This window comes from Cinclus cinclus, chromosome 1, assembly GCF_963662255.1.
Source record: "Cinclus cinclus chromosome 1, bCinCin1.1, whole genome shotgun sequence".
Lineage (NCBI taxonomy): Eukaryota > Metazoa > Chordata > Aves > Passeriformes > Cinclidae > Cinclus > Cinclus cinclus.
In genome coordinates, this window is record NC_085046.1 from 32748103 (window position 1) to 32820191 (window position 72089).

At 41.5% G+C, this 72089-nt stretch overlaps 1 protein-coding gene across 2 annotated transcripts; it reads left to right on the forward strand.

Annotated features, from left to right (window-relative positions):
* The first annotated feature begins 1130 nt into the window (after window positions 1-1130).
* SNX10 (sorting nexin 10) lies at window positions 1131-19467 on the forward strand. 2 transcript variants are annotated; one of them, XM_062495777.1, is made up of 7 exons: window positions 1144-1154; window positions 1268-1352; window positions 6386-6472; window positions 9081-9181; window positions 9737-9835; window positions 17912-18127; window positions 18585-19467. In XM_062495777.1, the coding sequence occupies exons 1-7, from the start codon at window positions 1144-1146 to the stop codon at window positions 18661-18663; spliced, it is 678 nt and encodes a 225-aa protein (XP_062351761.1). In that variant the 3' UTR covers window positions 18664-19467. The 2 variants fall into 2 exon arrangements, with proteins under 2 accessions (XP_062351771.1, XP_062351761.1); XM_062495787.1 differs by lacking the exon at window positions 1268-1352 and having other exon boundaries at window positions 1131-1154.
* Window positions 19468-72089: the final 52622 nt, after the last annotated feature.

Genomic DNA, 72089 nt, shown 5'->3' on the forward strand with positions numbered 1-72089 from the left:
TAAAATGACCCCTTTAAGATGAAGTCTTATGTGTTCCCATTTTACTTAGAAGCAGAGCATCCTATTTTGATATGACTGACCCTACAGAAATTTGACAACAAAGTGTGTGTTACAGAATAATTTCCTGGTCAAAGAAATGTATGTGTGCTTATCTTTGTGTCCTCCTTTATTGAAATGGATGGAGTTTGTAATTTGAAAGTGTTTGTAAGAGGCACTGGCCAGGGGTGGGGTGTTCAGCACTCCTTGGCTGGACTTGACCTAAAAATGTAGTTGTATGATAACAAGAGCACCTTCAAGCTCCGTGTCACTAAACAGGAGATGGTGTGTATATAAGTTGGAAAGCAAATAAATCTGTCCTGCTCTTCTGACATGGGTACCTGTCCTGAGCAAACTGTCCAGTTTATTGGACTGCAGATGCAGTTAAAAAATTGGGATTTTCAGTGAAAGAGTAGGTTTAAAGTGTAAGTTAATGACAGGATGATTCGATTTGGACTAATTATACCTTTCCCTATGTGGAGGTTTGAAAACATGGATGCTGTGAAATTTAGCGTGAGTTTTAGCTCTCCTGCAGGATCCAAGCAGTTTGTGTCTCCAGTTCTCTGGAGGGATGAGTTTCAGGAAAATGGTTGAGAAAGGCATTTGATTCTTTTGACTCAGATGTTTTAGAATCTCTGGACCTCAGGTGCAGTCACAAAGATTTGTGCTTGGGCACCTGGGAGTGAGGCACAGGCAGCACTTCCTCGGCTGGGAATGCTGGCTGAGCAGAGATTCTGGGAGGTGGGTACAAGGGTGAACCCTGAGATGACTCTTGAAGCAGAGAAGAAAAGCATTGACTTCCAGAGATGAACAAACATCACTGGAATGTCAAGTATGACAAATACACTGAGAAGGGGACTAACCCATTGCTTCTAAAAAGGGATTATTTTAAAAATTAATAAATTCTGAGATAGAGGTAATGCAAATGTTTTCTACTATATATGGCACTAAGCTTGGCTTTTCCCACTGTCTACTAATAAAGAGAAAAAGTGATAATGACTTTTAAATAACTACTAAATACCAATCTGATGTCTGTTCTGGTTTGTTTTTTTTTTTCAGGTAGTTTTTTTTTTTTTTACTTCAAACCAGTGAAGATGACACCAAAACATGAAAAACAGGTAAGTTATATCTAAGCTTTAATGAAAAGGATTCAAGTTTGGCAGTTGTGGATTGAATTTCATTAAGGTTCATATGGATCAGGGAAGATTGGTTGTATTCTTCGTACTTCCAGTTGCCAGGATACAGAATATTTTGGAATGATGCAGTGCCAGTTCCTTCTATTAAAGTCTGATAGAAGAATCACATACTCATTCAGAGTAAGTGACTGTGCATAAGGGGCTCAGACACTGAGACAGGAGAGAACGATTTGGATGGAGTCTTCTTTTTATCAGTTTTAGTTATTTTATAGGACTAATGCTTGAATCTGGGTCTCAACTCTGATTACCAGCTGTGTGAACCACAAAAATCCCACTTGCATGTTCTCTTCTGCTCAGTCCAATGAGCATTAAAAGTTTCAACAAATTACTTTGTCTCAGCTGTTAGTCTTTTATCAGCCTTACTGCACAGCATACGTGGAGTGAAGATACCAACACCCACAGCGTGAAAAGTCTCATGTCCTTTTCGGCTGATCCTTTTACTAACAGGCAACCTGATGGGATATGCTATTTATTTTGGAAGCTTTGTGGAAAATTACTCTTCAGGGGTTATTGACTAATCAGATGTGTGACAGGAGCACAAGCTCATCACCTGATACAGTCCTGAGCACAGACATTTGAATTAAAATGCAACTGAAATGATTAATCCAAATAATCAACCAATGTGAGATTGTTTTGTTCCTCCTTCTTGTGGTAAATTTTCCCTTAATATTAAAAGTAGATATTTCCATGTCAGATTTCCTATTTTCCTAGTAGGAAAATGTTAAGAGACTTCTGAGAAGGGCACACTTTTGTGTCAAATTCTATATAGTAAGGCTTCTGCCTTATCCTTTTCTCGGAGGAATCCATTGTGTTATGCAGAAATATATCCAACAAAAGAAGAGAGAAGGGGAAGAAAAAAAGAAAAAAGAGAAAAATTAAAAGAGAAAGATATCTTGTGTTTACTTCAGCTGCCTTTGTATGGGTTGTTTTTCCTTTTGAGGCAGTTCCAAAAGGAACATTTTGTTTTTCCATGCTTGTGTCTATGTGACCTGAGTGCTGTCCTTTTAGTCTGCTGTCAACTCATGTTATTTTCATAGATCTGCAACCATGAGGGAGTAGGTGTAATCCAGGTTTGGGTGTCACTTTGGCCATATTGTCATTTATATGTGACCCTGTCTACTTGAACTGCTCCTGGCCTTGAGGACAGAGTAGCAAAATACCACCAGTGCCATACTTAAACTGGCTGGTTTAGCCAGGAATTAAAAGGCACGTCCAGCCAGAGAAACTTCTCTGCAATTCCTGCTTGTTAAGTAGTTATGACTAATTTTGGGGCAGATTTGAAGATTCTGAATATTCATGGGGACGTTTAGGCCATCGTGGCTGCTGGGGTCCATATCAAAGCTATAGCTTTAGCAGTTTGAACAGAAAATGGTTTGCCTCTGAATTCAGCAGTTTCCAGAGAGAAGGAATTAATGGAGATGCCACGTCTTTCAGTAGCTTTCTCTTGAGTACATACTGTTCCCAGTGCAAGAGGCCTCCTTGCCCAAGCCTGGACAATTTTAACTGTCAGCAGCAAATTTTGGTTTTGAGAGAATTGTTGTTCCTGAAGCATTACAGGACACATATTCTTGAATGCATTGATATAAATGCCTGTATTATGCCCCTCAATTAAAAAAAAAGCCTACAATACAACCAAGAAAAAACAAAAAAGAAGAAGCCCAAAAAACCAAAACTGAAAATATATGTAATGTGACATAATAGCTAGGTCTGCAGCTGTGGAAAAACCAAGCAGCACTGGGCAGGGGAGGAAGACACCTTGTACAGGATCGCAGCTGTCAAAATTAAAAAGTCCCCGAAACCTTGGCTGGCTTTGTACTGAGTCTCCCATGTTGTACAGCTGGGCTGCAGTACAGTTTTGTGACAAATGATTAAGTTAGTCTTCAGGTGATCTGTGGGAGGGAGAGGTCAGCATCACCTCCCCCAGGTGGACAGTGCATTTCTTGAGAATAGATATGTCTATTGAGAGTATCCTCATTTCCATAGCAAAATGGGGAGAGAGTAGAATACATACAGAGGAGAAAGACAGTTTTTACCCAGTATTGCTGTAATCTCCTGATTGTTTGTGACCAGTGAATGCATATGAATGAGTATAACAGCAATCTTGCAGAGCAGTATTCTGCCACCTAACTCTGCTTGGTGTATAATGTAGTCTGTATGTGAATATTGGCCTTTACTCTAGGGATGCAAAAGCATAGGCACCTTTTCTGGCAGTGGATCATCACTTATACTGGGTGGTTAGGTCTGCTTTGATTAAAACAATGCTGTTTTCCCAGTGGGATCTTGTATTCTGGAGAAGTCTTAAAGGTCAAAAGAGAAGGAACAGTCTACATGTGCAATGCCACTGTTTCAGAGCAGCAAAATCTGTAATGGGAATAACACTTCCTGGATTCAAGAGATGAATAGGGGAAGTAACCCTAAGTCTTGAGAAAGGCTGTACATTTTTATTTTTCATTTCTAGTTGCATACTGTTTATCTTGCTTAATTCTAAACTCAGTATTATAATTTTTTTGGTAAATGGTGGGGGGAGGGGGAAGAAGATCACCCAGTCTTCTGTTGAAATCCTGGTGTTTCAAATCGAAGCTGACAGCGACTGTGTGTGAGGGCTGCATTTTGCTGAGCTGCTCTGCTGTTCTGCAGATTGTTTTCCTCTTGGCTCAGTTCTTCACTGCTAAGACACTGCCTGCCATGCCATATACAGCAGGTCTCATTTCTTTGGGAGGTAGAGTCTGAAGGATTTTAACTTCCTCCATGTTGAAACTCAGTGACTAGTTAATTGCAGGTTAAAAGTGTACAGAAGTTTTCCAATGTAAATCTTGTGGTCTGGAATGATTTGCAAAATAAGCCATAGCTAACCAACAGCATATCTAATAGCGACTTTTTGTCACAATACTTTGGTATTATAAAGGTTTGGAAGAAGTCTTTTACTTTGGAGACTATTTTGATTCTGTACAAAGGAGAGGGTTATGGAAGGTTTTTGGCAAATGGGGTAATTTGGGGAACCTGGATGAAAGGGAAGTTAACAAGAAGCTGATCCTGATGAGATGATACAGATAGAGGAGAGGAAGGAGACTGAGGTTAGGTTAAAGCAGGCTGCCTGAGGCTGTGACTCCTGTGCTGCAGCAGTTGAAGGGAAGAGGAGTGCACTGTCCTGCTCGAAGCTTCTTGGCATAATTTCTTCCATTTGCAGGATTGATGCATTTAGTGCTCAGCAAAGGAAAGAAAGTGTATTGAGAAGTGGTCGCAGCTTTGGAGAAGACTGGGACATGGTGAAATAGGAATTTGGGGAGGACAAGATTTTTGACATAAAAAGATGGCAGAGTACATCTGAAAGTCTGCTCTGTCTGCCTACATATCTGTGTATGGTAAATATTATAGATAGTGAGGCAGGTGGAGAAAAACAATATGGTGTCCTCTCCTGTGTTCTGCACATTACTGACTGTCTTCTCTGGAGCAGGAATAACTTCCTCATATGTCCCACTAGTGTTTTTGTAAGAGTAAAGGCATGACCCTCAGCTGGTAGAAGTGATTAAAGCTTTGTTCATTTGTTCCTCTTGTGTCATACTGACATGGGGTTAAAAAGCTGCAGGGGAGGATTGGCCTTGTAGTGCTCTTCAGCAAGGAAAGAGGCAGCAGAGGTGGCAGGAGCCTTTCAAATGTGCTTTCTTCAGCAAGGTGTTCATGATACTCACCAGAAGGGTAAACACCAGTTTTAGAGAAAACACCCCTGGGACCAGGAGCTGGGCTAGGTGACCTAAAACCAAAAGCTGTGTCCAGCCATCAGGCCACAGGCTCCCCATCTCTGAAGCAGTAACACCTGGAAATCAGGGAGAAAAGATATTTAATCCAGACCTTTAATGTCTCCCTGCTATGTACAGAGTGCAATGGTTGTTGAGGGAAAAAAGCGTTTATCTTCACCTTTCAGGTTGTTACTGTTCTCCTGTCAGTCCACTGAAGGTTTGCAGTGGTGGTACATGCAAGTGTGTGTTAGGGGAGAAGACTTGGCCAAAGAATAAAGCTTTTATTTCTGATGTCTTTGGTTTGGGCATAGGAAGACACATTTTGAGAGCTTTCTAGTTCACGATTTCTTGATTTATGCAAATATGTACTAAAAAAGGCATATTTTTTTTACCAGAGACCCTGTCATTCCTCCTACAGTTGATTCCTGTACCTGGAGATCTTGCGCAGTGCCTTCCTCTCGGGGAATATATCTACAGCTTAAAGTGATACACTTTTCTTTCAGTCTTTGCTAAGTGGTTGGCTTAGCTTTTGGCATGAATAGCTTATTTAAGCAACTGGAATAAGGCAGCCTGTAAGTGTGCTCCAGAAGTAGCAAGTACTTAAGGACATTTTTGACCTTTGTATTTTAAAGGAATATTTTCCATCCCAGCATGAATATACAGATTTATCAGGATTGCAAGTTGGTTTGTTTTCTTTTCTACAACAAAATTTTGATTGTTAGTTGACAGTATTGAGAAACATTTAATTCATCAGTCTCTTCCAGTTCCCATTTGTGATGCCCAGTTACATTACAGTAGCATCCTCGGGCCTTCTCGCTCTTTTGGAATCCCTCTAAATTATTATATAAATGTAGAAAATACAAGGAAATAAGCTAGATATGACAACTTCTACAACAAATACGCTATATGATTGTCCCCTCAAAATGGGGAATTTTGCTCTTCAGTGTAGCTTTGTTGCTTCCTTGGGCAGGTTGATGGGCAGATTGGAACAGAAATGCCCCAGTGCTGCATTTTCAGCTGTACTCTTTGTCATTGTTGATTACAACTGTGAGAAAAGCCTGAAATACCTGCCTCATTCTCCTTTACATGTGTGACTTTGAATGTTGGGTTTTTAGTTTGTTGTACCAAGATCTCATGTCCCATGGGTGAAACATATATGATTTCCCAGTGTTACTTAGTCTGAAATGCTCCTTTTCAGCTAGCAGTTTGGCAGGGACTTCCCCAGACATGTGGTGTAGCTCAGATGATTCATTGCTTTATGCTTCTCCATTTATAGGGTTGCAAAATCGAATAAAACAGCAGTTCAGCTTTTAATCTGACTCAGTAGTTTGTGGAACAGCAGAACAATCAAGAGAGTCTTTAAGGCTGCCTTTGTCTTCTGAAATTAATCGCTTGATTTTTATTATGCACTTGCAGGAATTTGTAACTGTCTTGGTGCGAGACCCCAGAATACAGAAAGAAGACTCATGGCATTCTTACATAGACTATGAAATATTTATTCACGTAAGTATACAACTATGAGAACAGATTCTTTGGGCTCTTATTGCTGTTTCTGTCCAAGCCAGGGTTGTCTTTGGGATATAAATGGAATTTCTGCTACTGGGATGCTGGAGGCTATTATTCTCTTTTTAACAACTGGGATGCAGTGGGACAGGTGAGGTGGGTTTGCCAATGGCTGTGTCGTAAGTCTGGCAGAGCTGGGGTTGAACCTAATGCGTTCACATGTGCATTCCACAGTGTCTTGCAGCAGACAATTCTGAGCTTTACTTATCAACTAGAGGACTGTTACAGTCAGTTGTATCTTCCCATTGTAAAAGAATGTTGATTTTCAGGTATTCTGGGAAAACAACTTTCTTTTTAAGTAATTATCTGGTTATTTATACTTTAAATTTTCCTCAATTCTTTTTGCCAAGTTATTTGGTTGCTGCAATGTGGTTTTTTTCAGTCTGCGTTGGCATTCATATGATGCTAATTTAATGGTGCTTGGATGTGTGAAGTAGTTGCATTTGGGTTTGTGATTGTAGCCCACCATATGTTAATGGGAGTGCACTTGGCATTATGGTGCTTTTGTGCCTTAAATCTGTCCTATACATAATTTGTTTCCTTGATTGTTCTTTGGTGGATGACATATGGAAGGCGTTATCCTGATTTGCCAAATCTAGATCCAAGGATTTTAATTGCAGTATAGAATAAAGGTATTTGAGAGCACCAAGTTACATGGTTAATGCTTGGCACAAAACCAAAAGCATTTCCTTCCTGTGTAGAAGAGTTAAGCAGTTAGTGTATGAGAGCAAGCAGTCAAATGATGACTTATCAAATGTCTGTGTGGCAAGTACTTCTCTCCTGTGTGGCAATCAGAGTTGTAAAATGTTCAAATTTGCAATGTGCTTCAAGTACTGCTTCCAAAGCAATTATATTTTTCATTTCAGGTAAACAGAAATTCTGTAGATTTGACAGGGTGGGTGCTGTATTACTGTTTCACAGACATCAGTGTCTCTGAATAAAAGTGTATTAAGGCTTTGTCAGCGTCTGCTGAGTTGGGAAGATGTTTTTTAGACCCAATGTGTCTTCATTCAACTCCAGCCAGCAACTGAGCACCACACACAGCTGCTTGCTCACATCCCCTCTGCCCCACCAGCAGGGTGGAGGGAAGAGAACTGGGTGGGGGGAAAGAGAGAGAAAACTTGTGGGCTAAGATAAGAACAGTTTAATAATTGAGATGTAGTAATAACATTAATAATAATAAAAAACCAATAAAATAGTAAACAGTAATAACAATATTAATAAAGAAAATAGAAAAATAGATAAAACTGTAGAAAAACAAGTGATGCAAATGAAAACCTGTGCTCAGCACCAAGTAACCAATGCCCAGCCAGTCCCTCAGTGGCGGTCCCCAGCCAGTCTCCTGCCTAGTTTATGGCTGAGCATGATGCCATATGGTATGGAATATCCCTTTGGTCAGTTGGGATCAGCTGTCCCACCTGTGTTTCCTCACAGTTTCCCCTGCACCCCCAGCCTTCTCACTGGTGGTTTGAGGAGCAGAAAAGGCCTTGGCTCTGCAAGCACTGCTCAGCAGTAACTAAAACATCCCTGTGCTACCAGCACTGTTTCCAGCACAGATCCAAAATACAGCCCCAGCTACTGTGAAGAAAATTCACTGTCACCCAGCCAAACCCTGCATACAGTGATATATGATCCATCACTGGGCATCTCTGAAGCTATTAAGCATCAACTCAGCTTCCTGCCACCACAGTGCCAGAGACCAAGTCCCTGGGTCAGTCCTACCATCGAGACTTCTCAGTGGACTCAAAGTACTGTGTCTGCCTGGCATTCAGGCCAGCTGAGTTCCCCTTCTACCCAGCTCTTCAAGCACTTACCTTCTTAAACTGCAGTATCCTGGGTGTGCACCTCTGTTCCAGAAGGCTGTCATCTTTGTGCTCTCACAGTCTGCATCTGGTGGCTGGCTGGAGTTACTGCTCCTGGCAGGCAGGGAGGGTGGGCTGGACTGCAGGCAGTTTTCTAATGGAGTCCTGTCTGGTATGAGGGATTTCATCTAAATGTATGCTCCATGGGAAAATTTGGCAAAAGTACTTAATTTTCACAAATTGTTTCTCTTTTGATGAATTGACATTTTCCCAGTGAACTAATAGTGTTCTGTGGGCAAATTTCCAGATGCTGCTGCTTGCAGAGAGCAGTCATGTTGATTTCTTTGGTTTGATTTAAGTGGGACTGCACACTGGAAAAACTCCGTGTAGCTGTTTGCAGGATTCTAACTAGAATAGCTACAAATCTTTTTCCCCTGCAAAGATTGACATTATCTACTGAAACCTTTTTCTGAGGTCTATTTTTTCCTGTTACTGTAAGTTGTACTGTAATCCAAATCTCTTGCTTTTAAAAAGAAAGCAATGAAAAATATTTCCCTGAGAAGCAGTAGAAACTGTCACCAGTCCTGCCTGAGGTAAAGCACAGTTCTTAACATAAACTGAATTAATGTCAAGCTTTCCATTGGTGTCTCAGGCATTAATATAACATCTTGGATGCGTTGTTAATACCATGCCTGCATTTTAGCTTAGGCTGATTTGCAAAGCAAATGTTTTTTATTTCCCAACAGACAAACAGTATATGCTTTACAAGGAAAACATCCTGTGTCAGACGACGCTATCGAGAATTTCTTTGGCTCCGGCAGAGGCTTCAGAGCAATGCAGTGCTTATGTGAGCAAATTTATATATGGCTATTTAATAATCTGTCAGTCGTACAGAAATCAGATCTGGAAAGTATCCCATGTTTCTTACTAGCACAGGTTTATTCTGTAGAATTTATTTCATGTGCTTTAAACCAGGAAGAATGTGGTTTGTACTTCTAGCCTTTTTTTTTTTTGGTGAGCCCCCCTCTAATTTGTAAGAGACTTGATCTGTATTTTCTTTTGCTATGCTCAGGTAGCTGAAATAACAGTCTAATGTAGGTGTTTGTACCTCCTCTTTGTTGTTCTTTGATATGCTTAGGTCTTGCAAGCACCATAAGAGACTCAGCCAGACATGGATGCAGGCTTAACAACTGGACCAGAAAAATCAGATTAATTTATTTTCCCCTTTGAGGTGTGTGAGAAGCCCTTCAGTTTCTCGACCTTGTGTTCCCAAATTGGTTTCAAGGGCTACTGGAACATAACCCATGATTTTCACATGCTTGGTGTTGGCATTTGCTTACTGAATTTTTCTCTGCTGTTTCACATTTGGTTTTAACTGTGTATTTTTTTCCTGTTTATAAAGACAGCTACCTGAATTGCCATCCAGAACTCCCTTTTTCAATATGAACAATCCTAATCACGTGGACCATCGCCGTCAGGGTCTGCAGGAATTCCTGGAAAAGTGAGTACAGCCTATCCAGAGGTGTTGGAATTTTTATGAGGTCATCAATTTTGGGTTTAAAATAGCTCATCTCTGGTACTTGAGAGCCACCCTGTGGTCATCTGTACGTGCTACACGTTTAGTTACATTTTTTTACTTGCGCAGTCATAATTCATGAACGTGACTTCAACTGTATTGGTTATAAGGAGGCTTCAGCTGGGGCTTTTCCATTGTGTTTCATTGAACTGATTATAGATAATAGGCTTAGCTTTAAATCAATTTGCAATTGCATGCTAAGTTTGGGAGATCTGTCACTGTGATGTCTGTTTCTACCTTTAAATAAGGAGCTGGATGTTCTTGTACAAAGCTCCCCCATTTATGTTCATGGAAAATCGGTGTCTTTGTGGGCTAACTAAACCCCTGTGAACCTGGGAAAATTCTCTAGTGACATCTCCTAACACAGAGCTTTCCTATAATGCAAATTACTTTGTTTACCAGTCCCACTAACATAAGCAAGCTCTAGCAGCTGTGGCCATTTTCAGTGTAGCTGCAATCTGTATAAAATCATTCATCAGGTTTAGTTAGACCCTGACCTGCATTACATGGCAGTAGTGTATGAGTTTCAGTACTGCATCCCTCAGTCCCACTGCTGTGACCACTTCACCTTCTGCAGTAGCAGAGGCCCTGTTGGTGTAATTTTCTGCTTTTTCTCTGCCATTCTTGTTGTGTCCTGGCAGTGCTGGTGTGAGAGCAGGCTGCTCACAGCTGCTGGGGTGGGAGCTGTGTGTGCCTCTGTCAGCTGCCTTTAGCTGCTGCTCAGGGTAAGGGCATGGTGAAACTGCAAGCAGAGACTATTCATCTTCTTTCCAGTCAGTGTATTATAAGCCTCCCTAACAGACAACAAATCATTGGTCCTGAGGTATATTTGTTAGGCTTAGCAGCTGAAGGCAGGGACAGCTAACTGCTGCAGGAATAATATTCTGCATGCAGTTATATAGGATCTGTGGCCAAAAGGTCAGCCAATAAATACTGGCTGAAGGCATGTGAGACAGGAGGAGAAGGCAGAGAAGGATTAGAGGGTATTTTTACACCTCAGGAAAGAAAAGCAGTGAAATGGAAGGGCTGTGCTCCTAGAAGCATGTCAGTGATGATATGAAGAATGTGGTAGCTCAGGTTCTTGGGTCTCAGCAGTTCTGTCTTAGCTGTGCTGTCCCATGGAGTAGTGCATTTCAAAAAACACTCTCATTTTAAAATGGCAAAGAGACCAGTCTGGCAGTAAGGTACACCAGCATCAGAAATGTTTACAACTGCTGTCTGCTCTTCAAAAGGCAAAAAAGAAAGGTAGATCACCTTAAAAGACATCCTCTTGCTCCAATTTTGTGGATGACTGTAGCTTAAATGAATACTGACAGCAGAAAATGACAGCATGTGGAGCATTTCACCATGCTGCTGTAAGTCCAGGAGTGGGAAAAGAGGCAACTCAGTTGTAAGGTAGCGATTTAAATGTTTGAACTTGAGTGCAAGGAAAGTGTCAGCCTTCTCTCAGCCCTGGGGAGCAGTTGGAAGGAATTTTCAAGAGATTGTATTGAGATACACTGGCCTGGCACGTTATGTGCTGTACCATTGCCCTCTGCTGGCTGGCCCCGCTGTGCTGCTGCTGCTGCTGCTGCTCACAGAAGGCATCTTCCTATTGGCTCAGCTGCTAATGATGCTTTCCCTCCCACCACCCGCCCCCCCCCCCCCCCCCCCCCCCCCCCAATTTTATGACTCTGAACCAGAGGTTATGATTATTTTCCTGAGATTGAATTTGTGGAACTCCCTAACGAGAGTTAGTATTAAAAAAAAAAAATATATATATATATATATATATATATATATATATATATATATATATATATATATAAAAAAATACGTAGGTATAATATACATATGTATGTTATACATACATATATATTCTGTATATAAGTATGTTCTATATGTAAAATATGCATATATGTACAGTATACATATGCTACATAGATTATATACACACTTTACTGAAGCTCTGGGTCTGGATGCTGTGGGGAGGCAATGCCAGGTGAAGCAGGACCTTTCTGATACATTAGAAAGGGAGGACCCTAACCCAAAACTGATAAGCTGAGAGCTCCATTCACCCCAGCAATGACAGCAGTCACTGTGCTCTGGCTCACAATCCTACTGGTGTTTCTTTGTGGCCGTGGGAAGAAATGGGATTCGAGCCAATGTGGACCTGTCTGGAGAGAGGTTTGCAGGTTGGGTTTTTAAATGCCTGCCTGTGGTGCAGGAATCCCATGTGTTATCAGGATCCAAGATGTCTCTGAAGAGGGGGTTTAGATTTTTCTAAGCCTTGGTTTGTGCCCTGAGCTGTATGACCAGATTGCTGTAGTGCCAGCCTGTGCAGGAGCCACGTGCCTGAGGAGCCAGGATTGAACAGCTGGAGGCTCTGTAGTGCTCAGCTTCTGGCCCTGGGAACACCTCCATACTGCCTGTATGTGGATGGCTACAGAGTTCTGTTGTCCTTCCTCACTTCTCACTCCAGGGTGAGTTAGCACAGGGCACAGTATGTGCTTAGAGCCTTTTGTGTAGCCTCTCCATGCTGAGCACAGTAGCCTAAGAATTAGGCCAACAGCTGGGAAGTTAAGCACTAGACTTTGGTGAAATCTGGTAACAGGTGTCCCATTTTGATTTGGTTTTACTGCACAAATGCAGAGTAAGATCTACTTGTCTTACAGGTTATTATCTCTGGGTGATGAAGAGCTATAAAGCTCACTTCTTGTCCAGGCATAATTTAATATTTCAAGAGGCCATTTGCATTAACGGAAGTCAGCTAGCCTCTTTTCAATTATGAATTGAAAGAAAGAATAAGGAAAATTATGTGCTTTTCCTGCTAAGTATCCTTGTCCTTTGAGGATACCTGTAAATTTGCAGGAAAAGTTTATTCTTAAACTTTTAAGTTTAAGAGGTCAAAATGAAAACACTATCTTATAATTTTAGCTTCTGTAAAATCCTCTTTGCTTTCATCCCTTTGTATCTGTGCAGGTCTGACTTGGGGATTTAGATTACCTTCACAGAAGATCATTTGGGTTTGCTCATGAGAGAACTAATTAACAAAGCCATTTTGAATGAAGTTGAGTTCAATTGATGACTTTTTTTTTTTTAACTGAATGTAGTCAGATCCCAAAAACTTATGTGATTTAGGGAGAAGGATTACTCTTCAATTACTTTTCAGACACGCAGTTTTATGATGGGGTGGAAGACAGAGTTTTTGAGAAAGAAAATGCTTGGATCCACAGGGAACAGAGGGCATCCACAGTATCCTCCAGAGGGTCATGCATCAGGCTTGCTTGCTGCTGGAGCGAGCAAGCCACCCAAAACTCATCTGCCTAAGGCAGAGCCATTTTCTAAAGGTGTCTCTGGTGTTTTTGCCGTTTTCCTCCCACCTCCTTGCCTTTTCCCCTGCAGTCTCACAAGCTGCAGCTGGTGCAAGATCAGAGGTCTCTTCTGGAGGTGTCTCCAGGGATGCTGTCTCAGGGATGTGGAAGGCAGGAGACTGGTTCCAAATGGGATGGATACCAGCTTCCCCCTGCCAGGACCATTGGTGGTTGTGGGGCAGGTGGAACCACCTTGGGCAAATTGCCTCTCTCCAGTGGAGGCTTGCTGCTATTTCCTAACTGGTGAGGGAATAATGTGCAGCAGGCACACGTGGCTTAATCTTCTCCTTAACCGCATGCATTATCACATACCCAACAGTTGCTTCACAGTTGGTTGATATCAGTAACATTTCCTCCCTTACAAAAAGTGAAGGAGGAAACACAGTCAGCTTTTAAAAAGAGGAAACTGAGGCTTTGTTCGGTGTGGGCTGGGGCTGAGGGGATGGATGCTCAGTAGAGGGCACCACAGCACAGGCTGTCATTCCCCTGCCTCTAAGCTCCTTGGGTTTTTCCCTGGCTCTCGTGAGCTGATGTGAATGGGCAGAGTAAATTTGTCGAAAACAAAATCGGAGTGTTAACCTTCCACACACATTCAAGTGTGCATCTGTCATTGTATTAGGTTACAGTAGATACAGGAAATCTTTAGTTAGGATTAAGTTGTACTGTTCAGCCATATGTTGTTTTTCTCCAGCAGAACAGTGTATAATATACCTAATAAAATCATGTTGAAGAAAACCAGATTTTGGACCTTTTCCAAATCAGAAAAAACACATGCTTTTTCTTTTGTAAATATTTTTGCCATAACGCAGGAAAAGAGAAATATTCCTCATATAGTATCCAGCATTTCCTCAAAAATGACATTATTTCTTCTGCTTGTGAAGTGATGTTTTTCAGTCTTGCTTCTTTAAAGGTCTAGAGATCACGAGCATTTACTGAAAGCTTACAAACAAAGATTCACATGGCTGTGAATAAAAAATTATTTTATTATCTCTAATTCTAATGTAGAGCCTTATCCTGCAGCCCCCTTAATCACATAAGTAGTCATTATGCATGTGAGCAATCTGGCCAAGAGGAGTGAAATCTCTTGACAAGTAATGACTACTGATGGGATCAAGACTTGCAGGGTTTAGCCTTTCCTTCTTCTTGCAGGCGTGCATAGAAGGTCTGTTGTTCTCTTAAATATGCTCAGTCAGTTTATGGGAATTATTACCGTGAGCCGTGACTCCTCCAGTAGCGCCACGGCAGCGAGTGCTGATTTACAACCCTGTAAGCACAGCCCTGCCTGGCACTGCCTGCAGTGAAAGTGTTGAAGAAGCACCGGGAGCACGACCGCTTGTGTCGACACTGCGCACGCGTCCGGCCTCCGCCAAGACACCCGAGTATTAATGTTGTGACACTCCTCCCTTCCTCTTGCCTTGTCAATTTGTTAGGTGGTGGTTTGTAATTTTCATTTTTTTAAGTCCTTGAAGCCAAGTCTACTCTTTAAATGTACGGCCCTTCACACAGTGAGCCCCCAGGATAGCAAAAGCCCCAGACAGCAACTGCTGTACCAGCACTTAATACTACTAGTACCATCTGGTGACAAATGTATGGGTACTCCCTTGAAGAAAGAGTATTTTGAACATTTATGGCTAGTGCAGAATTTATTTTTCATTTTGATTGCTTGAAGCATGCAATTAAAAAGCAGTTCCAACCTGTCGGTTCAGAGGGGGTGGGAAAAGCAGCAGTTATTTTTTAACTAAGAGAAAACAGAAATTCTTCAACAGTACAACCAGGTAAAAGATGTTTGCGTATCTGCTTTCAGAATGGTTTTAAATGATTTGCAAAATGTATTAAGTGTTTGGTCTCAATGTGAACACATAGTGAACACACGCATATATACCTATATGACTATATGAGTGTGGGTGAGATTAGCTTTGTGAACATCTTTCCATTTCTGCACCTTAGTTTCTCTTCACTCCCTTCTCTTCACCTCCAGATGGCACTATGAAGCAGAAAAGAAAATTACTGTGAAATAATGAGTCCAATGTAAAGTAAAATTGGAAATTGAATTATAGCTGCAGAAAAAGGACAGTAGCCTTGAGGTCCTGATCAGTCTGTACTCTTATCACTTTTGTTTGCTGTTCCATGTGTTAGGTTACTGCCGAGTTAATAACAGTGCTTTAGCAGTTCAAGGCTTAGCAGAATTGTACTGGACATGAAATAAAGCTAAAATGAATTTGTGTCCAATATCATTGACATTAGTGCTCATTACTTCTCTGGTGTAATGCCTCAAACCATCTAAAATCAATTTTAAAGATTACCCGTTATTTTATAAAGAAAATAAAATACATTTCAAACAGCAACAGAGCTGTAAGTGTAGTGTAATCTCATGAACAGTTAGTTACTCGTGTTTTCACTGGTTGGCAGGAAACTTTTGAAGGTACAGCAAGAAGGAAAATCTGTGAAACTAAACGCCATTCACAGAATTTAATGACTTGGCTTTTTGCTGTGTTACTTGGCATTAGACACGCAAACGTTAGAATGTGCAGAAATGTGCATCCCCTCAGTGTGCCTGGGAAAAACAGTAACTGTAGTTACTCTACAGGAAACTACAGCGCATTATTTTTCTTTTGTTTTTCTTCTTTTGCTTTTTCTTTTTAAGAGAAGCAGAAGGAGAATATTTACTCTCCCGATTGCATAAACTATAAAAGTGGATTTATTGTCTGGAATGGTATCTCTGCTTTTTGTTGCAATGTTTGTCTTTGTTTGGAATGTGGGTTTATCAAGAGTCAAGGCTGAAATCCTCTTTTAGTGGCTGCTGAATGATGGCTTTTCAAACTGTAATCATGAAGCTGTTGCTGTCAAGGTGTGCGGACCTGTAAATTCTGTTTAGAATCATTTTTACACAGCCTTTGCTGGATTTTAGTCTACAAAGAAGTTTTTCTGTCTATTAATGCATTACACACGTTGATTTTACAGATGTCTGTTTGCTGTTAAAATTGCAAGAATTCAGATTGGATTAAAAAGGCTTTCTCTATGTATGAAAGTGTGCTTATTTTGAACTTCAGCAAAATCTGATCTTTCTGAGACTCAATTTCACCCGCACCTGGTAGATCATTAGGGTCGAATGTTGGAGACATTTCCTTATTGGAAGGTGTCAGAGTTGGAGTTGTTTGGTTGAGACTGCGTGTTCACCTAGGCAAGTGAGATGTGCATGCACATGAGTATCTTGTGATTTCATGTAGATATCTCTTACTACTTATTTTGACATATTTTTATGGGCTTGAATGAAGCCAGAAATCCTCTTATGCATTTATTAAATGTTATTGTAATGTTGGCTGCTTTAGAGAGCAGTTTTCAGAATGTATTTGTGTTTAAAATGTTACAGTCCAAACACACCATTAATCTTATTCAAGAGAAGGAACTAATCAGTTACACTTTTCATTTTAGTCAGAGTACCTTTAAAATGCAATATTTCTTTCTGCTCATACTAGTTCTTACATTAATGTCACCTCTTGTTTCCTGTTGCACAGCAATTACTTTTTTTTTGTAAAAACTGTAACCTAAACGGGTATAAATAGGTAAATACTGACTCTGAGTATCTTTCAGTTGTTTAAAGATATTTTAATAATTTTCTGTGGAGCATTCTTTGGCGTGGTCATAGACTCTGAGATCTTTAATATGTGAGTAAAATGACACACACAAATTGAAGAAGTTCCTTGTTAATCATTCTAGGATTTGTATAGTAAAGAATTCCTTCTTTAAAGAAAGGTTGAAGAAAACTTGCATATCTTGTCTTTAAAAACGGTGATGATGATCCTCAATTCTCAGGCCTTGAAAAGGTCCCTCTACAACTTTCTGTGTTACTGGAATATATTGTATTTTGTTTGCTGTCATGCGTTTTAAGTAAATACTCTGTGCTAAATTTATTTGGAGACTTAATTTAAAATATACATTAACCAAATTTTTAAACCGATTTTTGAAAATAATATCTGGAATTAAATAAAATTTAGGAGTCTCTGAAAAACTATCTGTAAGTAAATTAAAACCAGCATTCAGTATTAGCAATTTTATTCTAGCTGAAGTGTATGCATATTTGTAACAGTGTAAATAATTTTGGCTAGTGTTGGCTCAGTTGTTGATAGTGCTGATGTTGCACATGTATGAAAACTGTTCTGCCTTCGTACTCTCTCTCTCTACACCAATAAAATGGTGACTTGTAAATTTTATAAAAGTTCAGTTATTAAAAAAAAAGACACCGAATTTTTGTAAGAGTATAAGCCTCCAACTGCCTAAAAATCATTAATTGATCCATGTGGTAATAGCAGATGGTTAAATGGAAGAAATGTCCTTGAAGTTATTCTAATAGCAGATGTGCCTAACTATTAGCTTCATGTTTTTACTCACCTAAAATTCCAAATAATGTAATAAGAAAGTAACACGCACCTAATCACTTTAATATGTTCATTGCCTTCTGTTACTGATTTAGGATTCATCTGAAAACTTTAAAAGCAGGACATAATTTAGAATTTGTTCTGGGAAAACACTTCAGAATATATATATATATATATATATATATATGTGTGTGTGTGTGTCTGTCTGTCTGTCTGTGTACGTGCCTGCGCACAGTTTATATGTAAACATTTGCCTTTTTTCCCTTTTCCAGGATCCTACAGGATGCATTATTGCTCTCAGATAGCAGGCTTCACCTCTTCTTACAGACTCAGCTAAGCCCAGAAGATATGGAGGCCTGTGTGTCTGGGCAGACCAAATATTCTGTTGCTGATGCGATTCACAGTTTCGCCTCTCTGAACAGACGTTTTCCTATAGAAGAAGAAGAGAGAAAAAAAGGAAAAAATGATGCAGACTCTGATTCAGAGAGGTGAATTCTGTATATCCTTACTTTCTGAGATTATATATCCATACATACACACGCACATGCTTCACTTTTTTGTTGATGTAATACTAAGATAATGAAAAAATTAATTGACTGAGATTTTATTGAGCTGTGACAGCTCATCATAGAAGTCTTCACACACACCTCCACACTGAATTAATGAATGCAGTAGAAATTCAATTATCTGCATTCTGATTATGTGAATTTCATTTAGTCAGACTTGAATTATTCGCGTTTAAATTATCTTGCTAAAAAAATATCCAACTGCACTCCAAATGGCTAATTAAAAGTCCAAATTTCCTGTCTCTCTTTGTGACTGGAGATAATTAAAGTTCTCCTCTGTTACTCAGGCTTTGAGTGTGTTGTGAAAACCAATTTCCTCCTTTTATTTTTTTTTCTCCCCCCCCCCCCCCCCCCCCCCCCCCCCCCCCCCTTTCTGCAGTTCATCCTCCGGGCTCGGACCTAGTGATGACAGCATTTCATGTGGATGTAAAGCAAGCCCAGCTTCTGAAGAATCATGAAAAATCATTCCTATATTGCTACCTTAAGGACAGTACAGAGCAGTTTCTGATTTTTTACTGGTTATGTGTACCACACAAACAGGGCTGTCTGGCAATGTGTATTTAAAAGACCCATCATTTAATGCAACCACATGTCCTTACAAAATACTCCAAACAGACCTCGACACTATCTTTTTGGTGATTTTTTTTTTTTGTAATGTATCTTGGTGCAGGTCTACATGCTACCTATTTATGTTTTTGTGACTATTAAAATCTCAGTATTGGGTAAGTCATGTTTTTCTGACATAGATGGCAGTTAAAGTAATTCCCTCAGTGAGTGTATGTCTCATATTTGAAAAATAAAGATAACTTAATTCCTCATCTTAAAAGTTGGTATATCATGTCAAACATATTCAAAGCATCTTTTAGTAATTTGCATCAGAGAAGTTTCATCTTTAGAAGTCATTTGACATTGGTGATGAAATTACACACCCACCAAGGTACTCACTTTTTAAAGTAGCTCAGCAACATCAGCAAAACAACATTCGTACAAACTATATGCTGCTGACAATTTGAGATATAAATACATCTTCCTCTGGTCCTTCTGCAGTGTTTATGGAAAGACTGGTTTTATCATGCGTAAGTACTGAAGGCAAAAATTCTTGAGCATGGTTGCTTAGAAGTTTAGAAATATAAATAAAAATTACATCATTTCTAGGCTTGCTGGAGATTCTCAGCTCCCAGGGAATTATGGATACTCATTCCCGGAGAAAATCCTGGATGAGGTCCATTGAAACCAATGGCTGAATTTTGCACTGATCTCACTAGGGCCAGGATTTCACCCAACATGTTTAACTTTAGGCATCAATATTTGAAGGTGATGGTAGTGGTGTTTTAGTTCAGCAGCTGAAATGGGGAGTATCTCCCTCTGTGAGATGATGATAATCACACAGCTGTAATACCCTGCATGGATGTGGCCCTCTCCACTCTCCTCTGTGAGTAACAGGAGCTGCTGATTTCATTGTGGCTGTAGTTACCATGTTGGAATATTGACTTTTTCACAAACAAAAGGCAGGCTTGAACACAACTTCTTAACCACCAACACTTATTTTGATTAAACGTCAGTTTTGCTCTTTATTGTTCACAGCAGCTGTGTAGTGTCTTGTCTCAGATTCTGTCAAAGGAATATGTTTCACTGTGGTGTTGTATTTATATTTGACATTTAACTGCTATTAAAAAGAGCTAGGGGGTCTGATCACCCTAGCAAAGCTCCCATTAACTTCAGTGTGGTAGTTACCGGTCTAGAAATAGATATAAATACATGCCTTTTTTTTTTTTTCTTTTCTTCTTCTTTCCTTTTTTTTAAAAAAAAAACCTGTGGTTACTTTCAAAGAAGGAGCATTTTAAACCTGTGAATTACAGAAACAATAGATTATTAAATAGACAGCTAGTAAGGGGTAGTAGCATAAACATGTGTGGGCATGCTTTTTAAAAGCATCCAGCTGGGAATCTGTGTAATTTTAGAAACAGGTTTTAATAGCCTGAGAATAACGTATCTTAGGTAACTACTTTAAGCCGCTGTATTTTGTTGATGGTAGCACTTTGTAAGATAAGTATCCGTGTTTCTTTTTGCTCAGTCTCACTGAATTGCACAAATATATCTATTCACCATCTCAGCCTGTGAGTTAGCAGCAATGCTATTTGCAATGTAAAAGTGATAACGTTTAATTAAAGCAAGACGATATCACTAAAAGTAGCTTAAAAATAGCTGTTACTGCCAGTCAGAGATTTTGATTACTTGATTTTTTTTTCCCTATATTTTTTAAGATGGCACATTACAAAACAACTGTTTAGCGAATTTATTTAACAAGTGGAAGGGATTTAAAAACGAAAACCGGAATAATATTGAGAAGGATATTACAATTTTTGTTTAAGACAATGTAGGTTTTTCTTTTGTTTCAAAAGATTGAGCCAAACTCTTGAAGCACTTTAAAGTTCTGGTTTACTAACACATCCTCAGTACGTATGGAAATAACAAAAACACAAGGTTTGGAGAGGCTTTGTGGCTGATTTTATTTTTTAATTCGAGAAGCTTATCAGTATGACAGCAAGTGTTTTCCAGATGAAGATATTTCTGAAATAAATATCTGTTTTCTAATAGCTCCGTTGTTATTTTCTTATTTTCTTCATGATTCTGTTTAAAAAATCTAAGACTACTATAACTTTCCTCTCAGCTTTGACAGAAATTTGTTCAAATATTTATCTTTTGAATGTTGTTTGTGTAGCTAGTGTTACTGGAATTTTTCTTAGTAATGGGGGAGGGAAAGTACTCCATACTCTTTAGTATGGCTCCTTCATGTTATCAACTGTATGTAATCACATATAAAGACTTTAATGCATTTTGTTTCATTGGAATATTAAATGTAACTTTTACAAATGTAAATGTTAAAAAATAATGTCTTTTGTTACTTTAATGATTTGGTGATTTTTCAACACTATGGCATACAGTTTGATCAGCTGATCACTGGTATTTTGATTCTCATTTTTTAGTTTTGAATAATGCTGACATTTCCTGCTAGCTTTTTCTTTAAAAAAGAGGGTAATACCTAATTTATAAATTAGAAGTAGTAATCAGATTTCTTTACATCTAATTGCAATAATTCTGCATTCAAAAGCTTCTCTTCATCTTTTGCTTATAGCTTTACCTCCTTATTTTTATGATGATCTCTTAAAAGCTTTTAAGTAATTAAATCAAGTTACTACTTTCTAGCTCATGTTTAAACCTGACAGTGAGATTTCCTTTATTTCAATATCAATATCCTAATCACTTTATGACTTACTGTGTGTAATTTACTCTTTGGTTATTTTTGTAATATGTGCATACATATACATAAATATATACATATAGTATATAGGTCTGTAGATACATATACATACTGTGTACACACACACACACACACTGTGTTGTGTTCGGATTTGCAATTCTTTAGATTTTCTACAAAAAGAATAGCAAAGAAACTCCACAAAGATGGTGTGTTTGGAGTGAAAATTGTTTGCATAGTAATGTATTTCTATAAGCACTGAGGCAAATTTATACTCTAAATCCCGTGCTCTAGAACAGTGCAAACTTCGATGTCCACATCTTTTTTTTTTTGACAGGTGACAAAGTAAATTTGTTTTCCAGATGAATATTTAAATTTTATATAATTGGTATGAATTATTAAAACAAAAAATGTTTGTGACTTGCACTGTTATACACGGTATGGAGAAGAAGAATAAACCTTGTATGGTCCTGTGCTGTTTCCCTGTAATTGCAGGACTAGGCTCAGGGCTAAGGACCGGGGCTTTACTTTTCCTCCCTAGCTTTTACAAGGTGGCAGAAATATAAATAACGATTTCCAGTCTCAGGCTGATTCTTTCCACGAAAGTCCTAAACGATTTTGGAAATTATTACACAACTATTTTGTACTAGGGTGTAAAAAATGCGCCATAAGGGGTTAAGTCGCTTCTTTGCCTTCTGGAACAAAACCGCCTTAGAAATTAATACAAGTGGCCTTGTGGACAGAAATCGAACTCTGGACTTCGGGCTCGCTTTCGGCTTGCGGGGAGCCCGAGGATGCTCCGCGGGTGCGGCCGCCGCAGCGCTCCGGCAGCGCCGGCAGCCCGCGGGGTGCGCGCCGCTCCGAGCGCCGAGCGGGCGGGAGCACCCAGAAAAGGGGGAGAGGGGGAAAAGGAACAAAACAACCAGCGGGGGGAAAACAGGCAGAAGGACGGCAGCATCCCAGATCGCGCTCCCCGCTGCGCCCCGGCCCGGCCCTTCTTCGCGCCTTGCCCTGCCCTGCCTTGCCCCGGGGCCGCGGAGCGGAGCGGGGCGAGAGCCTTACCTGGGGCCGCCGCGCTCTCCGCCCCGCTCCGCCCCGCGCCCGCTACTCGGGGACCGGGGCCGCCCAGCCTTCCTCCGGTAACTCGTGGCAACCGCAGCCCATAGCAACGGCGGAGGGGGAGCCGGGGTGGGTTGGGGGCGGCCGCCCGCGCTGCCGCAGCGTTCCCTCCTTGCTCTCCTCCCTCCTTCCCTCCCTCCCTCCTCCCCTCCATCCCTGCCCGCTCCTTCCCTGCCGCCCCCGCGGAAGGAGGGGCCGCACTCCGCGCCCGCCGCCGGGCGCCAGGGGGCGCTGTGCGCCAGCGGGAGGCGCCGCCGGGCGGGGGCGGGGCCGGGGCGGAGCGGGCGCGGCCCCGCACCGGGAGCGCGCTCGGCGGGCGCGGCTGTCGGCGGGGGCGGCCGAGCGCTTTTTGGGCTGCTTTCTCGGGGTTTTCCTGCTCCCCACCGGCTCCCTCCCATCCCTGAGCCCTTCTCGCAGCCGCGCAGCTCCTCAGCCGGGTGAAACGGGGAGGCGCCCACCGCGCCGGGGATGGGCACAAGCGGCCTGGGGGGGGGGGGGGGGGCTGCACCTGCCGCCTCACGGGAAAGGCCCCGCCGCCCCCCACGGCTCCGCCGTATTTTGAGAGCACGCGTTACTATTTATTAATTAATTTATGGTTTAATACAAAAGCAATTAGGGCCCGGCGCAGAGCCCAGGCGTGACATTTGCCGGCCTCGGTGGCGGGCAGGCTGCTCTGAAATGGAGGAGGCCTTTTTGCCGAACAGCAGGAGCCAAAAGGCCTTGTGTCACCCAGTTATGTAAGACACAATCTCGCCTGAAAATGCACAATGAATCGGGAAGGATTTATGTAATTAATTGACCAGTCTTAACCTGTTATCGTGATGTAAGGAATTTGGAACTCATTAATTTGGGCCCTGACAGATTTCATATTAGAGCTGGCAAATATGGATTGAGCCTCTTATTCTTGTAGCAGCTGGAATTTCCATGACAGTGAGGATTAGTGAAGAAGACCTATTGCTCAAGTCAAACTGCCTCTTTTGTAATCAGCAGCCCTGCTCTGCATTAAAGGGGTAATGGGAAAGAGAAAAAAAAAAACAGAGGAAAAAAAAAAGGACAGATGTATTCATGTATGGAGCAGAGCAAGGGAGGGAGAAGAGGGATGTATCCTGGACAGCACAGGCATCAGAGTGGGGTTTTCCCAGCACCGTGGCAATGATAATGCCACAAAAGCTGCCCTGGGGTGGTGGAAAGGGAAGGTGCCTGGAGGACAGGTCTGTGCCATCACCAAGGGTGTTGCTGCCTCTCAGACCTACCTTCAGATGGATCCTCCCAGAAAACACTGAGCGCCTGGGGCCACAGTGTCAGAGGTTCTGGAACAGGATCTGGACTGCCAGGAGCTGGAGGGACTTAGGAAAAGAAGGGGAAGGCAGGGGATTCTGGGGAAGGCAGGACTGGGAGGTAGCTGTCTTTCAGCCTTTTCAGCTGTGACACCCTCCCTCATGGGGAAAAGGATGCTCAGGGTGGGTAAGAGGTAGATCCAAGGACAAGGGCAGGCCTCCATGCAGCCATGGCAAGGATGACTGCACATGGTATACCTCAACTTCCCCAGTAAAAAGACAAGAAAGTGTTAGAAAAATCCCTTTGTCTGCTGCTTTGCGACCGCCTCTTGGTTTGGTTGTTCATGGTGCCTTGGTGGGGAGTGCACTCTCATCCCATTATCATTTCTTGGTTTTGATGTGGTAGTAATAACATTGAGTGCAGTCTATATGCAAACAGTCTAGGAGCTTATATTTTCTCTCCTGGCAACCTGTTAATGACTGCCCTGGTAATGAGTACAGTTGTTGGCAATGACATTAAAAGGTTTTCATGAGGCCTCATCATATTTCTACATGCTGTTTACGTACTCGTGTGATAAATGCCATGCAGAAATGGAGGAGTGTTTTTCCTTTTCTCATTTTTTCCTTGCTTTATGCCGTTTGGCACTTGAACATTTCCCCTGCACAATTGCTTAGATCCACCATTTACTGCTGTGAGGAGAAAGAAAAAGTCATAAAACAGGAGTATGGACAGTAAAACCACAATTGTTTGCAAAGACTGTAAAGTCAAATGCAGATTAGAAATAAAACACAGCTAATAAGGCATGTGTGACTCTTATCCTCTGGACATCTTTGACCATATACATATTGGACTTGATTACCATTAATGTGTAGGGATAATTAATGAAACCTGGCACTAAAATGTATTCAGTCCTAAATTTAGGGCAATAATCTGGATCGTACCTTTGATCTTAATGTTAAAAAAAAAGAAAAAGAGACCAATAGATTGCAATTGGATTGTTCTCCTTCAAAGAACATATTTTGTCTTACTGTCTCCCGATACATTAAAAAATCTTCACACATGTCACCTATCTCATATTGTCCCAAAGGTGGGGAATAATTTATCATTTATGACACTACACCCAACTCAACCATTGTCTCACTTACCTTTGCTTTTCTGATGATCAGGAGAAGAAACCACCCAGCTACAGGTTTTGTCCAAATGTTCCTCTTGTTAAAATGTTGATCAGGCACATCTCATTTCTATGTTAAATGTGCCAGCATACGCCTGAGTTTAGAATTATTTCAAATAGCAATAAAAAGCATTTTAAAGTTTAAATGGATACTGTGATTACAAGTATTTGCACGTTCTCTGATTACTTCCCATGGTTGTATTTAAAATATGTGTGAGTGGTAGAAGTTTCCTGTGATACCCATGATTTTGGAATTACAAAATTACTTCTGTCTGCTCCTTTTTTGTTTTTTTGGCTAGGTAGCCAGGTTTTTAGGAAACCTAGGTAGCTAGGTTTCTTCTTGTAGGTAAGAAAACAGTCATCAGATGAAATTAGTATTTTGTCAGATTCTTACTGAATCTACACTGTTTTTATTCTTTTATGGTTAATTAGACAGCAAATAAAAAAATTCTACAGAGAAAAGCCCCACAGTTAAGTCTTCTGAACAAAAATATGTTTGCTTCAGATATTTTGTTACTTAGAACAATACCATAGGACTGGTTTTGTTTTTGTGCAAATACTAAATGCAAATTTCACAGTAAAAGTGGTTAAGATGTATCAAGTACTGATTCACTTGAAGTCAGTGGTACAAACTTTGTGCTGTTTGTGTGGGGGTTAAAAAAATCTGTTTTCTGAATGACGCTGAGATTAAAAATTGCATTCTTATTGGAACCAATAGGTGGCCTTTTTTATTGTTCTGTAGCAATTTTTTTCCTGAAAATAGAAGAATGTTTGCTTTGAAATAGAGAACATCTTAGTCATTTACAAATACAGTGATTTTTGTTTGTTTGTTTCTGAAGGACAATATATAGATGAACTTCTGGGTTTATTTCCTGTGTTCGGTGTACTTATGTAGAGTCATGAGTCTTCATAGGCTCATAGAGTGGGTTGGGTTGGAAGGGACATTAAAATTCCAAACCCCCTGCCATGGGTAGAGACACCTCCCACTACAACAGGTTGCTCAAAGCACTTTCTGAACTGGCCTTGAAAACTCCCGCAGATGGGTTGTCAACAACTTCTCTGGGCAACCTGTTCCAGTGTTTCACCAACCTCACAGTAAATAATATCTTCCTAATACCTAATTTTAACCCCCCCTCTTTCTGTTTAAAGCCATTTCCTTTCCCTATGGGATCAATATTAGTGATGATAAAGAGGACTACAAAATCTATCGTTTTCTTTTTCATGTTCATGCTTTCAAAATGCCATATATTTCCAGTTTCTAAGACCTCTCATAAGTTCTTATTTCCTGTTATTTCACAGTTAATGAAAACGGTTTCAAAAGAACAAGATCTTGTGCTTCAGAAAGAGAGTACTTAGGATTTTTCTGAAGTCACTCCTCTGAGCCAAGTGTCAGAAATCTTGATTCTGTTTTATTTCCTATATAAGCAATGCATTCTTAAAAGTTTTCTCAAATGAAAAACCCGTCAGCAGTCATAGATGGCCAAACCTCTTAAAAGCCTGGGTCAGATGAGGGTGTTAAAAAACCTGAAAATGCAGCCCTGAGTTATTCAAAACACTCTTCACTTATGCCTGGATGACGTATTTTTGCAGCTGATTCTTTGACCGATGCATTTCTGGATATATGATTATTTTTTGGAGTTGGTTGGTTTTTGATAAATTTTGGGCTTGTGTTTTTATCCCTGTGTGTGGATAAGAACAGCCAGTGTAGGCTGAGAGCTGGGCAGGTCTCCTAGGAGAGAGGCATCACCCTATTCCTGCCTTGCCCCTGCAGTCTACTTTCAGCATTTGCTGGTGGCCCCTCTCCAAGAGATTCAGAGTCCCAGGACCTGCTAGTTTGACCCAGTTCTTACTTTTCTTGAAGGCAATGGCTGTCAGGCAGTAATGCAGAATTTGGTCTGGACCCAGCACTCATCCCATGAGATTGGGCTTCAATTAGAATCCTCAGTGTGGGATAGAAGTTCACCCATAATGTTCAGGGTTCCTGTGTTCCTGTTTGTGTCTGCACAACACTTTTTACTTTTGATGGTCATCTGGGGGCTTTGTGTGTTGAATTATGAGACTGAGGCATTAAAAGTGTGGGGAAAGCTTTCCTTAGAAGCTAATGCTGACCTAGGGAGTTTAGTTTCTAAACAAATCTAGTTACTCTGACTCACTCCCTTAAGAAGCCCATCTCTCCCCTGGTGTGCAAGAACCTTGGGAGACCTGGTCCTAGGACAGAAAAGTAATCCTATGAATGTACATCTTGGGACTTGCTTGTAGCCCCAAGAAATAACTTTTTTTGGAAGAGTAGCCTCTTTATATAAGATAGCTTCTTAATTTTTGGCAAGAAATGCCCTCTAAGTGCTGTTTATATGAACCTTCTCTTTTACTATTATTTCTTGCTCTCTAAAAGGCTCAAGACTCTTGCTTCTTCTAATGATCTAAGGCACTGGGAGAAGAAGTGAGATATGAGTGTCTGTCCATAAAAATGCTGCCAATTTGGTCACACACTAAAAGAAGCCTGAAAGTAAGTTTGGCTCCTGGTTTGGTTTGAGTTTTGCTGGGAAATCAACATCCACCTTGGCACCAGATTCCACACATGAATGGGCTGGATATAGGAAGTTAATAATTTGTCTGTGTTTATGATAAAGCTTTCCTGTCCAGAGTCTCAGAGCCTTTTGTGATGAGGAATTAATTCAGCCTTAAGATAAACAGGATCTACTTTTTTACAGCTGAGGAAACTGAGGAACAGTGAGCTGACCACAACAATGTACAGTGCATCTCTCTCAGATGAGGATGGAACAGTATTCCTCCTACTGCTGGGCTCCACTGCATTATCTGCTAGGAAGGAGGAAGTGCCACACTCCTTGTGAAAATCTCACCCCACCTATCAGCACAAGGCACTCCAAAGAGGCAGCAGAGAGGTCCCAGTTTTTGATGTTTGACTTGAAACACCTGAAAGGGATTTTCTTTTTTCTTCCCAGCACCGTGCACTCTGGCACTTGGAAACCAAACTCCTTCTGGCATCTATTGAATTTATGAATTTTGGGCTAATTATCGTTTGGGTTGCAGCATTCATACAGAGATTTATGTCTGTTTTGGAAAAAGGAGTTACTCTTCTCACTAATTAAAAAAAACAGTAAGTGAAAAAAGAGAGGCAATTAGGGTACCTTGTTTATCTTGGTTAAATAAGCAGGACTGACAGGATTTTCTCTGAGGGACACTTGCAGAAGTGCTGTGGTCTCGTTGATGTTAGATGGTGTTATCATTGGAACTGGACTGAAGGAAGCAGAGCTGATGTTGACTAAAACCTATAGGAAAGATAGATTTTGGCCAGATCTTTCAGCCTTTACTCACCCATCCATGACACTAGTTACTAAAACATTTTGGGACTGCTATCATGAGTAAAGACCGTTGGTGTAAGTGAGCAGTGCAAACTTCCTTTTCCAGAGTTGTGTTGCCTGTTCAGCTGATTTCAGCAGACCTCCTCTCCATATGAGTTTAATTTGCTGGTGGGATGTATGTTTTACTTTCATATGTAAAATCAGTTCTCAAAAATTGACATAAAATGCAAGCATGATAGGTAAATTATCTAGATTACAATAACCCATTTATTTAAATCCAAGCAGAGTCTTTTAAGGTTCATATTTTGCTTTCTGACTAGTTTTTTCTCTTGGGGTAGTGACAGAGACACTTCACCAGAAGGCTCTGCAAGCTTGTCCTTAATTCTGTATTGTTTGTAGAAAGTGATGATGACTTCTGAGCAGGAGATGAAGACTGTGCCAAGGACAGGGCATTGTGCTGTTCCTGGAGCTTGAGTAGCTCTTCCCTCCCACTTTGTTCCTTACTAATCACAGTGGCTTCCTACAGCACATTATCAGGGCAGGCCACTGCCTGTAAATAAGAGAGTTTTTGTCCTTTCCAAAAGCCAGGAGTACAATGTTATCTTTCCTCTTTCCCACAGAAGAGAGCCATTAGGAAATTCCTTGGTTTAGTTTGTTCCTCCTTGTTCCTGGATGATGTTGGCACCATTGTAAAAAGATGAGGCTCATTTTCCTTCTGAGGATGGCGAGTTCATTGATGCTTTGGATTGATGAGTAGAATGCTCCCTGATGCATTGCATCCTGTAAGAAGAGTCTTCTGGGCTACTTCAAGGCTTAGGAGTCCAAAAGGAATTTTGCTGGTGTGAGAACTGAGTACCTAGTATTTTTCTTAGAAGACAGGACCCAAGTTCCCCCGTGGGAACAACTCAAGAAGGAGACCTTAAAGATTTGCCTTTGTGAGTGAATTGCTCTTCCTCCAGAAGGTTCCTCTGGCAATGCTCAGTTTCTCTATATGCCATAGCCGGGAGGACATGAAGGGGCCCTTGACTAAAGCTCTCCTGGCCCAACAAGGGCCGTGGATAGTGTCAGGGATGTAAGCAGCAGGAGAGTAACCTCTCTTTAAAAAACCCTGTTTTTCAATGTGACTTTGCCCTGCTTAAATGTTCCCCCAGAAAATGGTGCTTTGGAACCTGCTGAGAAATGTATCCTGAACCCTGCCACTTGAATGCATGATGGTTTGCAGCTCCCCTGACAGATCTGAGAAGTTCAAGCTTCCCTCTCAGTTATGCAAGTACTAATACTGTGCACATGCAGAAACTCTACAGATATCTAAAAGATTTTACTTCTTGTGAGTCACAGATTACAAACCAAACCATCCTCACTTACAGAAGTCATCCCCTGGGGTCAGAAGAACCATTTGTGTTAGCAAGAGAGGTGAGACCTCCCAAGATGTGCCAAAATCATCCTGAGATGAAATTGCTCCACTCTTCCCGGGAGGGCCCACAGCATCTCTCAGGGTCAGCTCCATAAATTGTATGTTCTTCAGGGCAAGGACCTTGCCCTTCGATTTGTCTGGGAAGAATGTGTTTGGTGTGCCATACCACAAATAATAATAACTGCTTTGGCCACTGGCTGGGCTTGGGATTATGAGTCAATTCTCCTTCCTGATTAATTTCTTGTTCTGAGATACCAGCAGTGCAATTTTACTGGAGTATGTCAGTGCTGGTGTTAGTCAACCCTGCTCTTCCCTTGCTCACGGTGAGGCAACTGTCATCTCCTGTCTGCAGCATACTTCAGAGCACTGGGGAAGAATATTAATAAGATTTCCAAAAGGCTTGCTGCCACTTCGGGTGGAAAGGTTTCCTGCAAAGAATGTGCAGCAAAACTCCCAGGAGACAGAGAGAGAAAACTCTCCCACCGAGAAGAGCTGGTGTCATCCAATTTCATTGTCTCTGTGTCACCGAAACACCCCTGTGACTCTGACACACTGCTCTGTGCTGCCCTAGCTTGTGCAGTTGAATGTAATTTCCGTGGTTGAACATCTTTATTTTAAAATTGGAACAAGATATTAACTAGTTTCCCTATGCCTAACTGTTGGCTGTTTGCTGTTTAAATAACTGTCTCCTGTTCAGGTCAGCTAGATTTTTGCTTTTACCATTTGATTTTGCATCAAATTAAAAAAAAAAAAAAAAAAAAGGAAAAAAAGAAAAAAAAAACCCAACCTTATATGTCATTTTTCTATGCAGGTTAAGGGTTAGGATCTCACAAGTTCATATGACAAGGAATCCAGAAATAGCCCTCATCAGTGAGTAACAAACACATGTAGCCTAGCAGTCAAGAAAAGAAGGACATAGACATAGAGAAGCCAAGTGTTAGCTGATGAGGCCTGAGCTTTACTAGATGTGTTTCTTCTGGGGGACCTGGCAGAAAGTCAGTGTTACTGTGAAATTTTTAGGAGTGCCCTCTGAAAAGGAGTGGGCAGCCCTGTTGTGGTTTCTTAGCTGTGTGTCACTTGCTGCCATTGCACCTAAGCTGGTGCTGGGAGGTCCTGAGTGTGGCTGTCCGGTGGGACACTCTGTGGTCCCACTGCCCCTTGCCAGGGGACACCTTCGTCTCCATGAGCAGATCCAGCAGGGTGCAGCTTTGCCAGAGGCACCTTGTTAGGGTGTGATTACCCTGCAATTGGGACAGGGTACCTTTTCCAGGTCTGCTCCTGAGAAAAAACCCCTTAAATGCAATCTGGGCATCCTCAGTAAGTCTGTGGAGATAAGCAGGGCTGCTTTCTAAATTAAGGGATAAAGTGCAAAGAAAGAAGGTTTTTAATGTAGGATACCCCATAATGTTAGTCTTTGAAGAGCTCCTATTAGATGCTGGCAACCCCAAGCCAATCCAGCAGCAGCATTTGCAGGTCTTGATCTTTGTTATTTTTTTCTCCTTTGGATTCAGGGAGACAACTCTTAAATGGAATTAGGAGTCTGAGCTGGGTCTGTATTTTTAAGCAGATGTTCATTGGCTTGACCAACCAATTGCCATATTTTGTATTGCTCATTTATGCATTATGTAGATGTATTTATATAGTTGAACAAGTGCAATACTTTAGAAAGGTTGACTGATACATCAATTGCATCATCCAGACATAAATTTTAACATGGAGCAGTGATATTGCTTTGTATATTCAAATAATATATCCCTAACTACTGCATAAGGCACACTGAGGTTTTGTTTCATTTTGTTTTCAGATTGAAACCAGGAAGCTAATGTACATGAGTTGGCCTGTGCTGAATCTTTGTCATCTTAGACAGCCCTGCTTATTGCCAGCTCATTTCACGGAGATCTATTTCAAATCAACTCATAAATTATTAATAGTACATGTGTAGGTCAGAGAGACGCTAACCCTGACAATCACACCCTAATATTCTCTCTTTAGCATCAGAAATAAGAAAGGAGATGTGAATAATCAATATTCAACAACCATGGTACATCTCATACAGATATGGTATATGCACTTAGAAAAAAAAAAAAAACACATCTTTGCAAAACCTGTCAGGCTGGCATTAATCTTGCATGATGAATAATGTGGCAATCTATGAATTTTTAACACCTTTAAAATGATAAAATTGTGGAATGTGATATCCAAAAGTAAATTTGTTCAAATTGGAGAATATTTTTGATCAAATGGAGATATTGAATAATGTGTAGAGAAATTTTTAAGCATCAATTTATATTGCACAGCAGGCAAGACAGTTTATATGGGTGTGTGACTGGAAGCAGCTTTCCGTCACAAATAATTCGCCTGCAGATTTAATTATATCTCATAGCTTAGGCAGTAACTCTTCTGAGAAGAACCCTAACTCTGGAGGCCCTGAGCAGTTCCCAGGGCAGTTCCCAGGGCTGTCTGGCAGTGCAGGAAAGGCCACGTGGTTCCTTGCCTTGCCTGGTTCCTGCTGTGCAATGCCCTCTACAGAAAACCCCACCAAGCCCAGGGTAGGATGCTTCCAGAGAGGATGCAAGACATCAGCAGAAAGGGGCAGGAGCAGAATTTCATCTTTTATTTGCAGCAGGGCTCCCCAGTGAGCATGATCAGGCCCTTGCTCAGCTGATTGTGCTTGGTGGGAGAGGGGAAGTTCAGGTTGTCAGTCTGGAAAAAAAAGAACCACTAATATATAGGAAAAAATGGGATAGATGCTGTCCTGCTTGAAGTTCAGTACAAATTTGTTGTTGACATTCATGGGAACAGGATCAGACTTTACATTTGAAGTCACCTCCCTCTGACAAACTGCCTGACAATTACTAAACCAAAATGCTTCATTTAGAAACTGTCAAAAGGGAATTACTAACCTTTTATACTTATTAAAATTGCTATATGTGTTCCTGTAAAGGGACTAGAGAGCAGCTGGACATTTTAATTTTCACTCTGTGCAAAATAAAAATTACACTTAAGAACTTTACCTATTTTTTTAATCATTCTAATGAAAGCATTTTATTTTATTCCATTTTTATTGAACAGAATATAAAACGTGTTTGTTTCCCCAGATTTGAGGAGAATTAACATGTATCTGATTGTTAATATTTGATCCTTCTTTAATTATTTATGGTATCAAGGAATGAATCTGTCAAGTAAATAATGAAATGCGTACATGCAGCATATGTAATTAGGTTAGGTGCATAAATCCAAAGTGTTCACTTTATAGTTGTCAGTGCAAAATTTATTAATAATGAGAAATGCTAAGTGAAGAAAATTCCTAACAGTCTACTCATTAGTGTAGGTTAGAGCAGTTGCTGAAAAGGAAAGTTATCATTCCTCCCCTACGGTATTTCATCATCTCAGGATGTTAGTAAATCATTATATATTTTCCTCATCTCTGTTTTAAATGTGTAATAAGAGCAGTCTTTAAGTTGTTCTGGGAAGATGCACTTTGTCGTCACTCTGCAAATAGACAGCTATCAAAGTAGAGAGGTTTTGCAGCTTTGTGTAGTTTAAAGCCAGTTTTATCCCACTCTTGCTTTCCTTAGGACACAGGAGCTCCCACGTGGTTAAAAGGGATGAACTGGTCTGTACTTATCCCCTGGCATTTTCGGACTGAAGGTGATAAATGAATGCTTACACAGAAGCAGAAATGTGACCGTACATTTGTTGGGGGGGCAGGACACAGGAGGCACAAAATGGTGGGTGATGCAGTCTGTGTTTGCCCGTGTTGTGTGTCATGTCCTGCCTTAGCAGAAGTCACACAGACACAGTCTTCACACAAAGCATAGTTGCCTAGGGCATACATGTATTAGAAAAGCTCAGCTTTTAGAGGTCCAGGTTTATAGCCAGGTGTAACAAGCACAAGACATCTATTTTGAGTGGAGCGGTGTGTCTGAGTACTTCTTGGGCCATGGGTGAGTTGGTCCACATGAACACAAGCCCTAATGTATTTCCAAGGGGAATGAACTGAGCGAGGAGTTGTGTGGCTGTGCCTGGACCCAAGAATATATGAGCCAGACTAATAGTCTTTAAAAGTGGGGCTATGTCCCATGTCACTCTTACCACTCCTTCACCTTAGCTTGTTATCAAGTTGTTTCTGCTTTTTGCAAATTAAGGCAAAAATGGTTCTAGTTAATAAAAAACAAAACAAAATTACTCTGTGAGTTTACGCCTTCTGGGGTCTGAGAAGAGTGTGTGAGAGAGATGAAACACCTGTTTGAGACAGAGAAGTGTTGTGGTGGGACCACAAAAAATCTTCCTCAATCCCAAAAGGTATTTTTCAAAGCTCTCTTTCTGAAAGAAGATTTGATTGCTAAAAGCATATTTAAAACAATATTTCAATATAATTTTGAAGCTTATCATTATCACAAGCACTTCATGGGCTAATTCTCTATATCCAAGGATAGGCATTCACCCCAGCTCACTTTTGCTATGGAAAATTAGATATCTAGTCTGAATTAGTCATCTGGGTTCCATTCGCAGTCATTGAGATTCATCCCAGCCTGAAACTGGTGCTCGAGGCTATGCCTAAGTTACAGGAGGTGAATCTCTCTCTGGAGATGCCAGCTCTCTTCTTGGGATGCAGAAAGCTGATACTGGAAGCCTAACTTTTAGTCTGCTAAATGAGATGAGCTGAATCCCACACTATGCATCTGGATCTGATTTCTACTGAGGATCTTTAAGAGAAGGTCATGAAATGGTGACCCTGAGGTAGCTGAAGCTCTGGGAGACTGACCACACAGCCATAGCAAACTGATTATGCTGCCTGTGCCTTATTTTTCCAAAACATTAAAATAAAGAGGACTGGATTTGCTGATCAGCAGAGGCTGACCTAAGCCTAGGCTGTCACTGAGAGCCCCCAACCTAAAGCTGCATAGCTATATCCATATCCCTCACTTCTGCTGGCCTCAGCATCCACGCAGCACAGCAGGCAGCTGCTTTGAGAGCTGATTTGGCAGAGCACAAGTCTGGGGGGTGTCACAGTGTAACTTTTCATTTTTAGAGATCTAGCTGACCATGCAGCCCCACAGTCACTAGTGCTGGCACAAGGGAGAAAGATGGGAAGGCAGTGATTGTCGATGTTGTGAGGTGGCAGGGTTGCTGCTGCTGGTGGCGGTGCAAAATTAAGCAGATTGTGAAATTGAACCTGGAGCAAAAGGATGCTGACACCCATTCATTAGATTTTGTATCCTGCTGTTAGATTTTAATCACCACATTTTGGATCAGAATCACAAATCCTCTTATTTGCTGTAAGAACGTCTTTCAAGCTTAACATTTTTATGCTCCATATAGGATGCAACAATATTCATCTCTGCTAGCCAAGCTTAGAAATGCATTAAACTGTCCAACCAGAAAATCAGGAACAGGCATTTAGTGATGCAAAATGGTCATTCTGCAACCTAATGCCTAAGGGACAGATCAGTCATCACAGACTCCCACTTCTGCCTGAAAAGACCAATTAGGTGACTCTGTCTATTCAACTATCAATACAGGATTGTTCCCAACAGTATATTCCCCTGTGCTTTACCCACTCTAATTTTAAATTACTCAAGTGCCAAGACTTCTATCACTTCCCTGGGGTGACCACTGCACAACTGAAAGCTTCACTATGAGGAAATGTTTCCTGATATTCTGCCACAATTTTCATATGCTTAGACTCATGCCTTTTTATATAGTTACGTGTTCCTGAACAGCTCTACCTTCTGTAATAGCCACGTCATTGCAAAAAATAATGACAGTTACCACCACCTCCCTTTTTTTTTTTTTTTTTTTTTTGTATAATGATTCCTAGGCAGTAAACACATAAAGAAAAAGTCAATTATTTCAGCCACTGATTATCATTATTGGTGGTGTGCCAGTGCTGATGTGCCCTGATCATTCTTCATTGAACAAAGTTGCTCCAAGAGGAAAAGTTTTCTGTGCACATCCTTTGAGGAAGGATGATAATGGTTGAACAAAAGAAAGTCTGGAAAAAAACCCCACCAACTTTTCAGGTGTTATGTACTACCATGGTAAGAGGAGCTTGCTACGCACACATGACAGTCCCCTAACAACAAATAATTAGGATAAGGCTCCTGACAAGAAGAGCTTAAGGCTTGCTCTCTATTTCCAGGTTTTGGTAGGTAGGTAAATACTAGGCTCTAGCCCAGTGGGTTGTGACTAGTTCAGGCAAGAGGCAGAAGAACTGTGCTGCAACCCAGTGCTCTCAGGCACTCTCAGGTGCCCTTCCTTCAGGAAATAAAGCTTGGATGCATCTTGTACAACAGGAAAAAACTTATCTCCAAATATCTTGGTCAAGTGAATAGTCTCTTCATGCTCAATAAAGGGCCAATGATACTATATTCCTGCTCCTTTCATCTGGACCAACGCCACCCTGAATTTTGGGTCAGGTGCATTCAGAATGATCTTTCCCAAAGTCGTTGCAGGATCCTTCAGCCTGCTTTAGGTAGGATTTCTTTTTGAATTTTTCCCCCACACAGTGACTATCATATAGTCAAACCATTCATCTGTTTTATCAGACAAGCAGAACTGTGAGTCTGATATCTTTTAAAAAAAGATACAGTTCTCTGATTAACTGAAGAGTAATAGCATGAAATTCTAGTCTCCAATAAGTAACATATTGATGCTTATGTCTAATTTAATCAGCATCAGGGGGGACGGGGGTGCCCATTCCTTCACCATCAGTTATACAGCAGTTCAAGGTGATAAATCCTATCTGCAGAATGATATTCCGTCGACATTTCTATAATATTAATTAGATCACCGTGTCAGGCTGTAGGAAATTTGCTTAACATTCATTAGAAATTTCTTATAGATAGATAGGCATCCCTCCCTCCTTCTCCCCTCGCTTTCTTTCTTCTGTGATTGACAGATGAGGTCAAGCCGGAGACAGCCCCCCTTCTCTCCCCGTGCCTGAAGAGCCAGGTCACCGGACTCCATAATGCATGGGGAGTGGGAGGGGAGGATTATGCCTTGAAGAGATATCCTATTAAATTGGACAAAAGCTCGTCTGCCTCCAGGCTCCGTTGCCAGGTCTTTTCAGCCTGCAGCCAGCACGCAGAACGCAGGCGAGTGTACAACGCAAAAGCCATTTGCATTACCCCGCAGTCATTTTTATATGTGGAGGTAATGAAGTTGTCAGCGGAGCCTCGAGTGTGGCAGAGCCTGATATTCAAATAGACCTGCCAGCTCTCCCCTTTTCTCACCACCGCCCTCTGCTCCCCCTTCTCCCCCCATCCCCACAGCTGATCTACCGACTCCCTGGATTACTGCTTCGCTGGTTCCCTGGCTCCGACTGTGCTTGCACTCTTGCCCCTGTCAAGCGCTTTTGTTTCCAAGTCAGGGAGCAGGCAGCTTCAGCCTGGCTGCACACCGCTGCCCACCCTCCACACCCGCGCTGCCCACGCACACGGGATGTCACGGGCTCACTGAAGTGCCTGCGGTGTCACACCGTGACCCTGCCCGCAGCGAGCCTGCGGCCGCAGTCCTGACAGCCTTGCAGGGAAAGCTCCCGAGACACCACATTAATCCCAGGTTGAACGTCTGGGGCACCTTGTTGTGGTCAAACAGAAGAGAAGGGTTTCACGTTTCTGTCGATTTTTGAAGTGAGGTGCCATGTTCGCACTTGGTGTGCCCACCATGCCCTTTTGCTGTGGAGCAGTGGAACGTGGTGGAAATCGTGCATGCTTCTGGGAGAGAGGCGGCAACCAAGTGGTACCCAGCACTCGTGTTCACCAGTATCCAGGGGATGCTGGCAAAGGGCATTGCAGAAATACCTTGTCTTCATAAAAGGAACCACAGGATCATAAATAACAAGGCAGTCAGAACTGGCCTTTGGTAAATTTTACCTCCATTTTAGGAGGAAAAGAATTTAAAAATTCCCTGTGGTAAAGCTGCCTGGTAAGCAAAAGGTCGGAATCAACCCCATTAGCCTTGGAAACTAGCTTTTACTAAATATGGGGCTAGGCTGTCAGCTGGTGTTAATTGGCGCAAACCTACTGAAGTCAATGGAATGACAGTGATTTATACCAGGATGAAGACTTGGGGGATGGATACTTAACAGGAGGGCTGTCTTTTCTCTGTTTCCAGTAACTGGACCCCACTTGTGGTCACAAATCATAGCTTCTAGGGTTGATGGGCAGATGTCACTAGATAGATAGGCATCTTTGCAGATTGTCAAATACACACAGTAAAACAGAGAACCATTAAAACAAATTCATCACCCTGGTAAATATTTAGCTGCCTCAGTAGTCTCATTTTTGGATCAGCAACTCATTCATTATTTGCAGAAAAGGATACTTTCAGTGCTCTTATGAAAATGATCAATGATCCTTTAGCACAGAAGGCCCCTGGGATTAATTTATTTTGTAAGCAGCGTGCTAAAAAGACTGGTTCAAGCATTTTTAAAAAACTTACAGGAGGGTCAAAACCACAGAGGTTTCAGCAGCAGCATTTTTTGGCCTTTGTTCTTACACTGAGATTTTGAAAGATTCCCTAGAACCCCAGCAAGTTACAAATTTTCACAGCATGATACATCATTGTGCCACTGGAATTCATATGCCTTCAGGAGCTCCTTTTGGAGAAGCCGAAATTTATTTAAGAAAGTGAACTTTATGTTTACAGTACAACAGTTTGCCTACAAGAATTTCCAGTATACAGGGCTACTCTAAATGCACCAACCTGCAGATTAAAGGCTCCCTGAGTATAAATTGGCATGATGCACTGTAAATGATTCACAAATGGAGGAGTCCCTAGGTGTGCATTGACTCGCTACACCATAACGTCTCCTACAGAGATTTTACAGCATCGTATGCCAATGATCCATGGATTAAGGGCTCCCTAAGTGCACATTGACACGATAGACTGGAGCTGTTTTGGTCTATCGTGTCAATGATCCAGTGATAATGACAGTGTCTTGTGCAGATCCACTGAGACCAGAGTTGTTGTGGTTCCTAACGGAAAAGCTAAAATTGTCCCACTTAAGTCATATTGACTATTTTGGGTGCTACAGGAACATGGACAAAGTTTCCACAGTGTTCTTCATATCAGTTGAGGAATATCTTCAGTGGCACAGTTCTGTAGTCTGGGTGGCTTCTGCTTGTGTTGGTACATGCATATGCAGGTTCATATAAAAACCATGGACAAATGTACTCTTACATATTTCACATGCATAAATCTTTCTTCATACAGACACAGAGTGTAACACTAAAATTTTGTCACTGTCATTGAGTGTACCAAGACTCAAACTGAGGAGAGTCATTCTAGATACAGATTGACTTCCTATGCAAAAGAACATAGTTCTCCCTACTATAGAGCAGGATAGGGAGGGGAAATAAGAACTCAAACCATAATAATGCCCAATTATTCTCTTTACTTGCATCTCAGGAAACGCTTCTCCAACATTTGTAAACCTCCCCTTGCACAAATGGGAATATTGGTAAGTAACAAGTTTAATGTGGTAAACCTGTGACTACAGTGCAACTATGACGAAAATACAGCCTTTTCTAATATGCCTCAAACCCAGCAGCAATAGATTAACATGTTGAAAATAATACTGTCTAGTCCTTGAACTGTTTCTGTGGAGACAGGAGAGAAGAAGTCAGGAAGACAGAGACAGGTTAGAAGAGAGTGTTAGTGTTAGTGTTTGTCATCCAGAAATTGTCTGGCATTTGCAGCATACTGGGTCAGCATTTTCACCTTCAGCCTACTCAAGCTTTAGAAATGCTGTGGTGGAGAAAAAGTTAAGATGTCAAAAATCAGGTTGCAAGTGAAACAGCAGGAGAGGCAGAGTAAAAAAAAAAAATTAAAACCCAATTTTGGAGGATTGAAACAAAAATATAAAATTTTAAACATACAATTAAAACTGGGGTTCCATCAACCTCCACAGAGCTATCTCAGAAGAAACTCATGCTATTCTGAATACGTTTAATTGAAAGAAGGGAGAAAGTGTTTGACTGTGATTACAGTGTAAACAAATACATTATACATTGACAACTGGATCCTTAGATGAAATGCTGCTTATAGATGCATTATATTGGCTTTTCAGGTCCACTGACATTCATTATAAAAATTTCCATTATAATACACCATCTTCTGAAATATTTAAATTCCTTGACTCCTGACAGTCAGGATAAAAGGTACATATTAAGAACTTTAGGAGTATTTCCATCTTCTGCATAATTTTACCTTCACAGAAAGTGAAGCCTGACCTCCATTTTATCTTCAGAGGTAAAATACATGCTACTGAGAAAACTGAGGAAAAAACACCTTAAAAAATGAGAAAAGTCCAGAGATCATCACTGATGTCTGGTAGCTTAAATTTCAATTAGCTTTCACTGTTTATATTCCTGAAATTACAAATTTCATTAAGTTACCATTTAATGGAAGATATCACTTTATTTATAGCATACATACAACTACTTTAATAATGTTTGAGAGGATTAATTGCTTTATTTCATAATGCATGAGGTAAAAGTTTCCCCTCCCAGGATATTGCTAGCTGACTTTCAGCAGTGAACTACTCCAGTCTCCCCATTCCTAGAAGTTCCCTTTCCATGAAGGTCTGACAATTTTTGATGATAGATTTTGAGAAACAGAAATTATCTTGAAATGGTTCATTGTGAGAAATACAAAACAGAAAAGGTTATAAGCAGTTGTTCAACCAGCCTCTCTCTCTGCCATAGAAGGTCAAATGGTAGACGTTACTTAGTGCTAAGGTAGTGACAACTGGGACCCCAGCTTGGACAAGAAAGTAAAGATTCAGTAGGAAATCAGCATGTTGGGTGATCTGTTTTGGGCTGCAGGCTGGCACTCCACACAGTTTGCAGAAGGCAGAGGTAAAGAGGATACTTCCTAAAGAAGTACTGGGAATACAGAAGAATCATATAGTCTTCAAAAATGGAAATATATCTTTGGAAATGCTCTTCATAACACCTATCTTTGACTTCTTCAAAGAGGCAGAGGCTTAAGAAGTCCACCTCAGCTGACAGTTAATGATTATGCTGATGTTCAGGGATCCCAGATACTGGGATGATGTCTTGTTGCATTTAAGGAGAAACCATGGGACTTGATTCCAAGTGAGACAAACCATGATTTTCTTCATTACTATCAAACACCCTTAGCACACTCTCTACGTATATACACTCTGGATTCACCTGTTTTGATAACTATAGAGACTTTTTCTTCTCAAGAACATTATTTCCTCAAATCTTTCTCCATTTTTAGCCAATCTTCCTTTATACTCCTTTGCTTGTAAGTATGTGACTCATGAAATTGCATCTTCAAAAAGAAAAAAATATATATTGCCCACAGTGTTTACTGCTTAAAAAGTAATTGTGTAATTGTTTTGATAAGCTAACCAGAATGAGCCTTTTGCATACCTTTCTCTGAGGCACTTTTGCAAGTCCCTGGTTTATAAATTTCACCCAAGCTGACTAAATGACAAGGCATCATTGTAGTTCGGTGGGACTGGGGTAAAGCACAACAAATGGTACCTGTTTCTGTTAAGATGAAGAGTGAAGGCAGAAGGAAGACATATGGTGCCTGCTTGCTTTCCACACCCATCTGCTGTGGCCCTAACCTTCTGCCAGAGTCCAGAGAGTTTGTTCCCAGTAAGAGATCTGTGAATACACACACACACACAATTTTACAGCAAATTCCTGTTTTTCTGAAAATGTTCCACGCAGAGATGCTTGGTATGCTTTCAGTAGCACCACATAATGTCTGAACAGGGCTGAATCTGTCCTCATCAGTAGCAGCAGGATACCCTGGGGACAGCCACTATCTATCTCCTGCTGAGGTTGCTCCTAGATATACTGCATACTTCAGCCAATTTGAGAAAGAATATTGCTTTTCTTTACAATATGAATGGAAAATGGTGCAAAAGTGTAAAACCTAACATGGATCTGATGCATTCAGAAGTTGAAAGGCTGGAATAATAATTATATTATCTCTTCTTATTGAGAAACCTAACCAATACTAGTTACTACTGTGTTCAAAATCATGCTGCAAATTAGACTCCCATCTCTCAAGCTGTTAAATAATAAAATAATATGGCCACAGTCATGATATATGCGGAGGAATGGAAAGTTTAGCTAGGAAACTGGTGGAGAAATGAAGGGAAAAGTTCTTGGTTGATTTCAGCTTCGCAATCACAATATAAGTGGATCTGAGAGAGTCAGGTCAGGAAAGGATCTGAGGCTCATTTTTCCACAGAAGTGAGGAAGAAGAAAAGGAAAAGATTTGGCACTAAGTAAAGAATGCAAGAAATCCATCTGTGTCTCACAAGTGTTTTTGGGGTTTTTTTAAATTTTTTTTTATTTTATTTTTATTTTCTCAGGTGGTAAGACCCACTTTTCAGTGGGTATCTAGAAAGAAGAGCTTCCTGGGGTCTGGGGACACCTTCTGACACACTCTGGGACCAAGATGCATGAGATTTGTGTGAGGATGGATAGGGTGAAACTCAGTTATCTATACATGGTTGCCCTCTCCCATTGGAGATGTCTGTAGCCACTTCAGGGGTCTGTTCAGGCTGGGTGGGGTGGCACAGGGTCTATGGGAGACCTGTGCCCATCTATAGTGGCAGCTGAAGCCTATCTCAGCTGTCCAAGGGCATCTCAGGTGACATCAGTCCCCTTGTCTAGGTAACAGAGTCAGTCCCATAAAAAATGCAGATCTTGTTGCAAAACCAGTGCTTTGCATGTGCAATTTATAGCTGTCCTGAGGACCTTAAGTCCTGTGCACTTGCCTGAGATAAATATACCCTGAAAAATACCCTTCTTTTTTTTTTTTTAACTTCCAGATTTTGACATTTGTACCCTCAGTATTTAATGTTGAGATGAAAGGAACGTGGCTTCTTTATACAGATGAAAAGTATACTAAACTTCTTCATGAAAGATCTGTCAAACATTAGCTGAATAATATTTGCCCATTTGACCATCTGAGTAATTACTTCAAAATGTCCTCTCCTGTACTGCTTTGCTAGCAGTCAGGCTTCTGTAATAAAATATTATGTTCAAAATATATTTTAGAAGAAAGGTATATAATCCTATTAATGGATTTCTTTAAATTCTCTATATATGTTTTGCAATGAAATAAGCATATCTGTAGTAATATCTAATGTTCTGCTTCAGGATTTATGTACTCTTAATGGATGGAGATTATTTCTTTGGATAATATAAATATCCCAAAGATTTAATGAAGCCATAAAGACATTCATTAGACTTCTGTAATTAGAATTATAGCTACAAAGGCTTCAGAGTGCTAAATATACATGCAGTATTTACTTGTTTCAAGCTTTCAGTAAACAGCTTTCATCCAGGGGAAGAACTCAGAGCTGTGGAGGAGGAATTAATCTCCAAACTAGTGAGAGGGCTCTGAGTCAAACTGTGCAAATAACCCATGAAACTACATTTTTGGAGACCAGCTCCTCTAGACTCCCTGCAACTTTCCAAGGTCCTTTCTTTGGGGGCTGCTGTGGAGCATGCCTCAGCTAAATGTCACCTCCAACTTGCAACAAAGGTTCAGATAGCTCCTTCATTTCTCTGTTGTTTTCTTCATGCCAGATGAGGATCACAGATATATTTTGGAAATTGCTTGGACAATTGCACGACCACGTGTGTAAATGTTGGGGCTGAATCTGGCCCTGACTTCTCACTGTAAGTGGAGCAAGGTAACACTTTTTAATGTCACAAATCTAGTTATTTCTCCAGTTCTGGGTTTGCTCAGGCCACCTCACTCTCATGCAAATGTTTTCTCTGTTTTCTATGCAAAGAACAGCAAGACACGGAGCCCAGTGATGATGTCTCGGAATCCAATCAGAAAACCTGCATAAAGATGAAAGGTCTTACCAACGAGAAGTGAGCTTGCTAAACTACACCTTTCAATGAATTCAGACAAAACTGAAAAATGTTGTTGATATCAGATCCTTAGGCTGATTACTGAAGCGTTCGATTTTTCAGCATGTCAATTCATCACTGTCTACCTGGTTATATTTAACACTTTCTCCTGTTTCCATCCTGCCTGCTGAGATAGGCAATCTCTGTCACACGGTATCTGCTTCACCAGAAGGTCAATAGACCATTGTGGAGGCCCATGAGTCCTGTTCCCAAGTCACCTTGATTGTCTTCACGATATTGCTGACAGCAGGTGGAGCTTCCATGTCTTGTGGCATCTAAAATATTAATGAGATTAGAGCTTGCATCCTTCAAACAGTTCAGTGCTTCCTTTTCAGTGCTTTGCAATTATGCATCCAGTCCATGGAGAGCAAAACTTCCACACAAGTGGCTGCTGGCCTGTGCTGGTATTGCCAAAAATGGTTACACCAGTGTTCGATTTCTTTGAGAAAGTGCCACTTTGCATTTTAAGCTAGCCCTAAGTTCAAAATTTTTCTGGAAGATAGCAAGCTTGGGTAACTCAGTCTGGAGCTGAGAGGTTTGGATATACATACAGAGTTTATGTTTGGTTACAGCTTATTAGTCCTGGCCAAATTATGCAAAATATACATAAGGAAATGGTGGGTCACAACTTCTATGTACATCAGTCTGCTTTTGGAGTTATTTGGGAGGAGTTCTTAGGCTTCTGCAACTCAAGCCTGACAGAGAATACCTCTGGTACCAGACTGTGCTGTGGGACTGATGAGGATTAAACAACCTTCTCTTCTGCTATTACATTGTCAACAAGGGGACAGAGCAGCTGCACAACCTGTCAGGTTGCCTCTCTGTTTCTGTCAGACTATCCTTCATTATGTACCTGGATCCTGGATACAAATACAATGTATATACAGCATATATAATGAGTATACAGCTCTTAAGATCATCTTATAAATAAATTGTTAACTAATTAAAAGGCATTTATTGTCAGAACATGCTGATAGTTTAGCTCAAAGTGATTTTCCTGGTTTCTTGAACAGGGATTGTTTTTCCAGGGTGACTCCTAAACCAAACTCCAGATCCGGAACATTATAGATGTTAGGGAAACCACTTTTTTGATATTTGGCTTCTTCCCTTTGTAAAATGATAATCGCACAACTGGCTTAGCTTTGTAGAGAGCTTTGAGATCTAGGGGTGAGGCACAGTATAGGCATTCTAAGCATGATTTATTTCCTTGCTGGGCCTATCCCTAAGTGGCTCATTGAAGAAACAACATTTATAAATATGCATAACTTCCTGCTATACAATTTTTCCTATTCTTTTCAGAATATACAGGCTAAGCTGTTATTATTCACTTTTCCATTTTTAGAATCAACGATTAAATTGCACCACACTGCTGTGTTGTAGCAATTAAAATAACTACTGTCTATTTGGCAGTTCTTTAATGGGAAATGAAATTCACTTTTAGGCATATATCATGGTAATACATATATCATATGTTATACAATTTAGATCATTTTCGAGCACAGTAGCAGGATTAGTTCTTATTCCCTACCTAACCATTGTTACAAGCATCAATTTTGTTAATTAAGAATTTTAAGCCCTGTGAATTTATAGTACAATTATGTTTTACTTCATAAGTAGGTCTTTACCCCTCTGCAACTATTAACAAAATGTCCACTTACATTATTTGCTGGTGGTTTCAAAGGCTTATGAAATTTCTGATGAAGATTTACCCTTTTGTCTAAGCTTTGCTCACTGTGTGTCAGCTATTTGTCAGCAAAACATAACAGTGAAGACTTTTGACTTAAATCCTTTTTTTTTTTTAAAGAAAAGCCAATTCATCAGGTAAGAAAGACTGCTGCTTGCACTCTCAAGTCCTGCCAAAGACAAATGGCTGTAAAAATTTAAAATCAATCATTAACAGATTAGCTGTTGGTCCAAAGTAAATAGCAATCAGCTTATTAGGCATCAGGCAGAGTGAGATAAAGGGGAAGAGTTATTGAAAATGAGGATGTTTGCTGGGGCTGTGCTGATGGAGCAGAACAGGGAAAGGCTGTTTCTTTGTTGCTCTAATTACAAATGGAAAATAACCTACAGTGCTGAACAAGTTGAGCTCCCTAGCTGAATTGAACGGAGCATAGTGCTTATGTTCTACGTCATGGCTTGATTTATCTTGATTATCAGTAGTTTTCACTACTTCATCCCTCCTCAAAAGGCTCTGTTTGGCATTCTCTTATATCGAAGTAAATCAATTTTTGGCTCTGCAAAGAACAGAATGTTGTGAGGAGAGCTGCCACAAGAGAAATGCCCTTCTCATCCAAAAATATCATTTCCATACAGGAAATTCCTCTCATATGATGGAATTTTGTTTGTAACAGGGTTTCATTATGGTTGAGTGACAGATTGCTGGTGACTAAATCACAACAGGCTTTGTGCCATGGTTGTATTCGGACACTGTGAAATTCTGCAGAGCAGATAAATACAGAAAAAGGCGGATGTTGTGAGAGGAAACACAGAGAGAGAAGGAATGGAGGGTCAAAAAGGCTGAGAAAACAGAAACAATAGAAGGTGAGTAAGAAGCAAAGTTGTGGGGAAAGAAGACGAACAATAGTTGAGAGTAAAATGACATGAGGAAGCAGAAAACTTGAAGTAGGAAGAAGGAAATGGCTACAAGTTAAAGTCAATGACAAAAGCTCCCTTTCATCATATAAACACTGAAGTGTTTACATAGAGAGAAACTGACCATTAGAATGATTTACAGGGAGTGGGGGCCATTTCCCCACAGCTGAGCATGCGAAATCCAGACCAAGATGTTTTTCTAACAAAATAGGATACCTGTATTCAATGTTTTGAGCACAGTGAATTGAAAGGTCTGTTTGTGAAAAAATCTGACAATGGCACCTTTCTGTTAATGATGTGATTCCATATGTTATATTTGTGAGACCTCAGACAGTACATGACTGAAGGTAACCTCAGATAAATTTCTGCTCACCAGCCTGGTGTAAGTTGTCGTCCCTTGAGCCCTGGGCATGAGGTTACACACTGCTGCCTCCTCGCTGGCACCCACGCTGTGTGACTGACTCTGCCTCTTGACTGCATGGGTGCAATGTGGTGCCAGTGCCAGCTTCAGTCCCTGTCAGCTAAACTGGCAGCACCTCAGCCAGCTCCAGTCCAGCAGCTGCCCCTTCATCCAAGTCCCCACTCAGTTTTACCCTTCCCAGCTACATGTTTGGGGCCACAGCTCAGCCCTGGAAGAAGAGGGAGCATGCTGGCACTGGGATGGTTTCTCACCCTAGTGCAGGGCTGTAGTAGCAGTACAACGAGCCTCAGCCAGGGCTCCTCTACCATGCACAGTACAGAGACCAGACACAAAAAAGTGGGGATGACCAAATGAGTAACCTTCCATATGATCTTAGTTCTTTTTCCTTAGGAGAATATATGAGGGGCCTGACAGAAGAAAAACTATTCTGGTATTCTTTAAAATTTTCCATTAAATAGCTGTGGAAAAACAGGAGAGGAGGTATTTATTTTCCACCTTTTATATTTATAGTTTTTGCTTTTTGCCCTACTTCTCATGTATCAAAAACCAAAGGGTCTATCTTCTGTTCGTTTTCTACTGCTTTTGCTTTAATTTATTGTCAAGGATACCCAAGCAAAATTCATAAAATTATATAAATACGATTTCAACAGATAGAAAAAAAGTGAAAAGTCTCAGGAAAACACATCCTAGCAATTATTTGCCAATGTTTCCACAGAGAAGACCAGTCTGCTGGCAAAGTAGCAGAGGCCTCTTTTTCATGTGCTGAACTGTCTGAGTAAGTTACAAAGAACAAAAAATTACTTTTCTGACTGCAAATTGTGGAGGCCTGGGGCACCAGCCCACACCTAGGGGTGACAGAGCTGTGGCAGTCTGTCATCTCTGAGCTCTTTCTTCATGCACCAAGGAGCAGAGGGGTGGTGCTGCTTTCTGTCTACAGCAGGAATTTTTTAAAACTATTTGCAATGGACGGAAGGCCAGTGTGGGGAGAGTACAGGGACACTGGTGCAATGCTATAGACATTGATCCTGCCAGAAATAAGAGCAAATTGACTTGCAATATGAATGGTGGTGTTGCAAATATAGAGGGAGGGACATTTTTCAGTGTCATCTTCAGCCTAAAAAAGAGCTGTGTGCATATTACTCAAGTGCAAGGAGATTGTAGTGTTTTCTGGGGGTTGCATATGTCAAGATAAATTCTTGTCTTCTTCCTTTTCCTACGTATTGGTGTCCTCTGGTCTGCTGGAAACTGTGCAGTGAATTTTGTGTGTTTGCAAAATTTATCTGCCTGAAGAAAATTGCCAGGTTTTTGCTCAGTTGCTTTTAAGAGCAGATCAAAAGCAGAAGGGTGGAAGGCTGATGGCTAGCCAGTCACTGGGGTGCCCTACAGAAAATTGAAGAAGGCAGCTGCAGGACTGGCTCTTAGTAACAGAGAAAGACTAGAAGTAGTTGACATTAAGACTGTAAAGAAACAGTTACACTGGTGACACCTATTATACAAGGACTGCCTTACTTATTTTTCCACCCACATACTCCTTTTACACAATTTTTGCTTCTTTTAATTAAGTGTTTCAAGAGAAAATAATGGGATCTTAAAGTCTCCTGTATTTTGGGAAAGGCAGTAGTAAATTGTGCAGTTTTGACCTTTTCAGCTTTTTGTAATTTGATTGGCTGTCTGTTCCTCTCCCTCCACTATTTACAGCTGCAGTGAACTGTGCAGAAGGGGTAGGGTAGCTATCCAGCTGAAATACAGAATATTTAAAAGGTTAAAATGCTGCAACATACTGGTGCCTTCCACACAGTATATGGGCAGTATAAATTTTGCTGTATTGATCACATAAAGGATTTAGAAATTAAATTACTTCATTAATCATTTTTTGTGGGACAACAAATGTGACCAAAATGGGGAAAAAATGCATCACTGTGACCCCAGATCTGGGAAGCATATTTTTTGTGTGTTTATTATTTTTGCTGCTGTAATATATGAAGACTCCTTCTGATCATTTGGATCATTTTGGCAGGTGTTGAGTATCAATGAGTGACACAAAGAAAACCTGCCCCAGAAAGACTGCAATCAAAGCATCTTGAATCCATTCAACAGGTGACTAAATAGAGGTGGTGACCTTCTTAGGAATAAATATTTCTTTTTTAGCATACCAGAGGGAGATCTTAAGGAAAACACGGTATACTTTGAAAGTAATTCCTTAGCAGATGGAGACAGTAATACAGAAAACACTATTAGCCATGTAATGAGTCCAGAGGGCAAATGAGGGGCAATGCCAAATAATTTGGTACCCAGGCAGTGTGTTTAGGATATTGACAGGAATGTAGCAGCATAATAGGAGATCAACAGAATCTCAGACCAGGATGACAGCTAAGACATGAATAACTAAAAGAAATAAAATCTTCAGGATTTGGTACTTCCTTTTGCCATTGATAATGAGTCTGGTAAACAGCATTTCGTTCTATGAAAGCTTTTCTCAGTGGAAGAGGCTGCTTAAGGCAAATCTGAAGAAAGTCTTCTCAGGAAAAAAAAGGGGGGGGAGGAGAAGGCAGCAAATCTTGGCTTTGCTGAAAAGAAAAAGCTGCAAAAATGTGTTCAAGACAAACCTAAAAAGTGATACCAAAGAGGTGTGGGGTCTCATAAATTCCAGCAACGAAATTTTTGGCATCATGAGCACTGTTAAGGCAGATTAGCAGTAGCTGAACCTCTGCACTGAAGCTGGAGGATTAAGGCTGAGTCTCATTTCCCTGCCCTGACCCCACACATGTCCACACGTGGCTGAGCAGAGCAGAGCAGGTGGAACACCACAGGAGCACCACAGGTGATCGAGTGGGAACCAGATACAGGCAGAAAGAAGTGATGAATCAGCTGGGATTGCAGACACAGTTCACAATTATGAAAATTTTGCTCTAGCTCCTCCATGCTCTTGGAAGTCAAAAGTGTCATCTTATTCAAATTGTAGCTCTGGATTAAAGTCAGAAGTGTGGGGAAAAAGACTGTCACCACACTGAGATACTGAGAAAATGTCTTCATAAGGTAATGGCAGTATTGCTTTTGATCTGTCATTAGAAACACACTCATGATCTTCAGGGATTTCTTTTCAATGGTCACTAAAAGTGAATGTTTTCATTGATTCAGATAGGTTCTTTCGGGAGGAATGCAGCTGCCGGGACAAACAAGCCTCCATTCTGCTGTGCTGATCCCCCTGGGAGCCAGGAGTGATTGACAAGGGGCTCTGGTCAGGGCAGACTCTCACCCCAAGGCACAGGGGTTGGTGCCTGCATTTCAGCAAGAGCAGCCTTTGCAGCACTGAGCCGGGGGGACTTTCCTTCTTTCCACGAGCATCAAGAGACAGAGAAAAGTGTTTCCAGCCTGCTTGTGATGACAGGACTCGCAGACAGCCTGTGAAGCTAATCCCAGCCTTCTGCTGTCCAAGGTGGCCTCTATCCCACCCTCCTTAGGCTGTCCTCGGAAGCAGCAGCAGGAAATCCATGCAGGAAATGGGCGATCTCTGGAGTTAGCTGGTGCATACGTTGCCTGAGGGACAGGAGGTCTGGAAGAAACTGCATCACCTCCAAAATCGCTCAGGAGTGGAGATGGGTTGGACATGCTGTGGGACTTGTTCACCAGCATCCTTGAATGTATCCGAGTGCAATCTCCTGCTGCCTCACCCACCTCTCCTGATGCAGAATAGGGTGTCCATCCCAAACATTGCAGCTGGCTCAGAGGCTTGAGGATTTCACCAGCCCAGGGACCATTGCCTCCTCGTCCCCCATCCACACCACAGCTGCTCTGGGACAGCCTGCTGCATTTAGCCTGCTGTTCAGGGAAGGCAGAGTGGAGGCAGAGTGAGAGGCTTGGAAGGTGTTGAGCTCTGAGGTCAGCTGCTGGGCATGGTGGTGCCTTGGCTCGCCTCGAGGGCTGAGGGAAGGACACGTCCACTCCTGCTAAGAGGCTGAAGCTGAGGAGCTCTCACCTCTTCCCCCTCTTGGATCTACAACCAGACCATCCGCAGAAAAGATACCGACATGAGGATATACATATAATGCCTGGTTAGATGGAGATACAATTTCTTGAAGCCATTGTTTTTGCTCCTTGGGCGACGTTACAATTGCCCGGCCATGAAACAGGCTGTGGTCAGCTCGTGAGGAGGGACAGTCTCCCCTGGAGGTGATGATGGCCTTCGGCAGGCTGGAGACTCAGACAGAGACCATCCGTGGGTGAAAGGGGGAAGCTTCTCCGTGAGGCAGAGCTGGAGGTGGGCGAAGGCAGCTGCCCAGTCTGAGAGGGCACAGCCCCACACCCAGAGGGCACTGACAGCCCGCACCCACGGCGCCGGGCCGCTTCATTTTCATCCGCTGATCAGATATATTTACTTCTTGGGTATTTCCCTAACCAGAATTGACTGCACTATAATTGCCTATTTCTTTGGTCCATTGGCTGTTAACCTTGAAGCACGCCGGGCGGAGGCAGGGAGGCCCTCCCTGTCAGGCCTGACCCCGGCCTGCGCAGTGGGCTGCCATGACAACCGCGACAGATGTCACCCATGTCACCCGTGCCGCCCGCACGGGCCAAAATCGATCTGGCGACGGCGCCGCGCGCGCAGCCACCGACCTGCCAAGTGTTCCCGGCTCAATCATTTGTTTCATCTAGCGAGGAGAGGAAAACATAAAAGAAATGAAATGAATTTGACCTCTGTCTTCTGAGTGACTCCGGCGCTGCGCTGAATCCTAGCAAGCGCCTCTTATGAATTTGAAAAAATTACATTAGGAATAACATTTTGAAGTGAAATGACTCTTGTAATGTCAACCCTCCAGAAACATGTTATTTCAAATGTCAGATACCTAGCAATCGTTTGCTATTTTCCGGATGTGTCCGGAGGTTATCTTCACCTCGGATACATTTCAGATAAATTATTTTAAAGGAACTACCTGTGAAGTACACAAAAAAGTATTTGCCGGGGTTTTTTTTGCACTGCCCCAGTGAAGAGATGTTCTTTGTGGCTGCACAGAGCCTCTCCATGACGAGAAGACGGTAAACAAAGCTCTGAATTGACAATGTCTCTCCTTTATTAAATTTGTGCCAGAGGGTAAGGACTTTCCCCGTCTGGAACAGGGTTTCCTGAAATGGTGGCAGGTACACCAATGAAGGCAGAGGATGACAGGGGCACAGGAAAAGCCCCCCATCCATCTGAAGGTTTGCTTGCTGCATATGCAAATCATTCAATGACCGAACTCTGCAACTCTGTGCTAACACTTGCCAATGCATCAATGTCATCCCAGCAACGTTACACATGTGTCCAATGAATAGGGAAAAACACAAACCCCATGAGGCTTGGTTCATGCCTACCACTGGATGGACGTGCTGGCAAATTTAAGAGGCAGCCTGTCACAAATTTGTAGAGATGGAGAAATCTTTAAGATAACCTTGTCCTAAAAAAAAAAAAAAAAAAAAAAAAAAAAGAAAAAAAAGAAAACAGCACGCCATTGAGGGTGATTATAATAAAAAGGATGTCTTAAGATTTTGAATGCAATATGTCTGTCTCTCTGATGCAGAATATTTTATTGCATTTTTGCCCTCAAGTGAAGCTGACGGGAGCCAGGCTTGCAATTTAAATCAATAAGAATCCTTTACCGTGGCCATAAAATACTTGGTTAAACCTTTGAAGTGGCCACAGTTGAATGCGCAGTGAACACAGCATAAATGCTCCTTGAGATGTATTGTGTTAGACCGCTGCTAAAGTGGTGCTCCGAGGTGCCTGAGCATCTTCTGGGGAAAGGGCAGAGCAGTCTGTCCTCTCTGGGGCAACTGGGGGGTTGCTGTAAGTCAGTGCTCATGACTCATATGCTGCCCCACAGCACAGATGTCCAGAGTTGGCACTCCCAGTTCAATGGGGTGGGGACTCAGCCTTGAAAATCCCATAATGTGTTATTCTGCCTCTCGCCAATGGCTGTGGAAACAGGAGGCAACCATGGCTAGATCAGCAATGTTTTCAGGGCCAGGTCCTTGATTATGTAAATCAGCATTGTTGCAGGGAGGAGCAGGTCTGAATGACCCCAGCTGAGGCATAATCTGTGCAGGATGAGCAGTAACTGTATGAATGTACATCTGTCTAGCTTTTGGCATGTGCATGCATGAATGCATCTCACAGATACCAGGTAAAAGCCTGTGTAATAGCAGAAAGCTCTGCATGAATATAATGAAGATTTCACCATTTAATATTTAATACTTAATGCTTACAATAGGGTTACCCAAAATAAAGGTTGACACTTCACCATTTCTGCAAATAAAGCAGTAGGAAACAAGTAAAGTTTAAATCTGTGCCCTGACTTTGCAGTTGCTTATGACAAGTCCTTGGGATTCTTTAAGGAGAAATCTTGTCATTTCTCCATTTATAAATAGTCTTTTCATTTAAAGAAACCAAGGACCAAGCACTACTTTATTATTCGATAAGCCATACTGGTAAAGTCTCTGGCCCAGTGGCAGGGGACTAGTGCATGGGGTATATGTGTTTTAAGGTCATAAAAGACTGGTTCTTCCAGGCACATGGGGAATATATTTAGAAGCAGCATTAAGTGCACATATTAGTCACAGCCCTGCATGCTCTCTGGGTGCAGGCCCCTGGTTGTAGAGAGGGTCCTGCCCTGTGGGTGTGTTCTCAGGCTGACAAAACTTGCTCAGTTTAGGACAAACAGTCCAGCTGCTTGTGGTGTTCTGTTTCGTTTCCTTCAATGAGGGCTGGATACCATTCCAGGGAGATTCAGCTTTTCTGCAAAAATGCTAGGATAGCAAAGACAGTCTTCCTTTCTGTCCTGTACATTGGGAGTTTGACCTTAAGCTGCTCCCTGTGTACCTTAGCATTACAGAGGTAGCAGCAGCAGGTGTAGAATACTATGTACTCAGCAGACTGTAGAAATGTGGGCTTAAAAGAATTCAGTATGTATTGTGTATGTATTGTGTACAGCAAACATTATTTGTAATAGATCCCATGTCTATTCAATGATTTATTTTTAAATAGATATAATTTAGGCTCTCCACATTTACAGCTGCCTGATTAGGTTTGGAACTTGACTCTGTGACATTTTTTTCTTTTTTTATAACCTGTTTTACAAGAACGTAGGTATTTCTGCAACCCCAGGACCATCAGAATTGTCACAGGTATATATCCGCTGCCAAACATTACCTTCTGTGTCAGTTTTTTTAATGTAAAACACAGATTATTCACATTCCTTTGTTCACATAGATGCCATGTGTTTATTTTGCACTGAGAAATTTTGTATGTTGCTGTTCCACAGTATTTTGATCTAAAAATACCTGAAATAAGTGGTTGATGTTATGTTTCACTGAGAAGTTTTCCTCAGATCTGAGTAGTTTGCTCCAGTGAACTTTCGTTGGCTTCTCTTGCCTTTTCTCAGGCTATTCACTTCTATTCCTTTTAGCCAACCCTGTGTTCTGAGCACAAGCTCCATGAATACCCTTTGCTGTCTCTTGCCCTGTATGAACTAAGCAGCAACATGCCCTTGGGTGAAAATGGGAGAAGTAAAACCTACAAATTACCTAGATAGACTTAAAAAACATTTCTCCTATTCCAGACAGTATCACCAAGAGCATATCCCAGCTCAGAGTCCAAACCTGTGAGGCCTACGAAGACAAACAATACAATGGGGAAATAATCAGATGAAGAAGGATGAAATGTGATTTGTTTCACTGTATTACATCTGACAGTACGTATTTGTCCTACCTCACATCTTGCTTATGAGTTAGGCAGAATTAGTTTGGATATGTGATTGTGGATTAAAAAAAAAATCTTCCTATTTCATCCCACTGCTGGAGACTCCACGTGACTGAGCACAGACACCTGAGAAATTTTCCAAAAAAAATATACATCCAGACTCATGTCAAGTTTATCTGTTTATATTTCTCTCTCATCTTATTCCTATTTTTCGTTGGACTAGACCGGTAATGAAAGACATTTCTCTCTCATGGGGCATCTGACAAGAAGAAACACAGAGCTTTCTAACATGGTCACTGAATGCTTCCCTTCAGTCTCTGGCTTACATAGGTATGACTATCCAGAGAGACAGACTAAATAAAGGTCTTTAATTTTATGTAGTGGGCCTTTAAAATTAAGGAAATTGCCATGACTGTGCTATTTCTTCCCAAGAATTTTTCTCTGAATATGTCAAACCAGAATCAGACATGATAAAACAGAAGCACTCCCGGTCCCTGCTGTCTCTGATGGGTAAGCTGCCTCAATATCACTTCCAGCCTGAGTTGAAGTTTTCTTTCCTTTTCCATAGAAGGAGAAAGAAAGGATGAAAATGGATCTTTAAAACAGGGAAATTCTGACTCTAATCTCAACTCAATATTACAGATAGTGTGCAGGAGCCCTGTAAGGGACACCAGAGGGGACAAATCCTACAGCACGGGACCTTTTCCCTTTATTCATAGGTAATTCAACAGTTTTTGAATTGTCCCTCATGGATTTTGCTAAAAACCTCATAGGTTCTTAGTCAGAACAACTGGCAGAAGGATATAGCTGAGGGGCAGCCCTTATGAATTGTCCTAAAGCATTTCACAGAAAGGCCTCCTGGTAGTCATGACTTATGATCAGCACAGAAACCTACAATCCCTTCCCCTGAATTAGGCGTCCCATTTGTCTCTTTTGTTTAAACAGCATGTAAATGTCCTTTCCCTGCTTACACAAGCACAGGGCGAGGTGCGAGGTTCAACTTTGAAGTCATTGCTTTAAGTCTGGATGCATGGTCTGAGAAAAAGAGCAGTGGACAGGCAGAGGGACAACAAACCCCCTCAGAACCACCTGCAGTGGGTAGTTAACCCTCTCAGGAAATTTGTTGTAATCATCCTTTCCTCTAAATTTGCTACATATATCTCCAGAAACTGGTGTTTCTTCCAAGTCTTAGGCCTTGTGGGTATGATCCTCTGGGTACAGATACACTCATCAGCACAGTCTTTGCCCATCTAAATTAATCTCTCTGCTTTCCTGATTCCTTGTCTGCTTAGACACTTTCCCCTAGGCTCTACATGCAGGGAAGCTTTAGCAGGATCCCAGGAACAGTGAATCAGAAGGAAAGGAGGTTCTTGATCCCAAATATTTCACTGTCAACAAATCACTCTGAATTTTTGTTTGGTGTGATAAACCTTGATACAGAGCATGTCATATAAACCCAAGAGTCAGTGAGTTTTCCTCCAGCCTTCCTGCATTTGGCCTCTGCTTTATTTGCTCCATATGCTTCTTCCAGACGTTACCATCAAACTCCTCCTTAGCTGTGGTTTGGAGTGTTATTCAAAGACAAAATCCAGTAAAATGCATTTGCTCCCACAGAAAAGAGCTTTTCATGTCTGATGGCTTGTTTGTTTCTGCAGTAAAATCTGTGCTGTAATCTTACAAATGAGTTTGCATTCCGACATGGGGTGACATTCTTCAGTGAAGGTCACAGCACTGTGTAGAAGCATTGACACAAAACACGTTTCATAGAACAAAATGGAGTTCACAGTTTGACATAGATATATCCTCAATCTGTCATGCAGTGTTCTGCCTTAACTTGATGGTCAAAGTAGCTGGCCAGGTGTGAGCAGGGAGGTGATATATGTCTCTTCAATAGCAGCAGTAATTTCCTTGTCCCTCCTCAAACTTGCCCCTGTTCCAAGATGATGGCAACGCTGGTCTCTTGTGCGACCTCCTGATCGATGGAGTGACAAGCTATTTCTTTCTCAAGTGGGTCCTAATCTCCTATTATGCCACAAGTACACAGTCTACTGTGATAAAAGCTTGCAGTCTATGACACCTGGTCAAAACAATTATTTTGGTAGTTGTTCCCTATGGATTTGGGTTGTGACATGCAAGGTAGCTAAACTAATCCCTGGAGCAAAGGGATTCCTAAAGTGAAATATGATTTAGAGGGCATTGGCTAGGGTTTGGAATTCAGAACATGATTCTTAAGACTAGTCAGCTCTCAACCTATCTGCCTTTCATTGTATTCTTGTACTTGACTTTTGAGTTGCACAGTTTTCTGAGTCCAGGAGCATTTCAGGGTGGGTGTCACCCATCAATTTCTTAGACACGTTCCGCACTTCTCAGGACTTTTTTCTCATAAATCATAGTTATCTGATCTGTTGTCTTGGCACAAAAGGATAGTCTACAAGGTGCAAAAGTTTAATTTTCAAGCTGCTTGTAACAGCCTGTTGAGACAGGCTTCTCCTAGGCCGTATTCTTTCTGTCTGGAAACAGTTCAAATGACAAGATTTCCAACACAACTCTTCTGGGTCAACTTTGTACCTGAAGAAATCCTTCTGTCAAGCTGCCATCTGAAGCAGTATAATCATTTTCATCCCATTAAAAGAGAAAGTATTGCTTTCAGCTGGGTAGCTACCTTGCTCCAGGTTACACAAAAAGCTTGTCATAGGCCAGGAACCTGAAGACCTCCTAAAGTGGCTGGGACAGCCATCATTTACACTTCTATATCCAGTTAGGTTTTATTTTATGTAATGAAGGCTTCCTCTCTGGCCTTGGAGCTGACACCCTTCTGTGGTAAAAAGTGAGGAAGATACAAGTTTTGAATGGTGCAGACCCTAATTTTTCATTCTATTAAATTCAGCTCAACTGGAGTGTTCCAGCTCCAAACTAATTTATAACAGCTGGATATTTAGTAAGGGAAAATGACTGTAGTGCATAACATAGTTACTTCTGTCCACCTACTTCTCCTGACCCCATCTTGTGCTCCTTCTTGTTATCCATGGAACTACAGGCAAACCTGCTGCAGAAAGGTGTTGTACCATCTTGGCTGCCTGTGTGACACTGTCTCTGCACAGGTGAATTCCTCTGCTTTTTTTATCCATAAACTTCAGGGTCACATCATACCAATTACACAAAATAACCTGTATGAGAATCTGGACTCTGAATTCTTTTTTAGTGGTGATAAACCTTGATGCAGAGCTGGCCATACCTGTGGAGCCAGGCTAAGTTAGTGACTTTGCTCCTTCCAGGAGATCCAGCAGATTCCTAACCAGAGAAGAGCAATGTCATAAAGCCTAGGGGCTTTTGATCCACCTTCTCTTCAGGCACAGCAAGCCATGCCTAGAAGAATGATCTGTCAAAGGTCCCATGGCCTTTGCAATCAGATTTCCTTGACCAATCTATTTCCACAGTGGATACTGGTCTTTACTAAAGTTGTCAGGCTTTGTTACTGGGTCAAACCATTCAGCCTGCTCCAGTATCCTCTTGTCACTTCTTTATCTGAATTCTTTTCACATGGTAATTAGAACTGTCTATGTCAGTGGATCCAGGAGCATATCAAAGTTCATGAATCTGGATATATGTTTCATTCATATCTGAGAACAGGCTGAATATTGGCTTACTTTCTGCTTTCACACAGGACTTCATGGAAAGAAAAGTGCAGTATGTGGGCCACTGAAAGATATGTGCATCTTAGGCCTCTCAGCTAAATGTAGGTATTGCCCAAGTAGTTGGATTTCAAGGCGACCCTTTCATACAACATCTCCATACCTTTAAGAATATTGTTTATAGATTTACCACCCTGCAAACTGTTACATTCTAGTATCTCTGACATAATAGTCCATAACTCATTACAGTAACTTCCTCCCCTTTACCTTTAAGCCAGATAATAAAGGGCCTTTATTCACTTACAATGGATCTAAAAGAGTAAAGTCCTACTGTCTTCAATATGCTACTTTCAGTTCATCGGTTCACAATCAATCCCAATTTATTTGATTATTTTTCCTTACACATCAATCCCTCTTGTCACATAGATATTTTTATTAGTTCTTTATGGATACACTCAGTGGGTAGAAAGATGTCCATTGTATTTTAAAGATTTGATCATAAGGGCTGTTTAGAAGGATATGCCACTTCCCATGGAAAGAAACACAAACCTCCTAAACAATCACTGCAAAAAACATGAAGATGAAATAGTGTTTTAGCATTTCTTTCTTTGGAGCAAGTATGAACACTATTTGTAATGCAGTCTCAGAAGTACTCTCCATGATCCATGGCTTGATTTTTCTGTAGCCAAAATATGTGTGGGGATTTTTTTCCATACCTTGTTGTTTTGTTTTTTTTCCTAGAGGGAGAGTCAGCAAGACTGACTCTTCATTAAAATAATATATTTTGTAGTCTGTTTTCAGTATAATGGTTAAAGTCAATAATCTTAAGGGTCTTTTCAAAGTAAATGATTCTGTGATTTTATGATCCTGTGGTTTCTCAGTGAAGTGGTTGAGGTTGATGTAATTATCCTGCCTATGTCTACTCACTTTTATGATACTTAGTTAATTATGTATTTTCTCTTCAAAATGTTCACTCCTTGTCCTGTTATCCAGAGACTGCCTTTGAAATTAAGCAGCCAGCGCCTTCTGATGATAGTTTTACTTAACACTTAAAGAAATATTTGATTGCAAGATGTACATTTAAAACATAATAATTTTTGCCTGCATGGTATAACTTAAAATGAAAACCAAACCAAAGCTAGGAGGCTGTTAGGTGCAGTATACACAAACTACTTTAAGAAGCAGTAGTTTAGCCACACATGTTCATAAAAAATGAGGATGAAATTATCTTATCTAAGCCATTCTTAACAGCTGTCCTGCAGAGTTATTGATCCTTGGCTGCTCATCTAATGAGCAAACTACACAGTGGACCACAACTGCATTTCAGTTTCATGTGCAAGTGCTGTAAATGCTATTTTCAAAGTTAATATATTATTTTTGTCAGTTTTATAGCAGCTTATTTAAAGTGTTATTAATGTTAAGAACTGTTATTTGGGGGTTATTTTATTGGTGTTTGACTCAGTTTTAAACACTCTTTCTTTATCCCCTCTGTGTTCAGGTTGCATATATATAATTGTTGAAGTTGCTTGCCTCTTTCTGGGTTTGTCCCTCATTGTTTCATTAATCTTGGCTCCTCCTTAAGACACTTCTACTACCATAGTGGAATAGTCTGAGTCCTAAATTGTAAGTCTTTGTGAATAAAAGATATCAACCAGACAGATTTCCAGATGACAGAAACTGCAATAAGCATGTGGCTATGCCTGAAGGGTAAGAACCAGCCTTCCTCATGGAAGGATTTGGATTTGGGTTTGTGTTTGTGCCCCAGCACAGGGTGGGACACCCACTGTACCAAACCCAGAGCAACCCCGAGAGGCATTATAACCCCAGAACTCTTCTCCAAGCCACAGGCTCTCCTCTGTTTCTACCTTTCTCTGGAGGAAGTAATCTTGCTTCTGTGCTGGATTTCAGAAGGACAACTCTGCCTTTGTTCTGTGGGTGGCCAGGAGCAAGCTCCGGGCTTCCCAACCCACCTCCCCCTCCTCTGGAGAGAAATAAACATGCACAGGGCAGCACACACACTAGTTTATAGTAGCAGCAGCTGTCAGAGAAGCTGTGCAGGGAGGTCTCAAGCCCTTCAGCTCTTTTGGATAATTGTGTTATCCTCACGCCCCTCTCTGCCTTTGATGGAGCGAGAGCACAAAGCACAGCCCTGTTCAGTGAGCTGGACTGGGATCAGATGCAGGGTGACAGTGTTGGGGCAGGTGTCAGGGACAGGTCCTTAGGACTGGTCCTGTGCTCACATACCATGACTAGCTGTGTAGGCACTCTGGTACAGCGAACCAAGTTCCTCAGATCCCAGAGAAAGGGAGGATGTGGCTTTGCTTTACACATCAGCACATTGTTGAACCAGCAATGGATTCTCCAGGGTGGGCAGTGAAAAGCAAGGAGTACTCTCACCCCTCTGAGTGCCTGCAGTATCAAGGAACAGCTCCTGAAAGATGAGCCTTAGCAGCAAAGGACATCAGTTTCTGTAATTTCAGTGAGCTAAACACAGGGAGCCCTCTGACACGGTCCTCAGGGTGAACTGAAGCCTTGTCCCTGCAGCACCTTCAGGGCACCTTCCAGCAGAGCGTGTGCTTAGTTTTTAATGCGTGGATGGTCCCAGTGAGCTTCGGGCATGTGCTGAAATAGGAATGAGTGCTTGAAGTGCTGAGCATCTTGGGGCTATCCAGCCCCAAATGAATCAATGCCAACACATTATGCAAACTGTGGGCCTTCCAACTTCATGTGTTAAAGGTACCCAAAAAGGCTGAAGAACTTGTACCCTTGAAGAAGGCATGTACCCTGGAGGGAAATCCAATTATATAACCTGTTTCTTTCTGAAACCCATTCCTGATCTCAGTCACTTCAATAGCCCTTCACTGTTTCTATCTGATTCTTGTTACAGCGGGTAACCAAAATGGAAATCTAAATGTAAAATACATTTAAGTGGCTCTGCTGTTTTCAGCTTTCTGCCTTACATATTTTTGTTGTTGTGTTGTTTCTACTATTTGTCCCATCTTTTAGAGGAGAAGCCAGTCAGTGGGGTAAGTGACAGAATGTTTTTCATCTTATTTAAATATGTCTCTATTAAAATGTAAACTGCTTTCTAACCTCTTTTGGGAAAAGAAAAAAGAAAAAAAAAAGAGCCTACTCCTGTAGATGCAGTAAAGTCATGGTAATTTTCCCCAGTTGGAACTCCTGACTTTGTGTCTTAGCATCATATACAGCATAATTTATAAAAGTGTGAGCAACTGCAGAATTGTTCTCCTAATAGATTCTGAAGATTCCAATTTCCATTCTGCCACACAAGACTGAAAATCCACTTGTGTTCAGTTATCTGTATCTTTGCCTCATCCTCAGACTGCATCAAAAATCAGGTTCAGGTGCAGGTTAAGAGCATGCATTTACCTCAGGAATATGGGACTTATTAAATATCTCTACATAATTAACATCACCATATCAATAAGAATTATCATTATGTCCTGTCAATCAGGTGCTGAATTTTGCTTCAGGGAAACAAAACAATTTAAATTATAGCAAGTGCCCCCCCCTCTTTTTTTCCATGCTTCTCTTAAAATTGGATAATTATGTGGCTTTTCATTAGATTCCTCTAAGCATAATAGATCACAATATTCACCCTTTGACCTTGGTGATGAATGTTTCTGGTGAAAACATGTGACAAGCAGTGTTCTAATGAGAATAAAATACTGAATAACTGGGAGTCTCACATAATGAAAGAACAAAAGGAGGAGCACAACTACTTTTAAGGCTACAGTGTAAAATGTGCTCATACAGCAATTCTGATGGATTGGAAAAGCAACCCTTTCTTATTTAAGATGGTACCAACAAAGTTTGGTATCAGAGGCAGAGACAAAGGCAGGAAAACACAAAGGAATCTTTGTATTCTGTGTAAACTCTGTAGGAACATGAGAAGTGGCCTTTATCTGTGCTGTCTATGCAAGTTGTTACACAAAGCTCTGCTATTAAGCTTTCCTAAACATCTCAAAATTTTATGCATGTATTTATGCTATAAAAGAACTATAAATTCAATTTGTTTCCAATAATTTAGAGTGGGGCTAAGAAGGTCAAATTCTCTCTCATGCAAACAGCCACACACAGTAGTCAGTAACGTTACAACGCTGGTCATTATTATTCAGTGTGTTTATAAAGAATTATTTTTGGACTGACAAAGATGACATACCAGTCATCAGTGCCAAAATAGTGAGGGGAAGAAAGGAGGGTTGGCTGAATTAAAAATTTTTATCAGCTACCTTTTTATTTTCTGTTTCGAATCTTGGAACCCTACTGCCACCTTTCAAAAGGAACCTCAGACCAGGGTTACCTACACCCACATCTGCCATGATCATTTAGAGCCTGGTCTCACTGGAGAAATGACTGCAGTAGAAATGTTTGATTTAGTAGATGGTTATCTTTTAGTTTTGTTCTATCTTGGTTTTGCTTGTGTTGGGTTTTTTCATTTTGTTTGATGTCTGAGAAATGTTTATCATCTGAATTATTATCACTGCTAATGAAATTTTCAATCTACTTCTAAAGAAAACCTTTTGCTTTTAATTTCTGGTTGGAGTTCACCTCTGATTCAAAGTCGGCTGTTCCTTAGCCCGTAATAGAAATGGCTTTTTGTCTGAAATTCTGTCCTTGCAAAGATAGTGACTGTGTTACTGTAGACTCTTGGGACTATGATTTCAGCTATGCTTTGTGCCAGGATCTCCTTTGAGCTATGCTATTATCACAGTTATTGGCACAATGTTATCATGAACTGAGGACTACATGAGAGAGAAGTTTGGTCTCTCGTCTTTATTAACCTTAGAAAATACTTTGGTCTAAACTATTGCTACTCTGATTTAATAAAATGAATCAAATAATATTAAATATTAATAAGGAACAACAACTATAATTTCCTCAGTAGTTATGCCATAAAGATCTCTAAGTAACTTCACCTGACACCAAGCTCTGTGCTTGTACCCATGAGGAATTTGAGGGTTAAACTAAATGAGATGAAAAGTCAGGAGATTTGCATGGCAATTTGAAAACAAAATTAAAAGCCAGTGTGAGTATAAAGACCTATTTCTCCTTCCCCGTGTCTGTAAGCACCGTGGACAATAATGCACTTTAAGGAAATTTAAAGGATGAGGAAGGCCTAAGAGGCATGCTGTGCTGGTAAGAAGATGCATTTTGCATGCTTCCTACAGGATAACCTGGAGAGGAATCCCACAGAGGGAGTGATGTGCCATGGAGCCCCTTTCCACCAGCAGCCCTTGTCCCATGGGCTAATCCTCCCCACCAGCTGGCCCACATGGTGTGCCAGGCTGTCCCAGGAGTGCTGGAGAGGGCTCTGCTGGGGAAACCTCTGCTCTCATGCTCTCCCCTTGTTCCAAGGGGCTCTCATCCTGCTGCTCCTCCTGCCTGGACTCCCTGTGCATGTGGGGTGAGCTGGGGGCTGCAGGGCAAGGCTGACAGACTTGCACAGCAGATTTTGCACAGCACAAACCACTCAAATATGTGATCATTCATGTCTCATCAGCTGTGAATATATTCAGGGAGAAAAGAAGATCATACCTACAGCAAGGTCTAATGAAGAGAGAAAGTTTTGATTTTCATGCAGGTGAATCATTAAAGGCAAAATAATCTTATTGATTGTTTGTTACAGTTGTCTGAATTGAGGGTTGTCTCCTCAGTGATTGAAATATACTGTGATTGATGTGATCTCATAAACTCAGATCAAAAGGAGAATAAAAATGAAGGATTGTAAAAGTACATGACCCCAAATAAAAATGTTAATATCTGAAAAAAGTAAATAAAAATGTACTATATGCATTAACCAATGGTGTCTGCTTCCCAGTGGCTGTCACTTATGTACTGCTGCAACAAGTATTTTGATGTTATATTCTAGTGAAGAGGGAAGGGAAGGGAAGGGAAGGGAAGGGAAGGGAAGGGAAGGGAAGGGAAGGGAAGGGAAGGGAAGGGAAGGGAAGGGAAGGGAAGGGAAGGGAAGGGAAGGGAAGGGAAGGGAAGGGAAGGGAAGGGAAGGGAAGGGAAGGGAAGGGAAGGGAAGGGAAGGGAAGGGAAGGGAAGGGAAGGGAAGGGAAGGGAAGGGAAGGGAAGGGAAGGGAAGGGAAGGGAAGGGAAGGGAAGGGAAGGGAACCCCAAAACTGCTCTTAGCTGTATTTTCACACTCTCTGTATTGGGTTTTGGATGCCACCCAAACTGTTTTGCAGTGTCTATCAAATTTCTTCCTTCTAACATTTTAGCTGCCAGCAACTCAAAGCAGGTGTTGATCTGGGCTAGAAAAATGTCTGGCTAGAGAGAAGGACTCCACAGAAGGGGGGCTGGAAAAAGGGACCTGTGTTAGGGACCATGATAACCATTCTGCCTCTTGTTCTGCTCAAAATCCTGGGTTCCACTGAAGGCACCCAGAGTCTGCACACAAAATAAAAAAGGCACTGTGCACGGAGATCTTCATCCTGTCTCTAGGTGGGTTTCTACTGCTGTCTCTCAGCTAGCTTGTGACTTCACCTTCCAGTCTGTAAGTGCTGTGAGGTGTTGGTTGACCCTGCAGAGAAGTCTGGGATTACTTCCTATTGTTCCTTCTCCAAAACACAAAACATGTGAAGGGAAACTTCTTGGAGAAAAGATGCACCTTTTTTGGAGAAAAGATGGGCACACACAAAGATTGTAATCAGTTAAGGGCAATTGCATGCCTGGCTACAACTTCATGGATACCTAAGGTTTAGTAAACGTGCCCTCAGGAATTTGGTTGGAAGATAGGGGAATTAACCAGGCAGCTGACAAACCTGATGGACTATCTTTCATTTGTGCTAATATTTTGAAATCAACTGACCTAAAGAAAAGTCTACCTTCTCATTATAAGATTGGCATCTTGAAGGATTTGAAATTGACTGATGCCTGTGTCTCTTCAAGACCAGAATAAATAATGAATAATTATGCCAATAAATCATATAAATAATACAATAGCTGCCATTCTAGTTCATTTTATATCCTTGGTGCCCATCACAGAACCATTTATTTTCTTATTCACTAAGCCTTTCCTGATTCTCCTGTGCATTCCTTCTCATTGATGATGGTTTTTGCCTGGATTGTACTATAAACCTCAGCTACTTTTGGTGAGAGCTATTGAAAAAAATTATCTCAGTAATTAACAAACCTGTGCCAGTATATCTCCTGATATAGACATGATTTTACTGGCAACAAAATAATTTTGCTCCAGTAACTTATGTTATTCTGGGAGGTGGTAGAAATTCATGTAAGTTACAGCAATAGCAGGAATTCTGCCAGCTTTACCAGTAGGACCATCTGCCTCAGGTATTTCAAGATTGTTTTAACTGCAAACTATTTCTAGGAGGCAAGAATTTCCTTTACTTTTTTCTTACTTTTGCTATAAGAATCGTCCACCGCTTACAGTAAACGTAGCTGACCCAGTGCTAGCATGATTTCTCTAAATACACAGGCAAAAACATAATGTCTCCCAGACAACAAAACAGAATTGAGTAGTGGAGTTGTTAATGTAAAAAAACCCCGATATAGCCCAGGGAAGATTTTCAGCATGTGATCAATAAATAACAATAAGCTCTAGGTATGTTTGTGCCATTTACCTATGTACAGAGACTGAAGTTTGTGGGATTTGCCATAGTAAAGGAACTTTTCACTTATTCCTGTATGAATTTTGAATTAAGAGTGGTGTAGTTTTGTGCAGAGGGAGAATGAGAGTATCTCAGTTTCCTCTTTTTATCAGAATGAACTGGAAACTGTGCAAGTAGAGGCTGATGATCATTTAGGAGGGTTCTTCTTGTGATGGATTAGTCCCAGGGACAATGAAAACTTACTCTCCAAGGTTTTCCTTGCTGCAGTGGTACATAAGCCCCCATTATCAACTTCCTCAGTCCAGATCCCATAATCACCAATTATTTTTCATACCATTAAAACACACACAACATTGCCCTCCAGCATCTGCGGCACGTGCTTTTACCAAACCTCCCTGATTTGCACTGGGGCTTAAGTAATTCCTGAGCCCTGCAGTCATGCATGGAGCACAGCCAGGGCTGTCTGAGCCTGTCTGTGCCATCAAAGCACACAGCCAACACAGACAACACAGTCTGGGGATCCTGCGGCTGCTCTATAGCCAGCAGTGCATCTTCCCTAATCCTGCCTCTCAGAGTCATTTTTTCCTAATCATTCTTCTAAGTAAAGCTAGCAGCTATGCCCACTTTGGAAACAGTTTTGCTTAGACTAAGAAGCTGTCACAGTGCTGAGAAAGCTGCAGCTTTAACCAGATTTCATCTTTGTGTGTCACTGCTCATGTCAAAGTATAAATGTACTCAGACATAAGAGTTGTCCTGCTTTCATCAAGGGAGCCAGCCTGCCTTCGCCTAGTTCTGCTTGGTTAAGCTTGTTATTTAAATTGTTAAAATTGAGACATCGGCAGTAAATTTCAGAGAAGATATAACAATTATTAGATACAAGCAGGGCTCTTGTACTTGTGAACATATCACGCACTCCATCCACATGGAATTAGCCACAAATAATTTACAGCGGTTTCTTTAAGAATATCCCCCATAGTACTTTGATGGCATTAAATCACAGTCATTCCCAACTGGATCATATTTCCAACTTTAAGATAGATGTGATGCTCCTCAACACTGTGGCTCAGCACTCCAGGGGACTACCTTTTAAACCTGTCAGCTCTTGAAGATCTGAGCTTTGATTCCCAATGCTGCCTCCTGGCAGAGACCTGTGAGGGTCAGTGTCTCTGTATACCACACTAGGCAGTGCAGTCATCCCTTGGAGAGTGAAGAGAGACAGGATGATGTTTGGGTGACCTTGTGCCACTCAACTTCCACAGGAAAATGACTGACTATAGGACAGTGTAGGGCTCACAACTTGTTCTGGCAGGTGCATGCAATAGGGATCACTGCTAAGGCTGGAAGTTAAAAACAAGTGTCAGATGAAAGCTGAAAAAGGAATATCAAAAAGGTGAGAGACTTGTTAGTCTTTTTAGGGAAACTGATTTTTGTTTTCCATCTGGGCAGACTTCCACATAAGCCTCTCATTCCCTCAGAGGAGATGAACATAAACAGCTGGAAGGTTAAAAGGCAATGGGAGTGTTGGACTAAAGCTGCCTAAAGCAAGAATGGGAAAGAGGAAGGGCCAGCAGAAGATGCCTGTGGTGCTGTTTGTTCCCCTGAAGAAACATTGTTTTTGATGGCACATCTGCTGAGTGCCTGCAGATGCAGGATGCAAACACATACCTGCAGGTGCTGCAGACAAATACCTGCAGCATGGAGATTCCAGGGACTTCTAAAGCCTTCAAACCTGCACGGGACACCCAAGCCAGATTCCTTAAGTAGCAAAGTAAAGGTAACCAGATTTCCCCCTTTCTACAAAGAGAACTGGAAAGGGGATGGAAGCTCTATATTGTCCTCCCTCTTGCACCATCAGCTCCCTGCTGTGGAGCAGAAGGGGAAGGCTAAGGAGTGATTTGTGCTAGGAGAAGACCAGGGTCACACTATATCTCTTTGAAACATCTGTTAAAACAGGGATCAATACATGGCTCCTAGAGTTACAGTTTGGCTCCTGCCCTTTACTCACAGTAGTATGAAGGCTTTAGTCTAAGCTTCTAGAAATAAGGGACAGAAATAATATTTCCATTGAATCCCAAGAGACTTTTGTTGTTAGATTTAGCAGACACAGGTCTGTGAACACTGGAATGTGGCTGGAAGACCCTGGAGAGGGAGAAATGGAAAGGCTGGTCAGTAAGCCCTGTGTTGTTGCTTTTTTAGAGACAGATAAAATACTCTTCCCCTGGAATCTTCTTTTTGTTCAAATCCAGGCAAAAATTTTGGAGGAGAGGAGAGGAGAGGAGAGGAGAGGAGAGGAGAGGAGAGGAGAGGAGAGGAGAGGAGAGGAGAGGAGAGGAGAGGAGAGGAGAGGAGAGGAGAGGAGAGGAGAGGAGAGGAGAGGAGAGGAGAGGAGAGGAGAGGAGAGGAGAGGAGAGGAGAGGAGAGGAGAGGAGAGGAGAGGAGAGGAGAGGAGAGGAGAGGAGAGGAGAGGAGAGGAGAGGAGAGGAGAGGAGAGGAGAGGAGAGGAGAGGAGAGTGCTTGGACTCAGTAACTCACTCTGTGCCGAGGTAGTGCCTGACAGTACATAGTCCCACCTCCTTTTGACAAAGGCAACCTTGCACATAGTTATACTTATTAGGTGACTAACCATATCTTTATGGGGCAGGAAGGTGTTCCTGCTTGAAGCCAAAAACCAGAGGACTCATATTTCTGCTCAAGCAGAACTTCTGCAGTTCATCCAATGCCCTGGTGGCAAACTGCTGTGTGATTTGTCCAGTGCATCCAATGTGTCTGAACACCTGGCTGTTATTGTGCAGGTGCAGAGCAGCTCATCCACAACAGATTGACGCATCCTTGACCCATCAGATATGCCTCTCATCCTAGTGCCAGCCTGTGCTTGTCCTTCTCTCTCTTGTCCAGTCCACCCAGCTGCACTGAGCCACAGCAGAACTGCATTTCTGAGCATGTCTTGATATACCAGGAGATGCAATCACATGAGAATTGCATGTTGCAGGTTAGGGATGTTAACTGTAAGGGCAAGATATATTGACAGAGATTCTGGTGTCCTTGCCAGAGGTGGAAGCAAGGAGGGCAATGAGAGAGCAAATCAAATCAGAGGGACATTGGCAATCTGGATCTAGAAGGCAAAAACTAAAATAAAATTAAGAGAAAAGTATTTAAAATACTGCTTTCATTCGATTCCACATCGACAAAAGGGATCTTTCTTCTCACTCCTGGTTGCACAGATTTTATTCCAGTATATAGGAAATTTTCTGTCTCTCTGCAAAGGTTGGAAAGACAACTATCAGTGAGCAAATAGGGGACTACGCAGAGAATAACTACCTTCTGGGGACCTGGTATTTGGAGGAACTGGATGCAGAGAGATGTGGGTGCTAAGAGAGGTCTCCCCAACATGAGGCACTGATCATAGCAGAAGTCGAGGCCATGGCAGAAGGAGCCATGGTGAGAGGTGAGAGCCTGGTACCTGGACTGTTCATCTATCCTGTTCACTCTGGAGCACCTGAGAATAGAACTGTGCAAGTGGACCTGCTGTCTTTGGGGCTGTTTCACTCTCTGTGAATGAAATTTGAATCTTTCAGGTAAAGCATTTGAGCTGAACCCAGCAGCTTTCACCAAGTCATATTGCGTTACTGAGTGCTCTCCCTCAGTGAGGTGATTTTCCAGAGGGAGAACCCAAAAATCTCCTTCTGAATGACTTTTGCACCTTGCATAAAAGCAAAAATGTCAGGCCATTTTTTTAAAAAGTCACTCATACAGAAAACACTCATACAAAAATGACCCATACAAGCCTAAATTGTCATTCTCAAGGGTGTGCTGCTAAAAGAGCCTGCAAATGCCATTGGGCTTGGTTTTCATCTTTTCTCTCTCAGTGTGACTATGACATGTGCTGCTGGTATTTGCTTTGTGAGATAACAACAGGCATAGGACATTTCAGGAAATGCAAGGAGACAGCTAACCATAATATCTGCAACATTATCAAAGCCAGCATAATGCTGGTCTGAGCCTAACAGGAAAGCAGCAGTGGTACAAACTGGACACACAGCTTTAAAAATGTCATGTCTTGTTATCAGCAATGCAACTAGTCAATCCTTGGTTGAAAGTGACTTTGAGTCTGTAGAGGGAATGCAATGCTGCACACTCCCCAGGCGTGTTTCAAGTTTCCAATACGTGGCATATTCACTTTAAAATATCTTGCTAACTAGGTATGGTTGTTGACAACATTCCAAAAATCCTGATGGCTGGACAGTGCCTGAATGGAAGAGGAAAGCTTCGCTTTCATTTCTCTTGGCCTGCCTTCTTCAGCATTGTTCTCTTGCGAGCCCCAGTGCACTCCTGCTTCAGCCTGAGCACCAATAAGCACGTTTTACAATTGTTTGCTGGGTTCAAAACACTTGAAACATTTCAAAGCACCTGACATCCTTTCAAGTTAGCTTCTAAAAAACCGAGCGCAAACAGAATGGGTTTCAGAGGAGCTCTGTCAATCAGCGCTCAATCTGTATGTTCTCCAAGACATTCCTTATCCTGGCTGATTTATTTCATATTAAAAGGGCTGTCAATCTGTATCACAAGAACAGGTTGAAAAAAAAAATGAGTGATGTCTGTGACTTTTTTTTGTTTATTTAAAATTATATTTCCCCCCCTCCTTTGTTCCCCCTCCTCTTTTGCTCTTACCCACCCCCACCTCTATTTTTCTCTGCAGGTTTGGTGTGAGTGTTGTATACCACACGCATTTAAATTAGAAATATATTTTGCAAAGCTGTGGCAGACCTTTCCTGGTTTTTTTATCCATCAAATATATCCCTTTTACCATCTGATAGCTTGGCAACAGGATCATCTCTCTTTCAGTTAAAATAAATGGGCCAGTAAAGTGGTGGAATATTCACTGTGCTGAAAAGACTTTACACTAGTTAATGTACACTGTGTGTTGTGGGTTTCATTAGAGCAGAATACTAATGATACACTGCATGTCTCCCCACGGTACCACGTTATTGTACCAGCTGTATTATTGTTTTATATTAATATATTGATTATTGTCATCTTCTCTCATGTGTGTGTTTTGTCTCCTAAATTTTTTCTCCTGGCATTGCTTACCTGTATTTGGCAATTGTTTTCAATATCACATTTTTTGAATGAATGTTGATATTTATATGATTTCTTTTTGTTTTCCCCCATGTCTCCAAAGTAATTAATTTCCCTTGTTTGCTGCACAGATGTTGGTATATTTTTCAGTGAAACTTGATAAAGAATGACACCTTCACATACAGGTATAGAGAAAAATAGGATAAATATCTTGGCATCTAAGATTACAAGGTAGTATCTACAAGGAGGGGTATCTAAACTCTCAGAAGATCAGTTATTGGGGTTGGACAGAGGTGGGGAAAGATCTGATTTCTGGATCTTTTTCAGTTTGTTTGACTGTTGAACTCATAGATCTCATTTGCTGTAGCTGTGAGATAACCCTTGTACCTGGGCTGGGTGATTCTTTTGTTCATCTGAGAAAAGGAGAGGTGAAAGCTGTGTTACTGGGAAAAATTTGTGATTTAACCATACTTGGAATGTAAAGGCACCATCTTTTTGATCTGTGTCAATTCAGCAGCTAACACCATGGGACCTGGTCCAGGTGTGGAGCTGGAAGGCACTATGGCAATATAGGTAACAAAGAAGAGTAACACACTGGTAAACCCACCATTATGCAGATTTTTCTGTCCTGTGCCCGAGAAGCAGTGAATTCTCACAGCATTTTTTAAGGTGTTGTAATACATCGCTGTCACGGCTTTCTCACAGAGAGCTTGCTGATGATGGCAAATCTGTGAGTCACCTGAACACACCACTGCCAGTGCCAGAGAGAAAAAAGGGGAGGTCTGACAACTGACCCACTGCTGTAGGAAGCTACTCAACACCCACAACTTCCCCTCGAAATAGTGACTTGATTGGCTGATTGGTAGGAGACCACAGGAGTCCTGTGAGCTTGGACTGGCACAGGAGGATATAGAGCCTTAAGGGCTCCAGGAAAGAAAGGTGATTTGACAGAGGATGTGGCAACGTGGCCAGGTGATTCATGTGTTGAACATCCAGTGCATGGCCCTGCCCTCTCCAGGTGTGCATGAGGTGCAGCCAGCTGTGGCTGGCAGCTGGTCTGTGAACCTGACAGCTGCAAAATGCCCTTGATATTCCTGCCTAGCTTGAGGTGTGGGAAAGTTTTGGTACCTCCTCCTGACAAAACAGTGTAGATCAACCCTCTGCTGCCCACAGCAGAGCTGAGTGCAAGTGAAGGGTCTGCAGAGTGACAGGCATGGCTGGAGCATTGTTTGTCCTGCTGTGAAGAAGGGAAGGTGATAAGCATTAATTCATAATCAACACAGGAAGGGATAGGAAAAAAATCTGCATTTGAAAAGAATATACCACATTTCTCTG

What these genes read in the sequence shown, in the direction of transcription:
- SNX10 (XM_062495777.1), top strand. An exon ending in GAATCACATACTCATTCAGA is followed by an intron (nt 1,353 to 6,385) that starts GTAAGTGACTGT and finishes ATGCACTTGCAG; the next exon opens with GAATTTGTAACTGTCTTGGT. An exon ending in ACTATGAAATATTTATTCAC is followed by an intron (nt 6,473 to 9,080) that starts GTAAGTATACAA and finishes ATTTCCCAACAG; the next exon opens with ACAAACAGTATATGCTTTAC.